This window comes from Myotis myotis, unplaced genomic scaffold, assembly GCF_014108235.1.
Source record: "Myotis myotis isolate mMyoMyo1 unplaced genomic scaffold, mMyoMyo1.p scaffold_m19_p_18, whole genome shotgun sequence".
In the NCBI taxonomy this organism is placed as follows: Eukaryota; Metazoa; Chordata; class Mammalia; order Chiroptera; family Vespertilionidae; genus Myotis; species Myotis myotis.
In genome coordinates this window covers 37,657,252-37,719,978 of record NW_023416322.1, presented here as the reverse complement: position 1 = coordinate 37,719,978, position 62,727 = coordinate 37,657,252, and the positions used below count along the sequence as shown (strand labels likewise).

The following is a 62,727-nucleotide window of genomic DNA, read 5'->3' as shown; positions in this document are numbered from 1 at the left end:
GGGATGGGGTCAGGTGCTGGGAGCCTTCAGCCCTCGCCCGGCTGCCCGGGCAGAAGCCCTATGCGTCCTGGAGCAGAAGGGCAGTTCCAGGGTTGGACAGACAGGCAGGGGGACAGCCTCGGGAACCCAGGGTGGCATGGGGAGGCCTGGGAGGGTGAAATGGTTAATGGCTTGTTGAAAAACAAGGAGAGTCCCTCCTCCAGGGGCCCAGCTGGCTGCAAAGTCAGGAACAGAGGCTCCAGGGGTGATGCAATGGGACCCGCCCTGCACACCAGAGAGGGTGAGGAGGCGGCTCCGCCCAGCAGCCGCTGCACAGCCAGTGGTGGACCACTCGCCTCCAGCCCCCAGGCCAGATGCAGAGCAGGGACTTGGGGGCAAAGTGGGCAAAACTGGCCACCCCAGACTCAGGAAGTTGCCGCTTCTGCCTGTCCCACTTCATGTGGCCCTGGTGGCTTTGCAGTCCACAGGGTGCCTCATCAGCGCAGCCAACCCCCACCTCTCCACTTCCAGGACCCGTTCCAGCCCCGGGCAGGTGGCAGGCAGGGGCGGAGAGGCCGGGCCTGTGAGAGGCAGACAGGTCTTGACGCACCTGATCCCGACACCTGGCACCTCCACTCTCCATTGTCTTGGCACAGGGTACCTGCCGGGATCACAGTGTCCCAGACACTTGCAAAGGACGAAGGGCCGTCCCAAGGGTGGGCAGGCTGATCCGAACTCGAGATGGGTGGTGTCCCCGCTTCAGGGTCTGGCACAGTCTCAGGGGCCGGGAGAGGGTGCCATGTATTCCTGAGCAAGACTTTGCAGGGTGGGGGCCCAGGAGGGAGGAGGGAGAGCCCCTCTCTGAGAAGGCGTGAGGGGGCCCAGATTTTGTGACAAAGTCCTGCCCCCGACTCGAAGCCGCACGAGGACAGGAGCGGTGTCTCTCTTGTTGACCGCAGGCTCCCTGGCGCCCAGCACAGCTCCTGGCAAGAAGCCTGCGCTGAATAAGTAACTGACCGCAGAGAGCGGGCGGGCTGAAGTCCAAGTCGGTTTTACAATTCCTGCAGTCCGCCGTTGGCCAGCCCCTCCACCCGCACACCCACACTCACTCACCCACACACTCACAGGCACAGGAAAACACGCAATGGAGCACAGAGTCATCAGAAGAAGAGTGCCTTGAATGGTTGTTTACAGTTACTGGATGCTTCTCAGCCTTCACTTGCTCGGGCTGCAGCGGGTACATCAGGATTTCTGGTGCAAACCAGCAAAAAGCATGCGGGATGCTCGAGGGGCTGCTGGACGCAAAGGGGCTGCTGGACACAAAGGGGCTGCTGGACGCGAAGGGGCTGCTGGACGTGAAGTCGCCAGACGGGGCTAGGCCGGGGCCAGCTCATGCGAGGTGGGCAATTGCAGCCTCCTTTCCAAGGCAGGACTATCCCAGGTGAGCAAACTCCACATCGGCACGGACAACCCCCTCCCTCCCTCCTGCCGCCAGCAGGGCTCAGCTTCCTGTCCAGGGAAGCAGGGCGCAGAGGGGACTCCAAATTCGCAACAGTCACCCACTCCCCTCCAGATTCTTTCACATCTTAGGAACCGACGTTCGCACAACACCTGCGACTGGTGCAAAGCTCCTTTCTGTTCATGATCGTGTTGGATGGATCATCACCAGCCCCAGAGGGAAAGCCGTCGCCCTGTTCTGCAGGGGGACGCACAGGCCCAGAGCGGTCCCGGCTTCCAGCAGCCAAGTTGGTAGCAGAGTCAGGACTCAGATGCCCGGCTTCCCGCGCAGCATGCAGCCTCCCCGGCCTCCCCGTGAGTGAGCTGTTCTGGGCCCTGCACCTCCGGTCCCCTCACAGCCACCAAGTGCCTTCTCCCGGGACCCCGAGTACAGCCAGGACGAGTGGCCCCCCGGTGCACATGTTGCTGCTTCTCTCTGCCAGGACCTGCGCTCTTTCCCTGAGAGCCATTCCCCTCTGACTCCCACCCCGACACACACTCTGTGCACATCGTACTAAGTTGGAAACAACCAAAGAAAACGGTTAAGCAAACTCGCAGGGCAACGCGAGCGAACACGCGGGACAAGCTGGCGGCTGGCAGGTAAGGGACCTCCCTCGGTGTGGGATGATGTGTTTTGAAATATTGTGATTTGATTAAAGCAGAACAGGAACCACATGCGCATCACAGGTGTGCCAAAGTGCGCGCCTGCAAGTCGGTAAGAGCCAGAAGTGCACTGAGAGACGTAAAGAGATTTTTATCTACGTGGGGCTTTCTTTTCCTATAAAGATTAAGCTCAAAACAATCAGAAGCTGCAAAATAAATAAATGTGATCATAATAAGCAGAGGAGGAGGCGTCTGTCTCGGTCCCCAGAGGACCACCCATCTTCTGGAAAGGGCTGGAGTTGCAGGGCGCAGACGGGAGGGCGGGAGCCTGGAAGTGGGGAGTCGGGGAGCTGTGGGAAGGAGGAGGCAGGCCCACCCAGGGGAGCAGCGCCCAGAGCCGCAGAGGTGCAGCTGGGAGCATCGCCCTGGGGAGTCCCAGGGGGCCTGGGGGCCAGACGAGCAATGTGGATGGTGCCTCCCGGAGCTGTGCATCCTGGTGGTTCTAGGACTCCTTGCATCTCAGAGGACCAACGCGGGACCTGCCTACAGGAGGGGGCGGCCTGCAGAGAGAGCACCACCTTGCTCTGGGGGATGCCAGCCTGCAGGGAGCAGGCGGGTGTGAAAGGCGCCAACCGAGGCTCCCCTGGGACCCGGGGACAGTGCACTTCACAGACAGACCACACTCAAGGCGTCTCCGCTGACTCCTTATCTCCGCGGGCCTCCACCCTGCCCTGCTCCCCTCCCGTGCTCCCCGTCCTGGTGGCTGGCACCACCACTCACCACGGCTTCCCAGGCTGCAGGCCCTGGCCCTGGCCCTGCCTCCGGCTCTCGCTCCGCCCTGCTTCGCACCCTGTGCCGCACCTGCACTGAGATATTCACAGTTCCCAGAAGATGCCAAGGTATGTTGCTGCCCTGCCTTTTCCCATGCTCTTCCTTCCGCCCAGAATCCGTCTCTATCTTGTCCGGCTGCTTATCTGTCAAAAGTCAGCTTAAGCAGCGTCACCCTCCATGAACCCTTTCTGCTCATCCCTTCCTCCCCGCCCCGCCCACCCCGCCTGCCCTCTGTGCCCAGGCAGACAGCCAGCACCACCTCACTGGTCCGCAGCCCCCTATCCAGCACTGCTCCTGCACAGCCTCAGCATCTGATACATATTTTATGAAGTAAATAAACAAACAAACAACAACAACAACAACAACAAAATGAATGTGGCCCAGCCGGCACGGCTCAGTGATTGAGCGTCGACCTATGAACCTGGAGGTCAAGGTCCGATTCCTGGTCAGGGCGCATGCCTGGGTTGCGGGTCCCATCCCCAGTGTGGGGCATGCAGCAGGCAGCAGATCAATGATTCTCATCATTGATGGTTCTCTCTCTCCCTCTCCCTTCCTCTCTGAATCAATAATCCTATATAATAAAAGCCTAATATGCTAAGTGTCTGTTGGCAGGTCAGCCATTCAACCAATCAAAGTATACTATGCTAATGATATGCTAAGGCCACTCAACTACTCACTATGACGTGCACTGACCACTAGGGGGCAGACAGTCAACCGGTAAGTTAGCTTGCTGCTGGGGTCTGGCCGATTGGGACTGAGTGAGATGGGCCGGACGCACCCTGGAGCCCTCCGTGGTCCCTCCCGCGGTCTCTCCCCAGCTGGCCAACCTCCTGTGTCCCTCCCCTGCCCCAATTGTGCACCGGCGGGGTCCCTTGGCCTGGCCTGTGCCCGCTCACAATCCGGGCTGAGGGACCCCCCCCACCCCCAGTGCACAAATTTTGTGCACTGGGCCTCTAGTAATAATAATAAAAAAAAATATTACAAAGGGCACTTTTGGGGGAGACAAAAGAGTGAATTTGATTAAGGAAACCAAACCCACGCGTGCTGCCACATTTCTGGTGACATTTCCCAAGTCACCTCTACCCTCAGGCTACTCCTTCCTAGAGGAGGGTCCCCTCTGGTCTCGAAGGCCTGCAGAGCACCCCCACCACACACACACACACACACACACTCCACAGGCCCACAGGCCCACCGACCCTCCCGGGCCCCTGGCCTCTGATCCGTGTGCAGCCCCTTCACGGGCTGCGCGGGGTCATCCAGGAGTCGTGGCGGTGGGATGAGAGGCTTCTCACGGGTGTTATGTCATCCCGCTCCCAGGCTGGGCGAGCCCTTTGATCCCCGGCCCCCACGTGGCAGCGGGTGGCAGCCACCCATGTCCTCTCAGCAGGCTGGTTTCCAGGAATGCCCTTGGCCCTGGCCTGTGCCCCTCCCGCCTTCCAGTGAGCGCACTCCCTGTGGACGTCAGCGCCCAGCCTCCCCTGGGCCCGGCGCTCCCGCTCCAGAAAGTGGAGTGGAACCTGCTGGCCACCTTCTTGGCTCAGACTGTGAAGGTGCTGCTTCCGCGAGGCTGGCCCGTCTCCCGTCCCCAGCGGCAGCCTCACTGTGGGCCTGGGGGTGGGGAAACCTGGCACTGGGTTCAGGGGTGAAAGAGAGGCTGGGTCTCGCTGTCTGAATGCTAACCTCTCTGACAATGGGAATTTAAAAAATATATATCTTTACTGATTTCAGAGAGGAAGGGAGAGGGAGAGAGAGAGAAAAAAAAACCATCAATGATGGAAGAGAATCATTTATTGATCGGCTGCCTCTTACAGGCCCCCACTGGGATTTGAGCCCGCAACCTGGGCATGTACCTTGACAGGGAATCGAACCCTGACCTCTTGGTTCATGGGTCGATGCTCAACCATTGGGCCACGCTGCCCGGGTGACAATGGGAATTTAAAAAATCAAATCCAAAGGGCAGGCTCAGGGACGCATTTATTTATTTTCTGAAATAAGCTAACTTAAGCCGCATGCTTTCCTCTTTAAAGGATGTGGAGTTTTGCCTCTATTCCAGCTGGCTCTGCCTCTGCTCTCTGGCCTCTGACAACAGTCCAGGCAAACGCACAGAAGGAAAGCTACTTCGGGCCGCACGCCAGTGTCCCGCGTGGGCAGGTGTGGCTCCTGGCCCCAGGCGGGAGGTGAGGGGAAAGGTGCACGGATCTGGAATGGTGGTCCGTCCCCCCCGCCCCCGTCCCTTCTGCTATGGAACAGCCCTGAGAAGGGAAGTCAAGGGGCTTGAAGGAGCGGGCAGAGGAGAGAATCTAGCAGTTCACGACCAGGATGCGCAGCAGTGTGCATCCTGCCAGGCACTTCCACGGGCCAGCCCGCTTCAAACAGAGGCCTCTTGGGGCTGGGTGGTGGGAACTCCGGCTTCTCTGACTAAGACTTTTGGGGCCCAGAGGCAAGTATTTCACACTCTTCCCAACCTTGAACATAAACCAGTGGGGAAAGGGTTGCTTCAAACCACAGCTTCTCTCTGGAAAGAGAGACCTAGTGAGATTCTGGATATAAAAAGGTGGACTTGGGGGGCAGAGTGTGTGTGTGTGTGTGTGTGTGTGTGTGTGTGTGTGTGTCTTGGGGGGGGGGCGGTGATTTAGGAAAAAACAATGGAAAGACTTGAACTCTCAGCACAGGAGAGAGGAAACTGGCTTCCCAGAGTTGATCAAGGAAGGGAGGTGGGGTGGAGGGTGGGAAGGGTGTACCAGGGATGAGTTAGGTGGGACGCAGCGGGCCAGGGAGCTTCGTGGCGTGGTGTGCCCAGTGAGAAATCCCAGGTGACTGGAGAGCCAAAATAACTTTTCAGAACATTTCAGAAATGTGACTTTAAATTGTTTGCTGTGTGATGTAATCCCTCCCCTGTGGCCAACAAATTTTCATTAAAAGTTCTGCTCCATGTTACAGCACTATTTTTGTAGTTGTTTTGGAATCGGGGTGGGGGCTGGAAGGAACAGGGGCTGTGTTCCCTATGCGAATGGATGGCAGGAACTAAAGAAACAGCCACAAGACCAGAATGCCGAACAAGGCTTCGACGAGGCAGAACACTAGAGCCGGAGGTAACCACGAACTCAAAGTCCCCCCCGGCCACTCACAGAAATCCTGGGAGGGCATTGGACTTCCCACAGGACAGGGGAGTTCGAGCCAATGTCATCTGAATCTCAAAGGACACGCTACCTCAGCTGACATTAGGTTGCAAATAGGCTTTGCCTTGCCAGCTGGACTCAGCCTTGCAAAACACAGACTGTATCACTAGGGCCTTTGCTATCCAGGGCGAGAGTGGGGACGGCACATAGTAGGGCCCAGTAAAAGCATGTGAATGGTCCATGGACGCCCTGGGTGCCTCACTGAGAACTGGCAGAGTTTAATATTTGGGGTGGGAGGGAGGCAGTGACACTGAAGCAGGAAAGCCATTCAGTCTGGAAACTTCTCCCGCTGCCTCCATCATCTGACCCGTTAGCCAGCCCTTCCCAATGGCTAGGTAACATCAGCTCTGTGGCCTGGGGGTCTGCAAAACAGGCAAGGCCCAGGGGAGACGGTGGTGGAGGAGGTCACAAAGGTTGTGCGGAAATCACAGTGCTCTGCGTCTGCCCCCCCTTATAGATCCAGGGGGGTAAACACTGCCCCTTGGTTCGGGGCTTCAGGTCCAAAGGTCCTGGCACGGGGGCACTGAATGAGTGAGTTGTCTTGGGCCGCAGATGTTTCCTAGGACCAGCTGCAGGATGTGTCGCGTGGGGCTCTGGTCTTTGCTCCCCAGCATCCCCCTTATGCTGTTCGGAGGCCTGGCCTGGAACCCCACATCCCAAAGACACCCCCCCCCCCCCCCCCCCCCAGTTCTGCGGCTTCCCTGCGGGAACCACGCGCGGCTCGCAGGGCTGATGGCGCCACCTGGCGGCGCAGAGGGTCCGATTCACCCTGCGAGCTGGGAAGCCGAGAGGGAGGCTGCGGCGGCCCGGCCCAGCGTGGTGACGTCACGACCGAGCGCCTTTTCGCCCCGCCCCTCGCCCCGCCCCGGAGCTGCCAGTACCCGACGTGGCGTCACCGCCCTCTACCCTTACTTTGCGTGCGTGTGTGCGTGCGGCGGAGGTGGCGGCGCGGGCCAGTCGGAGCTCCGCGCTGCTGCTCCTGGGGCTCCTGTCGCTGCCGTCGCGGTCCCGCTGCCTCGGACGGCCCAGCGGACCCGGCGCCCGCCCCAGCTCCTCGGCCCCGGACGCGGCTCTGCGCGGGCCCGGCGGGAGGGTGGGCGAGCGCGTGTCGGAGGGCGCCGCGCGGGCGGGCGGGCGAGCGCTCGGGAGCGGGCGAGGCGGGGGCGGCGGGGCAGCAGCGGGCCCGGCCGGCCGGGGAATGTCGATGCCTGACGCGATGCCGCTGCCCGGGGTCGGGGAGGAGCGGAAGCAAGCCAAGGAGATCGAGGACGCCGAGAAGTACTCCTTCATGGCCACCGTCACCAAGGCGCCCAAGAAGGTGCGGGGGCTCGGGTGGCGGCGGGGCCCGGGCCCGGGCCTCGCGGGAGGGGCGCGAGCGGGCCCCGCGCTCCAGCCGGTCCGCGACTCCGGGGCTGAGGTTGGAGGGGATCGCGACGGCCGAGAGGGTGGCGGGGTGGCGGGGGAGCCGCCCCAGGCCCGTCCCGGGCTGGCCAGGCCGCCCCTGACCTCCCTTTCCTTTGTCCCCGGGCCCTGGTCCTCCGGGATCTTTCTGAAACGCGCCCCCGGCCTTTCCCGGATGAAGGGCCTCGGAGACCGGAGTGCGAGGGAGGTGAAGCCACTGGCCGGCCCCGGTGGCCGGCCCCGGGGGTGGGATGCACGGGAAGCCTCCCCGCAGGTGAGTGGGTGAGCCAGGTGGCGCGCGCCGGGAGCACAGCTGCGTGCTCGCTGCGAGGCGAAGAGCCCCACGCGCGCGGGGCCAGCCAGCTCTTGTGCAGGTGGAAGCGATGCGGGAGGGCAGCGTGAGGTTGAAGAGCAAACGGTGCTTTTCACCCCCTTCGCTGGTCCAGCTCTTCCACGCACGTGAGAAACGAGCACGGGGAGGTGGGTGACAGCAGACACCGTCTCGGGCACACGCTGATCGCCGAGTCATGCGAACAGATGATCCCTTAGGCGTCCCTGGAGAAGGGAGCTGGGGCGGGTCGGCCGGGTGGGGGAGTGGGGGAGGCAGGATTGCTCCTGCTTGACAAGTTTCGTGTGTTGTGCTGCGGCTTGAGCCCAGAGGCTGTCCTGCTAACCCTCTTGCCCGGGAAGGTGAAACGGCAGCCTTTGCGGCTCTCGGTGTAACGAGCTCCAGGATCCCTCGAGCTTCCCAAGCACTTGCTGCCAACCACATCCTGACTTTCCACATACCCGGCGCCCGGCTAACAGGAGACTGCAGGCCTCGGGGGCAGCCGGGTAAACATTCCCCACCGGTGTCAACACGGCGTCCAGGCCGCCGGGGCCTGCAGGGTTCCAGGGGCGCAGCGCTTGTGTAAGCTGGCCGCCCGCACTGCAGGCTGGGCTCGCAGGGGTAGTTACAGGCTTGAGGCTCCTCCACCTGAACTGGTTACGCCGTCATTCCTTTTCTTTTTTCTTTTTGGTAAGGAATTAATCTAACACTCCAGAAATCAAACGCAAGGTTGAAAAGACAGCTCACTGTTGTGTGCTTTAGCTCCATTCCTCCCACGAACTGAAGATCTTACAGTAGAATGCCTCTTAGAAGGTTGGGGAAGATCCCTTGATTCTAAGGAGCCCGATGAGCCTTTTTTGTGCTCTGGGTTCAGCTGACTGCTTGGCTGGGGCAGTTTGAGGCAGTCACAGCCCTGCTGAGCAGGATGCTTAAGGATAGTACCTCTGACCAGTGACGGGAAAGCCCTGGTACCCTAACTCCCCCACAGACCGCTTCCTCTCCCGGCCAGCCTGTCTTTTGTCTCCACATTAGGTGCCTCTCTTCGTTCTTGCCCTTATTTTATCAAGCCTTTATTCCCGAAAGTACCACTAGTAATAAGACAAAGTTTATATCGTAGATTGTAGATCGTAAACTGCATAAAGGCAGGGGACTCTTGTGCACCATCGAACGCTCTGTGCGTGGCTCTGTCCCTAGCATATACCAGTCGTAGGTACTCAGTATTAATTGCCCACCTGGCTAATGGGTACTCCAGATGTCTGCATGGCTGCCTACCAGGAGTAAGTGCCCCTTCTCCCCTTTTCTTCCCTGGAGGAATATTGCTAATGTGTGTTATTGTCAGGCCAAGTGCTAATGACTTTAAAGACTCATTCCATTAGCGGACAGAAGCAGCCTGGGCCAGGAACGTGGGAAGACCCCGTGTGAATTTCCATTTGCTGGTAAATGTATCCCCCTGTTTCTTATTAATCTTGCTCTCTCTGAGTTTTATTGTGTAGCACTTACACAGCACGATATTAAAGTGCTTTATGATAACTAATTACCCTTCCGCTAGTGACTATAAAAGGCATTTATTTAGTTCATGAGTTGGTTGAGGACTAGTCAAGGTCACGTAGCAGCAAGTCCTAGGTGATCGTTTTTTCAGAACGGCAGCCGAAGTGGACAGTATGACGCAACGCGCTTTTGTGCCTCTGCCATGTGTGGATACTGTGAGAAAGTGTGAGAAAAGTAAGAGAGAAATGTAGAATGGTGTGAGAAAAAGGCCTCTTCAAAGGGTGCTGTCCTTCACCTGTGTGGATTCCGATGTGGCTCTAGACCAAGTATTTTGGATCATTCCAAGCCCCGAGGCCCCTTGGGAAATGAGGACATTTTTGGTGCCAGTCAGAGGCTGTAGGTTATTTCAGGGTGACCTTGCTGGTCCTCAGGTCAGATTCCAGTATAACTGGTGAAGTTTTATTAAACTGATAAGAACAGATACTACACTTGATCTTAGCCAAAAGGCCGAGAAGCGATCTGGTGAAGTTTTATTTACTTTATTTGAGGTAGGGTGGATGTCCATCAATTAAAAGCATAGGTATTGAGATTCTTCTACTATAATCATTCAGTTTTATATGCCTTGGGCCTCCCACAGTGCTGTGTAGATAATAGGATTGGTTTGATTCTTGACCGGGGTGTCAAGAAGCCAACTAAATGTCTACCACATTAAGCAAGTGAGCTCTGTGCCTCAGCTTCCTTATCGGCCAAGTAAGTGCTTTTTGTTTGCAGCAGGGGGAAATAGGTACAGGTTGGAACCAAGCAAAAGTGGGTTTTTGTTTGATTTTTTAAAGAAGTCTATTAGGGGGCAGGAGTGGGGTGGAGGGGGTCAGTGGGGAACAAAGGGGAACATTTGTAATACTTGCAGTAAAGATTTTTTAAAAGTTTTGCCCTGGTCGGTTTGGCTCACTGGATAGAGCATCAGCCTGCGGACTCAAGGGTCCCGGGTTCGATTCCAGCCAAGGGCATGTACCTTGGTTGCGGGCACACACCCAGTAGGGAGCATGCAGGAGGTGGCTGGTCGATGTTTCTCTCTCATTGATGTTTCTGACTCTCTCTCTTCCTCTCTGTGAAAAATCAATAATATATATATATAAAGTCTGTTAGTATGTTACACTCCCTCTTTTTAGTGAGCATTTGAGCTGCTTATACAGGACTCTTACAATATAGAAAGGAAGTCAAAATAGAAATTAGCAAAAATATTGTTTACCCTGAGGGCTAAGATGGCTAGGGAGGCTGAGTATCACATGTAACTCAGAGCTTCCTGGGAGCCCAGGGATAAAAGGAATCCCAGAGTTACAGTCTTCCTGGCAGACATAGGAAGTAATACATACCAATTCCTGAGGAAGACAACTTGTGCTGACACTTAGCTCCAAAGGAGATTTTTGTAGGACATTATTAATAGCTATAGTATGGTTCAGTAGTAAGGCTTGTTCATGATGTCACTGGTGATTTCAGATGGTATAACCAGGAAATTTTGGGTGAGAAAGGAGTCCTTTAGTTGTGCTGAATAGTGTGAGGAAACGGCCTCTTCAAAGGGTGCTGCCCTTAACCCGTGAGGATTCCGATGTGGCTCTAGACCAAGTGATTTTGGATCATTCCAAGCCCTGAGGCCCCTCAGGAAATGAGGACATTTCTGGTGCTAGTCAGAGGCTGTAGGTCACTTCAGGGTGACCTTGATGGTCCTCAGACCAGATTCTAGTGTAACCCGTGAAGTTTTAATCACTTTGGGAATGAGTGGATGTCCATCAAAAAGCATAGGTATTGAGATTCTTCAACAATAATCACAACTAAAGAGGATCCTTGTTTAATATTGGCAGTTATCAGTCACACCAAACAAGTCAGCTGGTGGCCCATAATCACTGGGTGTTTATCCTTCTGTTTCTGCTACTTTGTGTTGCAGAGGTAATAGCACTTCTTGGGCCTTTGGACATTGACATTGTATCAAGTCGATCCCCTCCTCAATAGGGGAAGCCCAGATCTCCAGCTTGTTGATGAAACTAAAATAGTCATGTTTCTCTGAAAGGCCTAGCAGGAGGCTTGCTCTTCTCTGCACTTCTGAACATTTGGAGGGACTCGGGGGTGACACGTCAGGCACTTGCCCTAGGAGTTTTGCAGTCAGACTTTACCAAACACTACAAGAGGGGCAAGAAGAGAAAGAACACAAAAGAGGTTACTTTTGCTGGTAGGATATTCTCTTTTTGAATAAAGCAGATATATCAAAGGAGTCAGCTGAACCTAGAAACATAGCAGGTAGAACCCCAGTGAGTACTGCTTAGATGTTAACCTATTTGGTGGAATCTTAGTACAGCTTTACAGCATTTGCAGCACTTCGAGTCACTGAGAAGAGGTTTAATAGGTGACGTCTATCTTCTCCAGACATTAGTACCTCTTGTTCTCTTTCATGGCAGGCTCTCAACAGGCATCAGATGTGTCCTAGTAAGAAGATCCGATCTTGTTTAGATTTCTCCACAGATACGGATCACCTCTTTTTCTTACTTGATTCTGTTTAGTTAGTTCAACACTAGTTTCCGTTATCACTTCGTTCTACGTTCATTAAACTTTTAGCTTGTGGCAAGTTTACAAATGTGGACCACTGGTTTTATCAGGAGGATATAGTTTGAGATCCAGTGTGTGTTAGCCAGTGTAATATTCTTCAACGTGTTTACGAAGTTTTTAATGTATTTTGATACATACAGTGTAATTCTTTAGTTGTCTGTGACACCGAATAAGTTTACTTTGTTACTTCATGTAGTTATGATCTGTAAACAAGTATTTTAGTGCTTTCTTGAACCTGTTATATAAAGGAACTGGCGAGTAAAGGAGAGTCATTTATACCAATCTTTCTCAAATTTGGGAATCTGAATATTAGAATTTTATTAAGAAGGGCCACCCTTATTTTTCTGGGTATAATATTCAGAACATGTCTTAGTTAGGTGGGTCAGAAGCATCCCCTCATGTATGAAGAATGATATATTTGCACTGACCAGAGTTTTTTCCCAACCTGAAATCTGAGAACCCAAATTTAAGGACAAATTCTTACCACAAGTCTTCCTTCCGACTGTTATCAACACTATCAGTGCCTTGCATATGGTAGCAGTTAAAGTTTCATATAGAATTGTGGTCACTTTTTCTCTTCTGATTCCATATTTCCCTTTGACTCATTCAGGAAGTTCTCTTGCTCTCCCACTGTCGCTTGCCTGTTACATGAAACGTGTTGAACTTTCCATTTTTTGTTCTAAAACTGAGGAGTAAGTCAAGCACTTGACTTTTGGAGTCAGGTTTACCTTCAGTCTCTACCATCTACTAGACTTGGAACTTTGGACCAGTGACTTAAGCTTCTGAGCCTCATTTTCTTTCTGTCATTTTTTTCTTTTCTTTTTTTCTTTATCTGTAAATGACTTTATTTCACTCTCATTCTTGAGAGATAGTTTTGTAAGGTACACAATTTTAGGTTGACATTTATTTTTCTCAACACTTTGAAGGTATGCTTCCATTATCTCCTGGCCTAAATGATCACTAAATAAAAGTCAGTTGTCTTTCTAATTATTTATCTGCAGGTGATCTGTCCCCTATTCCCCTTTTTTAAAGCTCCTTTTAAGGTTTTTTGGGTTTGTTTTTTTTTCACAACTGCATATGACTGTGGTCAAGGGCATGGACTTTGAGCCTCCATTTTTCTATCTGTAAAATGGGGAATAGTGATAGCACTACAGGATTGTCAAGGGGAATAGCATTTAGTAAATCTCAGTGTATTTACTCTTTTATAACTAGGGTGACCATATATCCTGGTTGCCTGGTACAGTTCTGGTTTATGCCTCTTATCCCAGCATGGTCTTCAATGAGTACCTTCTTCCACTAGTTTATTTGAAATATTCTTAAAGAGCTAAAACAAAGCTGTTTCCATTGGGACATCTATTGGGAAAATTTTCCCTGACAAAAATGTTATTTTATGTGGAGCTGCCACCTACTGAGCACTAGAGTAGTTGTTGATTTCCAGGAGGCGGATAGACAATGGGAGAACTTAGAGCTTGTGATGGAAATGGGATCCGCGCTACCCAACCACCGCGTAGAACGTGGGTGTCTGTCAGGCGTTGGGCTAGCTGAGTCCCGGAATCTGTTTCTTCAGTCTGCAGTAGTGTGGGAATCTTCCCACACTAGGATCCCAGAATTACTGAAACCATTGCGAAGACTCCTCTGAGCTATGACTATATCTTCTTATGTAATCACCTCAGATTTCATCTCTGCCTGCACGGTCCCCCTCCAGGCGCCGTTTCTCTGCTCCAGACAGCCTGCTCTCATTGTGCGTAACCGAGTTTCTCCTGCAGAAATGCGTGGCCTTTGCTCCGCAGCAGTTACAGAGCCAGGGTGGAGGACATCAGACAGGTTTCATTTTTGTTCTTAATCTCTGTTCATTTTTTCTAGAGGATTCAGCCCAGTGTCTAAAGTTCAGAATGTATATAATGATTGGCACTGTTTAACAGTATACAATGGGACTTAATCATTTACTGCTCGAACAGGGCACAAAGTCAAAAAGCTTAATGAACTGGTAAAAGGTAGTATTTGGTGTCCTGGGGTAGAATGGAAAGAACGTTGACAGAACCACACATCTAGGACTGTCCAAGCATGTTCCTGCTTTCTTTTTAAATTAAAGTATAGGTGACATACAATGTTATATTTGTTTCAGGTGTACAACATAGATCTGACATTAATATACCTTACAAAGTGATCACAAGTCTAGTAACCATCTGTCACTGTACAAAGTTATATTATTGACTGTTTTCTCTGTGCTGTACATGACATCTTTGTGACTTATTTATTTCATAACTGTACCTCTCAATCCCCTTCACCTTTCTTGTCCATCCCACCCCCCACTCCCACCTCACCCCCGCAACCATCAGTTCTGTTCTCTGTATCTATGAATGTTTCTGTGTTTGATTCCATACACATGCTATTTGTCTTTCTTAGTAATGTGCCTTAGTAATGTGTCCCATATTCAACCTGTAGGACTGAATGGCCTTAACACGTTCTCATTGACCAGTTCACTTCTTTTAAGATGGACACCTGTGTCAGCTGTGTGCTAGACAGAGGCTTACACAGGAGGGGCTGGGACTGCTCCCCTCCATGCTGCTCATCCTGGACCTGTCGCAGTTTAGTTCTTGACAATCTGAAGAAGTGCCCAGCCAGAGCCAGCCCTGTGGATACATTCTCTTCTCCTGAACCTGCGTGTGTGCAGTGACGTCAGTGGGATCCCACGGAGCTGTGTGCTCGGGGCCAAGGGAAAGGCTCCCGTGCTGCTCCGCGTGGTGCGCAGCGCTGAGCTGGACGTGATTTGGTGAGCGGCAGGATGCAGGGGTTGCGGCCTGGAGGGGATGAGTGGAACCATGTTTCATATCACTGTGCTCTGAGTAACGTCAGGGTTTGGAGAATGTTTAATAAATGTCTCCCACTCTCCTAGTCTTTGATTGATTGTATTAAGGTGAACGTTGGGACACACGTTTCCATGGACTTAATGGGAAGTACTTGATCCTTTACCCACAGGACTGGTCTGAGCTCAAGTCAAAGTAGTTGGGCTGTGACCTGTTCCCATGAATGATCTTAGGATCCTGAACTCAAAAAGGGACCCTTCAAGGAAGCTGTAGGACAGATTCTGCTCTGCCCTCTTTGACCATACCTCGCACATACGTGTGGTGTGCAGTGCCCGCACACATACTGATGGTGCTTGTTTATTGAGTAGAATACTGTGACATGATTATCCCCAGGAGAAAGTGAGTTGGGCTTCCTTGGTGGCTTTGGCTTACTTTCCCCTTCAGTTGGCTGGGTGGTTTTTCTTATTTAGACCTCCCAAATGGACAATAATGGAGAGCCAGGAGCTGCCGATGAGAAATGGATGGGAATTTTCAACATCTGAGTGGATCCCTATATCCCGCCAGAACTACCTTAACATGTGAGGTGGGAAGGAAGCTTGAGAATACGTGGCCCCAGCTTCTTAGCTCAGTAGCATGAGGACCACAGGGCAGGAGGCCAGAAGCTTAGGGGGATCCTTAGACATAATGGAAAAGGTAACTTGAAATTTCCATCAAGTTTTAAATCCTTAGCATTAGGGACTATGCCCAAAGTTGAAACTGGAAGTCTGATTTTCAGATGCTCTTGATTAAAAAATAGAGGCTTGCCCTTAGGGTGCTTGGGATTTGGGACCAGTGGTGCGTTGAACAGTTCCATTTTGGAATGCATGCTGAGTCCTGTAAGTAATAAACAACAGCTCTGCCCGGCCGTGTTGAGCAAACTTCTGATCCTTCTCATTCTGCAGCCCCGGCTGCCCTTCTGAACCAAAGGCTGAGCTGAGTGTTCAAAAGCTGTATATGCCCTTGTCTTTGAAATACACCTTCTTCAGACCTGCAGTCTTCTGGGAACTGGGCCAGTGCTCATCCTAACCAGGAACTCAGACTCTAGTTGGCACCGAGGATTTTGTGTGTGACTTTTCCCCAGAGTATGTGACCTCGGCAGGATTCAGGGGAAAGGGAGACCTTCGGAATTTTGCAGCTTTGGAAATAGAAACAGGTGCTTCATAGAGAGGGCAGGCGTGTTCATTTGTTCTGGTAACTAATTCAGTTTCCTGTGGGTGGCCAGGTGGTCTCCACCTTCCAGTTCAGTGCTTGAGTTTTTCGTGCCCAGACTTCTTAGGAAGCAAGACACGAAGGTTCCCAATGTTCCGTTCTTGTGGCGAGCAGCCCAGCTGGCTTGTCGTGCTGGATTAGATGAATTGTGAATGTCAATTACACTGATCAATACAGTGGCCTTGGTAACAGACTTGTAGCTGCTCTAGAATCTGTTTACTTCACATTTGTAACAGAAAAGAGACCAAGCTGGTTGGGAACATGATGTTCTGAGTGTAATAAGCTGTATTGTGAACCCAAGGAAAACGCGTGCTGGGGCCACTGACCCTGTTGCTCCCCTTCCCCGGGATTTGCCAGGGGGACGCCTTACTCCGGGTGCTTCCGTTCTTATGTGCCAGTTGAGGATGAATTGAGATTGGCAAAGGCTTGGCTTTTAGTGAGATGGGCTTCCGAACCATGAAGGTTAGAAGGGAAGCCTCCATGATGGGAGGCACCTCAGTTCTCTGCCTAGTTTGTAATTGGGAGTGGAGAGTTGATGAAATTCGTTTCAGCCGTTGCATTCAGGGGAAGGAACCCCTCCGGTCTGGGGAGTAGAGGGTTCAGAATTCTGCACATTCCTTTCCTACTCCACAGGGGGGAGGGGGGGGTTAGCTAAGTGCTGGGCATGTGTGGAATGAGAGCACCTCGCCAGTTTTTACTGAGTTGGACTAGGCCATTGTGAAAAGAGTCCCTTCCTCACACAAGCTCCGTCCTGCTCTCCTGAACCTGCAGATCCCTCTGAGAGACTGTCCGTACCTGGCAGGCGGAGGTGTTGCTAAAGGCAGATTCTCTCCTTCCTTTGCCTTATTTTATCTCTGAACGAGATGTAGTTACCCCTTTGTTCCCTGCACCCCTTGAGTCTCTTTCTCGAGAGCCTGGTAAACTGGGGTGCCGGAGTTTGCTTTTCCAGATCCTGCTGAGATTGTCCCAGATCAGTACTTCTTGTGGAGTGGGCAGGAATGGACGCTATCAGTCATCTAGGGAACTTTTTCAGAATATGTGTGACCAGGGCGCTGACCCAGACCTACTTCTCAGGATGGGGAGGGGTTGAGGGTAAGGGGCAGGTAGAGGATGGCACATGCATTTTAGAACAGCTCAAATCTGGCGAGCCCCGGTGTAGAACCACTCTTCTAGATCGGGTAGCAAGGCTGGCCAGAATAGTTATGAAATCTGACATCGGCAAGGCAATGCACCTGCCACCTATCTTGGATGACTTTGGCCTTGAGGAAAAATCTTGTCCCGTGCGAGAGGTCCTGAAAATAACCTAGACTTAGTCTTTCTTCTTTTCCAAGGTGTTCAGAGTGAGCTGTGACAGAAGTCACGCTGCCGTGTCCCAGCCTGTGATGGGCACTGAGAGCACATTAGTGAGCAGGACAGTGATTCATATCCTGTGCGGCTCACATTCCTCTGAGGTTACTATTTGGCTCCCGTAAGTCAGGGTAGCAGTTGTTAATCATTTGGGGTTTGGAGCTCTATCAGAGCTGTTTGCCTTCCAGAAATATGTGCATATATATAACAGTCTGCGTATAAAGGGGAGTTGGCAGCCTGAAGCCCATCCAGGGACCCCAGCTGAAACCTAGAATGCTTGCCTGGGAGTGAGAATGCGGTGATTGGCTTAAAGCCAGGCCAGGGCTTGGGTGCTCAGGACTGTAAGCTCCTAGCCAGACCACTTGTAGTTTCTTCCCCTTACAGCCCAGGAATTTGCAGAGATCCTGATGTGTCTCTAGAAAAAGTAAGTAGAAGAATGGCTAGGCCTCCACTAAACCAATGGCATTTCTTAAGTCTGTGTTCTCTTTGAAATGCTAAGAATGATTTTGACTCCCTGTCCCCATTCCCTACTTCCAGTTTCTGGTTGGCTGAGCGTTTTGGACTCAGTGGATTAAAAATCAGGTCAGAATATGAGGATCTCCTTAACATGATCATTTATATTATGAATTCCTGGACTAATAGGAATAGTGAAATTATACAGATCAGCAGAGGGCATTTTAATGAAATTCTGGCTTCAAAATAGAAGGTCACAGACGGAGTTGATTGAGGTGCTGAGGAAAAGTCAAAGAGTAAAGACTAGAGAAGGATGATTGGGAAAAAAGGAGGGCAGGCCTCAGAAAACAGTTGACTGAGCAGGTGAGACAGGTAGCCAGGAGGCAGGTTCCTTAAGCCAAAGTGAGTGGATTTGACACCCAGACCAAACATATATATATTTCTTTTTAGTCCTGTCACTGTTGCTTTATTATCAAATAGAAAGGATAAATAGGGGAGGGCTTTCTAGATACCAATTTTAATGTCTCTCTTCCGGGAAAGGTTGGTGTTTGACCTGAATGAATGACCAAACCCTGCCTCCGGGTTAGGACCGTGTGTGACATGTACACAGAAGCATGAATGAAATGCGGTTTGGGGCACTGTGAGAAAGAATTCTGTGGAACAGACCCGGCCAGGTGTAGCGGTTGGAGCACAGCAGGCATGCCGGGTCCTGTGGCAGTCCTTCCTTTGCCTCCCAGGAATCGGACCTTTCGTGTAAGGAGTGGTCTTTACAGGGCTATTCCTGTTCCTCTGCCTCAGGCCTAAGGCGAGCTTTCCAACCCCACGGAGGGATTGCTAAGTAAGTGCAGTATTCAGGGTCTTTCTCAGAGGCCCCAGGGGCACCAGAAACTGCTCGCCAGCATCAGCCTATGGAAAATTGTTCTGCTGTGAACCTCCCAAGCTGCTGTTCTATAAGGGCACCTCATTCTTTGCTCAGTGGTGCATTAAAGCCAAGGCCACCTAATCTACGGGAAATAATCACACCCCGTTATCTTTATTTTTTGTTTTTGTTTTTAAAGAAGCCCTTTAACCTGATCAAACTTCTGATCAGCTTTAAGTAAAAGTCCTAATTTACTGGTGGTTTTACTTGTTTATTTTATATCAAGATTTAAGCAAAAATGGTTTGAAGATACATAGATCAGTGATGTTCCAGCAGTGTTCTTTATGGATAAAAATTTGCTGAATAACTTCCTGTACAAATTTTGATTTTGACTTTTGGTTTGCCATACAGCCTGAAGCAAGAGATTTTTGTCCTTGGGTGTCTGCCCACTTTACTCATTAGAAAAATGGCTATTCAGAAAGCCCTAAATGAAGAAAACGCAGACTTACGTGTTCTGGTCTGGGGGGTGGGGGGTACTTACTCATTCTGGAGCAAAAGGTAGCTCTTCTTTTTAAGTAGCCCCAAAGAAGTTGCAGGCGGCAGTTCCTTCCAGCCAGCTTGCTTCTGATAGGCTATCTAAGATCGTGATTTTCTACTGAGACTTTCCCCTAAAATTGAACATGTACATCTCAGTTTAGGAAGTCAAGAAGGATGGCAAAGATTCCTCTCTAGAGTGAAAACCACAGTTATGTGTTTAGCGTGACTAGTTCTCTTTGACAGGTTCCTGTCCATGTATGGTGTCTGTGGTCTCCTTCTGGAGGCTTTTTGTGTCTCGTTTCTGAGAGCTGTGGAAGCTAAAGCCAGCTGCAGCCAGCTGATCCGCAGAGCAGTTTCACCTTGCTCCTTGGACTTGAAATATCCGGTGTCGCTGCAGAATGGACTCTGAAAGGTCCATTCCACTCTCAGGGCCTGTTACTACAGAGTTACTATTTCACATTAAGTCTTTAAAGTCCGATTATTTTATTTCGTGTTGAGTTTTGATGGCTTTTTCCTCCCTGGAGCCTCCACTTTATGGGACTCGGTGGATGCTGACTGAACAACCGATATGCTTTCCATCTCATTAACTTTATTGGGTGTTAGTCTAGGGCTCAGAAAGCTGACCTGCATGGACTCGGCCAGGCACTGGGAGCGGCTGTAGTTCCGCCGCAGGCTGTTTGGCAGGGACTTGCATGTTCGCCTCTAGTTAGGTCCGGCCTTCCCAGATGTGCGCAGACTTACAGGGGGGATGCACTCGCTCAGGCAAACGTGAGGAGGGTTTGAATCTGTAAGATTAACCAGCTTTCAGTTTCAGGTGAGGTAGACCTCCAGGTCCAGGAAAAAAGAATTACTCCTGTGCGTCTCTGCTTGTTTCTCCCAGGTGGGCTAAGGCATGACGCATATGGCATGTACTCAGTCTGTGGCCACCTTCCCAAATGCCAGGGAGACGCCCCCCCCCCCTTCTGGAGCTGTCCGCTACCGCTTGCTTTCGGAATTAACTTCTTTCCTCATAACAATGTATTTGAAGAGTACAGATTGACCTGTTTGTAAGCAGTTGACAAGTTTTCATCTTAAAGAATATACCAGCGTATCTGGCCAGTTTAACTTCTCTGTGAGAGACCAAGATTGTCAACATGAGAAAAGAGATACAAAGAGGAAACGTTCAAGTTTAAAAAAAAAATGGTCATGTGAAATTGGAAATGGAACTATCCATACGAACTCATGAGTAAAACAAGCTTTCTCTCCGCTGAAAGAACTGGAAGCACCGACACTTCTGACAGCAGTGAGCAACCTCCTGCCCAGGCGTCAGCTTCAAAATACCACGCCCACTGGAGGAGGTCAGGGCTCCTTGAGAAATGGCCGGTGCCAGGTCTGAAGCAGAGAAAAAACAAGGTGAGCCTGGTGGGTCTTACGTCCAAAAGGAAGTGCTCAAATGGGGGCATGTCAAAAGGTCAGAAGGATCAGCTTGAAGGAGCCCTCCACTGACCCAATTGAGGACAATTACACTCCTTATGTAATTGAGTGTAACCTTGAATAAATAAAAATATGAATGACGAGTAAAAAAGAAAACATGAGGGAGAAGAGAAGCTTTTCTTCACCAAAGAATGCCAGTAATATTTAGAAGGAATAATCGGAAAAAAAAGATTCTATAAACCACCCGCCTCCCCCAATATAACCCGTTCAGGCAAGGATGATGAACAGATGGCAAAGTCACGAGGGAGCGGGATATTCACAGGCTGACAAGTGTCACTCCACAGATTAACCTTCACTTGCAAAGGAGAAGATGCATCTTTCAAACCCTGACGGCCTCCCTGTCACACGGCTTCAGCTGAGTATCACATTGTTCAGTGAACAGCCCGATGCTGTGTGTCCTGACACGACGCAAAGTTCACTGTACAACATCATCTGTGAGATATTCCTGCCGAAATGTTAACCTCTTTCTAATCAAAGCTCAAAACTGAACTTCCAGATTACAGGAAGGAAACAATTCAGAGAAAGAAACCTAATGTGGAAAATGGAAAGATTCAATCGAGGTGGAAGGCGTATATGTTTCATTACATTATTTTTCAAAAAAATCTGTATATTGAAAAGTATAATAAATGTGGAGAAATAAATAGAGCAGCAGTGGCGGTGGCGGTGGCCTGGGGGGGGGGGGGGGGCGTTAGTGTGTCGCTACAGCCGTGGGTATGTTCCAGGAACCTAGGTTTCTTCAGCCACCTCTGCAGAAAAATTATTTTACTGTAGAGTAATGACCATTCAGTGTCAGGCACAGGGAAGAATGGCTAACCTGTTTGCATAATAGTGGTGGTGGTTTGAGGATGAGAACAATATGGATCGCTAAATTGACATTGAAACCTAGTCCGGATGTGTGTGATGCTGTGTTGTACGTTGTGGTTTTCAAAAGATTAGGAAGCCCTTCCCTGCCCCACTTGTAGCCAGGAACCTCCTTATCTCACTCTGTTGGCAGTTGGCAGCGCAGATCATGCGTTTTCATAGGTCACGTCAGGAGATAACAGAAGCCGTGAAGTGTGTTGTCTCGTGTGAAGAGAATGGAGTGGCTGTCAGGGTAAAACTGCTCTTTGGCACAAATTTTCAGGCTTTATGTTCTTTCCTCACCATGAAGTGACTCAGCGGTGTGGGCCCTGGTGTGGCCTCTCCCTTTCCTCCCCCTGACGCCGATGAAGCATCGAGTCGAATCCCATTTGAAGGGAGTGTTCTGACTGGAACTGATTCTAGCCGTGTGTGTTAGGTCCCGTTCCTGCTGAGACATGGAGACGGGTGGAGTGGGGGAGAAACGTGTGCTGTGACTGACTAGCTTGCCCATTCCCTGCTCCCCAGAAACTCAGGCCCCATCTGGGGTGACTGGGAACTTAAGAAACTTGAGACGGGACGGGAGGACCCCCGAGTTTCTGCTCTGGGAATAGAAGTGACTGACATGGGCTGTAAATCGCTCCACGGCCCGAGCGTGATTCCCTTGAGAAGAAGTGTTTTCTGGGGGTGTACCTGAAACTTGTTGGGAAGGGGGTGCCCTTCTTTTGAGGGACATTTGTTTTATCCAATTGGAAATCTGAAAGATGTTTAGACTTATAGTACCCAGAGTTGGTGTTTGTTGATTGCTGTTTCTTTGAATCCACTTGAAACGGGAATCAGACCGATCACTGTAAGTTCTTCCACCTGTTTAGGCTGACAGCCATACGCGCTTCCTTCCCTCTGAGGAAAGAGCCAGTGAGGAAAGAACCTATAGACTCTAGAGCAGCGGTTCTCAACCTGTGGGTCGCGACCCCTTTGGCGGTCGAAGACCCTTTCACAGGGGTCACCTAAGACCATCCTGCATATCAGATATTTATATTACGATTCATAACAGTAGCAACATGACAGTTATGAAGTAGCAATGAAAATAATTTTATGGTTGGGTCACAACATGAGGAACTGCATTTAAAGGGCCAGAAGGTTGAGAACCGCTGCTCTAGAGAAAGGGTAAGTTGGCCAGAAGATGTGTGAGGGCTTACAGAGGATGTGCTGGGACTCTTGGGAGGTGCTATAGCACACTGCTTAGTAATTGACCTTGTCCAGCTTTCTAGCTTCTGATCGTCACCTTTTTGCTCAGTTGTTAAGTGTTAGCTAAGCAATAAGCTGACTATAATTTTTAAATATAAAAATTTGCTTGTTCCTAAAGAAGCAGTAAAATTCTGTGGCAGAACCATTTGTGTTATCATTAATTTCACTGTGGGTCAGGGCACATCTACAGATTGGAAGGGACCATCTTTCCTTCCATCAGCCTTCCTGGAACGGCACTGGGCACTCAGTTGGTGCCTACCAAACGTGCAGACTAAAAGAATATACTCCATGAGTATCACCCTGATCACCGTCCCTTGGTCAATGAGTCATGGTGGAATTTTGGTAGCTCTTCATTCTCTCTCATTCGAGGGCTAGAAGGCAACATTGGGTGGGGCCTGGGAAGTTAGTATAACTAAGCGAGTGAGCATCTGAGTAGCTAGATCCTGTGTTTGTGGAAGTAAACTTCTCAGTTTCTAATTAGCATCAACTGCATGAGTGGTACACAACCATTTGTCTTCTCTGGAGGCTTACAGCTCTGGGGGTGCCTGCGATCCCTTTATCTTGGTGAGGTCTGTCCAGCAAGTCTTTCTGCTCACTGTATATAGCACATTAAATTGGCCTGAATTTAATGAGTTCTGAAGGCACAGCCAGTGGACGCCTGTATTTGGAGAATGGGTCAATCTGACCTTCTAGCCTGTCTCAGATGTGGAAGTAGTTCAGGAATGGATGCTGGTGTGTGTGGGGTGGTGGGTAAGGCTGTTTTATGGGGTGGTGAGTATCCAAACACAAAATAGTTCTGTAGCTGGACTTTTTCATTTTCAACTATCTAGCTCCCCCCCCCCCCCACTTCCCCACCCTACATCACCTTCAGTCCTAGCATTTCCCTGCACATCTGGATTTGAAGAAACACTGAAGGACACCAATGAAGACTTCATGATTGGAAGAAATCGTGATAGTGGGAAGTAATGTAAACAGAACAACTTTGCAATCATCATTGGCTTCGATGCAATGAGGCCAACCCAGTTAGAAGCTGTTAGAGATCTGGTTTCACTAGCGAGAGAACCTGTGACGTCCCAAAATTGTTTTTGACAACAGTGTTTTATTTACACTGTGAAGGTGAACCACACTCCAGGAGGGATACGCCAAGGGAAAGAGAGCTCCTGGCTGTGCAGCCACGGTGGGGATACAGGTTCTCTGCAGCCTGGAGGTCTGGGGTGGGAGAGGAGCCGATGTTGTCACCCCTCTTTAGAAGCAGTGAAAATACCAAAAAGCTACAAGACTAGACAGCTATCCATCCATGTCGTGACTTGAGTTGACATTCCGCACACTTCAAGGATGGACCGCATTTATCATTTAGGGGGTGGGGTTTGCACTGCTTTGTAAGCCGCTTGCCGCACAGTCTGATATTTTTAGGTGGGAAAGATTCGCTAAGCTTTAGGCGACTGGTGAACTCTATTAATACAAGGTGGATTATGACTGTTCAGGTCTTAGGGTGCTGAAGAAACACACTTCTATCTTGCCGTAGCTGCCCCTCTTTTTTATTAAAAAAAAACAACAACAAAAAAAACCCCTGCTAATGTCACTGCAGTTCCCTCCCTCACCCCTGGTAGGTGGTGTCTGGGAACATACCGGAACCATTTGGAAAAAGATGCACAGGGCGGAAGCCTTACGTAACAGCCTGGCCGAGAGCAGCTTCCCAATAGGCTGCTGCAGGAGGAGCAACGGGAGGAGCACAGAGGCCGAGGGAGGACGGGCTGCCCCCGGGGAGTGTTCTGTGTTTTCTCCCTGCCACCAGAATAAGGGGTAAAAGTCATTACCTTGGTCCTGGATTAGTCTCTTCAGTAAAACTAGCCTTGCTGACTGCAGTCACGTGAACATGCAATGGGAAATCCTGCCCAGAAGGCACATGCTGAGCTGTGGCCACTTCAGTGAGGGGAGGTTTTGTATGTGTTTTTGTTTTAAGAAAGGCAGCTGTGCCCTAGCCGGTGTTGCTCAGTGGGTAGAGCGCCGGCCTGCGGACTGAAGGGTCCTGGGTTTGATTCTGGTCAAGGGCACATGTCCGGGTTGCAGGCTCAATCCCCAGTAGGGGGCGTGCAGGAGGCAGCTGATTGATGATTCTCATCATTGATGTTTCTATCTCTCTCCTCCCTTCCTCTCTGAAATCAATAAAAATATTTTTTTAAAAGGCAGTTGTGCTTTTGACATTTAAGCTATTTAAAGTCCATTTAAATTTAACCATGGAGAGGAGAGCTTACCCTGGGAGAGCTTACATTTCCAGACATGTTTGCTGAAGACTTCGCTTAATGGATTCTCCATGGGAACCTTTTCAGGTTTAGTCAGACTGGGAGGGGAATCCAACCCATTCTGCTTTCCAGGAGCTGAAGTTTAAAGAAAGGGTTTATCAGGGGTGAATGGGAATTCGGGAGGAAGGTGTAAACCACTTACAGAATAAAGTGTTTCATGCACTTGAGAAACAGCCATTAATTTGCCTATAAATGATGTTAATTATAAGCTATTTGCTGTTTATTAAAGCCCGTTTTCCAAGTATCTTTAAACAATGACCAAGTTCTGGTTTATTTCATTTAAGGGAGTTTTTAATGCAGCGTTTACCAAGTCATTATTTTCTCCTACCTTCAAATTAGTCCTAATTAGCTGGACTTGACTATGGTGTGTATGAGTGTTTTAATTTCTCTTTCATTAGAATAGTCTGGTATTTTACTCGATCTGGGAGGTCTGGGATACCTTGGCTTTGTGGAGGTTAGGTGTGTGGTTGGCCTCTGACCCCAGTGCTCATCACCATCAAGCATCTCTTCATGATTCTCTCCAAAGAGAAGACCATTGCTAACTTCAGGATAAGAATGTGTTAGTAGAGAATATTCTGAAAACAAGCAGAAGCAATATGAGATTATGCCTGTTTTTGTTTTTGTTTTTATTGAGTTGGGAGGGCAGGATAAAGGGTTTAATATGTCAAGATTATAAGAGGAAAGAAAATTTCATGGAATATGGGTAGGAAAATTTGTGAAATTGGACAGAAACCAAAAGAAGTTGGGTCTTTAGCCACCCCTCCCCCAAAAAACAATTTCTGCTGAAACAATTGGGCAGAGACAGTAATTAGCATTTGGGGAAGCGTCAGAAGGTGGGGTGTCCTCCTGTCTGGCGGGGATGAGGGGGGAGCTGCTGGCTTAGTAGTGGGAGCTACATGGTAACAGCTTTCAGGGAGGACAGTGTATGGCCTTAAAAATGGAACCTTTCATAGAATCCTTGTAAGCTTGCAACCCTTTTGTCTTCCTCTTACAGCAAATCCAGTTTGCTGATGACATGCAGGAGTTCACCAAATTCCCCACCAAGACAGGCCGCCGCTCTCTGTCGAGGTCCATCTCTCAGTCCTCCACCGACAGCTACAGCTCAGGTAGGTGAGGACCTCAGGTGCTGCTCTCTCCTGTTCTGGAGCCGGAAGCAAGTTCTCTCCCGGGTGCTTATCTAGAATCTGCAAACACCTCCTGTCAGGGCTGCCCATCTGTGTGCTGAAAGCTGATCATTAGCGGTTGGGCAATGGGACTGTTCCCAGCCAGCCTTGTCGCTGGGGACGCTTTTGTCACCCTGAGGCTCTCTGCCCCCGCCTGTCTCCGTGTGTGGTCTGTGGCTGTGCCTGGCTGGTAGTTCTGGGCGGGTTCCCACTCCCACGATCGTCTATTCATCCGCCCACATTACCAAAGGAGAAAATCAATGGCATTTTGGCTGACAAAACTGGCCTTGAAAAGAGGTGTACTTGGGAAGCATAATTTCTGATCTTTATATAAGATGTACCCTGCCTCCTGTCTTTCTCGTTCTTGTCTCCAAGACCGCTTGAATTGTACCAGTGAAGATGAGTATTCCCTCTCCTTTCATTGACTGCATTATCCTCTCTGCTGAAGTGTCCTCCCCGTTAACCTCTCGAGTGGGAAAGACTATGCGACTGTGGCTCCAGCTCTGTTTCTTCTTAGTTCTTCTCTCCTGACTTAGCCCCATGGAGGTGGTCCTTTTTTTAAATATATATATGTTTTTATTGATTTTAGAGAGAGGAAGGGAGAGAGATAAATAGAAACAAACATTGATGAGTGAGTAACATCTGTTGGCTGCCTCCTGCATGCCCCCTACTGGAGATTGAGCCTGAAACCCTGGCATGTTTCCTGACCAGGAATCGAACCAGTGACTTCTTTGTTCATGGCTCAGTGCTCAACCACTGAGCCACACCAGCCAGGCTGTGGTCTTTTGTGCCTGTCTCACCTTTAGAGTGGATACTAGAAGGTTAACTTAGAAAGGATGTAGAAGCTGAGGGTCTGTGTGCTGGAGGTACACAGCACTGGACGGTGCAAGGGGCCCCTCATTCAGGCCTCCTTCCCCACCCCCCCCCCGCCCTTGTGCACAACTTAGTATTAAAGCCCTTGTAAGATTGTCTTATCACTTTCGTCCATATTTGTGATTCTCAAAGTGTGGCCCTCTGAACAGCAGCAGCAGCACCTGGGAACTTGTTAGAAATGTCAGTTTTGGGTTCCACCTGAGACCTTCTGAAGGGGTTTCTGGTAGGGGGGCCTCGCCAACTGTGATTTAACAAACCTTCCACAAGATTCTGATAAATGCTTTAGTTGCTTAAGTTTGAGATGGTAATCTATGGAAATAGCATTCCTTATGTGCCCTAAATTATTCTTCCATTTTGCCATGTCCAGTTCCCACTCAGGTGGGGACCAAGTAGCCGATGCTCTGGGATGCACTAGGCCTGTGCCAGATTGGGGTCCGTGGCTCCTCATCTCAGGCGCTCACCGCCCAGTATCATTGCGGTGGTGACAGGGCCTCGGCCCTGAAAGGTCACAGCAGTTTCATTCCCCCATTTATCAGGCCCAGGGAGCAGATCTGGGAGCGAGGAACAGTGGCTGCAATGAAGAGTCTTGGCCTAACTGAAGTGGGAGTCCTTGGGGGCCGCACTCTGTGGAGTTGGGGCCATTGGGGTTTCTCTGTCCTTCTTGTTTCTCTCTTTCCTGGCTCTAGCTGCGTCCTACACAGACAGCTCTGATGATGAGGTCTCCCCCCGGGATAAGCAGCAAACCAACTCCAAGGGCAGCAGCAATTTCTGCGTGAAGAACATCAAGCAGGCAGAATTTGGACGCCGGGAGATTGAGATCGCAGAGCAAGGTAAGGGAAGGGAGTAGGCAGGGACCAGAAGCAGCCACTTGCTGGTCATCGGACCCACACAACTTGAGGCTTGAAAGCTAACCTGAAAGTCTCAGGGAAAACCCAGTATCCTGGACCTCTGTACAGTCGCATCTCTGTACGGAGCTTGAGCCTCAGGACTCTTGTCCTGGTCCTCCTGCTTCCTGTTCTCAGCATGTGGTCATCGACAGTAGTTTCTGTTCCCCCACCTCCCCTGTCTCCATGGCACCAAGTCCAGAGATCTGGTTGCAGCGTCAGCAAGTCTGGGCTCACTGCTGCAAGGTGGTTGGTTCTGCGGGATCTGCCCCAGCCGAGCTCTGAGCTCGGGGGCCCAGATTTCCCAGAAGCAGCAGCGTGGGAGGGTTTTCAGCAGGATGTGGGAACCTAGGGCCACGGTTGGTCTTCGGTCCTGAGCACCCTCTGCTGGAGCAAGAGTGAAAGTGACTGTCAGATCTTGGTTGCTGCACCCACACCCAGTAAGGCCTCCTCACTCTGGTGTTGCTTTCCCACTGGAAGCCTGTGCTGTACTGGGAGGGAGACTGGGATGGGGTTAGACAGCATGGCCAGACAGAAGCCTGGGGCTCTGCGGGGGCAGGCTTCTTCCTGGTGCGATGGGCATATGCAGGAGCCCAGGGCCACTCCCAAGTGCATGATAACACTCACCCTCCGTTTGGTCAGTTTTGAGAATTTACTTCATTCTCTGCTCAGTCCTCTGCGTAGAAGGCAGAAATCCCAAGTGATTGGATGACAACCCCCCACTGATGTGTTGAAGCTGCCAGTTATCAGATCAGAACTCTGCTGGGTTTCTCTACCGTGTCTCGCCGTATCTCAGCAGATCCAGACCCGCCCCCGCTGTCGCTGGGCAGGAGTTGTGAGCCTGCCAGTGCAGACCTAGCTCAAATCCTCTGTTCTTTCACAGACATGTCTGCTCTGATTTCACTCAGGAAACGCGCTCAGGGGGAGAAGCCCTTGGCTGGTGCTAAAATAGTGGGCTGTACACACATCACAGCCCAGACTGCGGTGAGTTTGTTGGGAGAAAACAGAGGGACTTCTGATGAGGGGGGGAATAACAGCTTTTTATAAACTTCCTTTTCCTCCCAATCTATCCGGCCTCCAAATGCTATCCTAGTAGGCGGTTACTCCGTAATGGGGCTTTCTACTCTGTACGGGCGCAGCCGACTGTCAGCAACCCTGACTTAGGGAGATCGAGCTTTGCGAAAACAGGATTGATATAAAAGTGTTATTAAGACTTTTAGGAACATAGCTTTTGGGTAACGTTAGACACCAGTGTGCTGCCTCGCTGGATGACACTCTGGTGGCACTGTCGCTGCAGCGTTGCTGGGTAGGTTCTCTTCCATGCCCCGCCCCCCCCTCGTCCTCATCCCGGCTCCTGTGCGTCTCCGCAGGTGTTGATTGAGACGCTCTGTGCGCTGGGGGCCCAGTGCCGCTGGTCTGCCTGCAACATCTACTCCACGCAGAACGAAGTGGCTGCAGCACTGGCTGAGGCTGGTAAGTTTCAGCTTTTGTTGTTACTGTTATTACCAACTTTGCCTCCAAATAATTATTCAAACATAACTTTTATGTATCACAATCGTCTCTACAGTGCCATGTCTGTCTAGGGGCTGTAAAATTTGGAGGACAATAAAAATATCAACAGGAAGAAAATGGATAATAAACTTAAGGTTCATGTCCATGATAGAATATTATATAGTCATTAACAGTGATTTTTGAAAAGACTAATTACACGGGGACGTGCCCAACTCTAATGTTAAATGAACGAGGAAGAATGTTAAAATGTACGAGCTCAGCAGGTCTCCTTTCACCCAGGGTCTCATCCCTTTAGGAGAACACGGGCAGTGCCTTCTGCACTGATAGCGCGTTAGATAAGGTGGTGTTCACTGTCACTGTGGAAATATATGGCCACTCATGAGTTCAGTTAAATATCAAATGGTTGTTATTGTCAAAATGTTCAAAAGAAAATCACTGTGAAGTTTCTTTAAGGATCTCGCATCTCCCTAGGATGCTCAGAAAGCAACTTTATAACACTGTTGTTTGTCTTATTTACTCTTTTCTGGTGTTTATTGCAAAAAATTTAGGAGGTTCCAAAACAAAATAAAACACCATAATCCTGCTACGCAGACACAATTTGACCATTTAAAAAATTTTTCTATTCACTTTTCCAGAGATGAACTACATCTCAGTATGCACGCAGTTTTATAACCCAACTGTAGCATTGTCAGAAGTGGTTTCCCACGTCCCTGACACCTGGGGCAGCGCCGTTTGTCGTGCTCAGCCACGTGGACGAGGGGTTCTACTTCAGAGGCGCTGTTTTGACTTCGGCCCTTCCTAAGTTGTTTCCCTTCTAGCATGGTTTCTGTAGCCCTTCCAGAGAGTGCTGTTGGTCTAGGACCGGGGTGGGCAAACTTTTTGACTCGAGGGCCACAATGGGTTCTTAAACTGGACCGGAGGGCCGGAACAAAAGCATGGATGGAGTGTTTGTGTGAACTAATATAAATTCAAAGTAAACATCATTACATAAAAGGGTCCGGTCTTTTTTTTCAATAGTTTTATTCATTTCAAACGGGCCGGATCCGGCCCGCGGGCCATAGTTTGCCCACGGCTGGTCTAGGACATGCCCCGAAGGAGCAGCAGCTGACCTGTGTCCTCCTTACAGGCGTTGCAGTGTTCGCGTGGAAGGGCGAGTCGGAAGATGACTTCTGGTGGTGCATTGACCGCTGTGTGAACATGGATGGGTGGCAAGCCAACATGGTAATCATGCATGTTCATCCTACACTTGGACAAGACAGTTGTTGCCTTTTTTCCCTCAAAGCATGGATCCCTGAGTATGTTTTGGAAATTTGGTCTGACACACTTACTTTGATGCCAAAGTGTTTAGCCTGCTGCCTGTTCAGAATGGGTCTGAGAACTGGTCTGAGTACTGACGGCACCGGTGGGGGCAGGGGAAGACTCAGCACGGCAGAATGAGACAGCAGGAAATGATGTGGTACCTCTGCGGAGTAGGAGTCTCGTTTCTTCCTTCCTGCCCTGACTCCTTTTGCATTGAAAGGGGCTATATATTTCAAGACTCAGCTAAAAATGAGTGTGTGAATAGCCTAATACTCTTCACTAGAGTCCAGAACAAACTTAGGAACCCTTTTAACCATTTTACACCAACAAATTGTACTGCTTACTGTCCCAGCCTGCTCCCAGAGCTCGGAGCAGCGCCTCCCAGCACGTGCAGGGCTCGCTCACTAGCGCAGAAAGTGGTTCGCAGGTCCCCCCAGCTCTAGCAGCCTGAATGCCCATAGAAGTCTTCTGGCTGTTCTGTAGATCCTGGATGATGGGGGAGACTTAACCCACTGGGTTTATAAGAAGTATCCAAACGTGTTTAAGAAGATCCGAGGCATTGTGGAAGAGAGCGTGACTGGTGTGCACAGGTAACAGACTCTGGAGTAGCCGCCCCGTGTCCTTGCTCAGCGAGTTCTTCTGGGCTCTCAGGCTGCAGGGCGTGTTTCAGACCTGTAGGTGTTGAGTTCTTTGAAAAATCCAAGAGACCCTAAAAGGAAGTTATTCCAGGTTCTAGTTCACATTTTTCTCTCCCACTTACTCCACTGTGATTCTCAACCAGTGTTGGGAGGTAGGGAGTGAGTATGTCTTGAAAAACTGTATTCAATATTGTATTACAATTTCATATTTGAAATAGGAAAAAATTCTATTGTGAAACGATGTCAGATACGCTACAAAAAATAAAACTGGGCAAAATATTCTCGGCTTGTCAGAGGACCTAAAGATGCTCGCAAAAGCGTTCTCAGTTGGGGGCACGTGGCACGTTGCTCTCACGCACAAGGGAACCGAATCAGAATCTTGGATCATCTTTGTTTATGAGCAGTAGGCATGGTAAAGATTGAGAGGTTGCTGCCTAAGGAAATATATCCCCTTTTATGGAAGGGAAGTCCATTTCTTCAGTTGAAAGGATTTTTTTTTTCCTTCCAAATAAAGGGGATGGGGGGGGGTGCGGGGGGGATGACAAGGAAAGTGAGGAGGGATGACAAGGAAATCATTTGTTTACTAATATCCGTGGGCATGTCAGGCTGGGGAGGCAGCATGGAGCTTGGAGAGGATTAGGCAGATTTGCCACGCGTCCTGTTTACCAGCTAACTGGTCTTGTTTTTTGTGGCTTCTTCCTTTAGGCTGTATCAGCTCTCCAAAGCGGGGAAGCTCTGTGTTCCAGCCATGAACGTCAATGATTCTGTTACCAAACAGAAGTTTGATAACTTGTACTGCTGCCGAGAGTCCATTCTGGATGGGTAGGTTGAAGAGCACGGATATCAGGCTACGGGCGTGCACATGGGCGGGCCGCAGTGCTCCCTGTCAGTCCTCCAGTCGTCGCCCCTGCTCTTCCTCTGGGTCCATTCCTTACGGAGCCCCGCCTCTCCGCCTCCAGTTCTTGTGGGCTTGCCCCCCACTTTGAATTCTGTGCGAGGGACTGTGTTTGAGCTAATGGTGTTCGAGTTGAGCCCTGTCTGTCTCCACAGCCTGAAGAGGACCACAGACGTGATGTTTGGTGGGAAGCAGGTGGTGGTGTGTGGCTACGGTGAGGTAACTAGCAGGGCCGCAGTGCCTGTCTTTTCATGGACTTGCCAGAAATGCCACGTGAAGGCTGTGTGCTCCGGGTGGCGTCACTGGCACAGGTTTAAAATACTCTTAGATAATGTATCTCAAAACAATAGCAGAAGTCCTTTATTCAGATTTATGAATGAAGACATATGAAATGAATCAAGTTCAGATGTTACCACTTTGTCTTATGGGATGGAATGTTGGTATCATTTCCCCCATTCTTTTTTTTTTTTAATGTTCTTTATTGATTTCAGAGAGAAAGGGAGAGAGACAGAAACATCAATGATGAGAGAGGACCATTGATTGGCTGCCTCCTGCACACCCCCTGCTGGGGATTGAGCCCACAACCCGGGCATGTGCCCTTGACCAGAATCGAACTCATGACCCTTCAGCCTGCAGGCCGATGTTCTATCCACTGAGACAAACCAGCTAGGGCCATTTCCCCCATTTATAACAACAGCCTGTTTTGAGACTTAATTCAAGGGACTGTGTCGCATTTTAGCCCCGCAAGCACCTGGCAGTGGAGTGAGGGGTGGAATCCAACTGGCACAGAGTTGCCTGTCTCTAAGCTAGGGTGGGTGAAGGGGATTGCGTTGTCATCAGCGACAGCCCGCAGAAGTTCCTGTGCTGCTTGGCTGTCCTTGAGTTTAATGCATCTCAAATGAGAGTGACCAGATCTTTCTGGACTAAGAAACTAGAGTTACAGTTGCTCTTCTTGGCCTTGTTTCCCTACTGGTAACACTTTTGTTCCCTTGATCCCATTTCCTGTCCCAAGCCCCGCCCTTGTATGCAGTAGGGAATGTCTGGCTAAGGTCGCAGCATCCATAGTCTGGACCTGTCTCCACTCTGCCTGGGTGGGAGCCTTCGTGCCAGGGCTCTCGAGATGATGGGTGACTTCAGGGCGTTAGTTCCCGCCTCCCACAGACCTGCTGCCTGGTGCCCAGGCCCTGGTGGACCTGAGGCCTGACGCTCTCTCATGTTCTCTAGGTGGGGAAGGGCTGCTGTGCTGCTCTCAAGGCCCTCGGAGCCATCGTCTACATCACAGAGATCGACCCCATCTGTGCTCTGCAGGCCTGGTAAGCACGGTGCTCCGTTCACCCCGCGTGCTTTGTTTCTGAGAGTCCGTGAGTGATCGCATGAACCATTCCCTGCAGAGTCCTCAGAGGAGGAGGCTGGGGTCGCCCTGTCTCTCCCGTGCAATCCCAGGGCCTCTTCGCTTCCTGGGTGGAATCTTGGGGAGCCTGAGGAGGCCAGTGGGTGTCGTTGAGCATAGTTGTCACTCACCGTCCCTGTGGGGTGGCACTGGATCTGACTTCAGAAAGGAACTTCTAGTCTCGGTTAGTGGCAGCTTCCGGCCCCTGCCCCCTGGCTTTGCTCAGTGTCCTTCCTGTTCTTCCAGCATGGATGGGTTCCGGGTGGTAAAGCTCAGTGAAGTCATCCGGCAAGTGGACGTGGTGATCACCTGCACAGGTGAGTGTCGTGCTGTCCTGCGGGAGTGCTCACTCGGGCTGTCCCCACGGTGGTCAGACTGACTTCACTTACCGAGGCCGCGCTCGGGGTCAGGGCTCTGAACTGGAGGAGCTCTCAGAGCCTTGGCACGTCCTCAGAACAAAGAGCTCTCCCCGTGCCCTAACCGGTTTGGCTCGGTGGATAGAGCGTCGGCCTGCGGACTGAAGGGTCCCGGGTTCGATTCCGGCCAAGGGCATGTACCTTGGTTGCGGGCACATCCCCAGTGGGAGGTGTGCAAGAGGCAGCTGATCGGTGGTTCGTGCACTGCGCGGTCTTACCACCAATAACGTCGCCCGAAGAGCTGTTCGTTATGCAACGTACATGTCTTTTCTCATGTACGTGCCCTTTAATGCCAGTGAGCCTCCTCTCCACGTTCTCACTGACAGCTCCCAGCGCCTTGTTCTGCATCTCTTCAGCCGCCTGCCTTTACTTTCAGGAAACAAGAACGTAGTGACGCGGGAGCATCTGGACCGCATGAAAAACAGTTGTATCGTGTGCAACATGGGCCACTCCAACACGGAAATTGACGTGGTGAGGCTTCTCACGCATGTCCCACTGGGCCTTTGCCCTCTTCCTTCCCACGAGCCATTCAGCCACCTGTGCTGTCTGCCTTTCAGACCAGCCTGCGCACCCCGGAGCTGACATGGGAGCGGGTCCGTTCTCAGGTGGACCATGTCATCTGGCCCGACGGCAAGCGCGTCGTCCTGCTGGCAGAGGTATGCCTGGCGGGGCTGCGCCAGAGCCGTGCTCGCCTGGAGCTAGATCCTGGGGGAGTCGGGGAGGGCGTAAACAGTGGGCCTGTTTCCCGAGCCTCTGTCTTTGCATAGCGATGTGTTTCTCAAATGGTCTGGTCCCCAAAGTAGAATCACTCACAGAACTATCTACTTTTGACTAAGTAACACACTGCTTCCTGGCCGCAACTGAGTCTTCGGCTTGTCAGACTCAGGACTTGCAGAAAGCAAGACACACCTGGCCTGGAAGGGGAACTCTTCCTCCACCAGCTGAGTCCAGGGCGGAAAGGGCCCTCCTGCATTTGCATGACTGGCTGATTTTGGCACTTGCGATGGGACAGCACCCTCACCCAGGGCTCCCTTTTCCCTCCCCAGGGCCGCCTGCTCAACCTGAGCTGCTCCACAGTCCCCACCTTTGTGCTGTCCATCACGGCTACCACACAGGTACGTGACATCATGCCTCTTGTCCTGCACTGCGACGAGTGGACGGGCCCAGAGCAGTGGTCCCGGGAGAGGGCCCTGCTGTGTCGCCGTCTGCGCAGGGTTTGTGTTTTTGACCCTCTCCTCCCACTTAGGCTTTGGCACTGATAGAGCTCTATAATGCACCCGAGGGACGCTACAAGCAAGACGTGTACTTGCTGCCCAAGAAAATGGGTGAGTGAAACCCATAGAAACCCCTGTTGGTCCCGGCCTGTGACGTGGTTTGGTCAAATGAGCACCGTGGAAGGCATGGGAGCCAGAGCAGGTTCTAGTCCCTGTTCTCACACTGAGGCTTTGGGCCTCAGGACAAGTTCTAATCTCCATGAGCCTCGGTTTGTTTGTTTTTCGATCAGTAAAGTGAGAATAATACTGCATACATTGCAGAATGTAGTGAGAATTCTAGCGACTGAGTAGAAGTGCTCAGCACACAGGGTGTGGGCAGGTGCTCTTCCTCTGCGCAGCCTAGGAAGTCCAGTAAACTTCCCGGTCTGCCGCTGAGTGCAGGTTGGACCACAGTGAGAAGCAGCGAACAAAGGTGGGCTTTACTGTCCTGCTCTGTGTAGCTCTGCAAACAGCCTCTTGTCATCCAGGGGACAGCTGTGCTGTGTTCGTGTGACATTGTACATCTCTCCAGTTCTTTACCTTCCTGAATTGTGGTGCCCATCCCCCCAACTATAACTGATCAGCCCAGTTGGTCAGTCCTCTTAAAGCTAAAAAACTTCTGGTTCTCATCACCTCCAATAGCTTACCTGAGATTGTTGTTGTTTTTTTAAATCATATTCATATATGGTATAGCCCAGGAAGTTTATCATGGAAAACTAATGTTTGTGCCAGCGGCCTTAGAAACGCCAGGTCCTAAGATTAGAGGCCTTGGTGGATCTGACCCTAAGTAAATGTTGGTGACACAAGGCCCTTTTGAGTGTCCCGGTGCCCACTGTGATTCATTGAGTGACTTTAGTCCGGTTAGGGAAGTTGCTACAGTGGTCCATGCCACTGAGGTGAGGCCAAAGCTTTGCCAGAGAAGGACGGGGAGGTCCAGGTCTTCCCGTGTTGCCATCCCGGAGGTGGCTTTCCAGACGCACTCTGGCTAGACTGGGAGACGTTCCCTGCCTAGAAAGGCAGCCGAGGGTTGTAAGCACATTTTCAAGTTGTAGAGTCTCCCGAAGGTATTCTGTCCCTTGTCCGTTATCATGAAGCTTCAGATGGAAGTCGGGAGGGCATACCCCAAGAGGCATGTCTGAAACGGAGTCTGCTCCCGCCCCTTGTTCTTCCTAGATGAGTACGTTGCCAGCTTGCACCTGCCATCATTTGATGCCCACCTGACAGAGCTGACAGATGACCAAGCAAAATATCTGGGACTCAACAAAAATGGGCCATTCAAACCCAATTATTACAGGTAACTTGGGGGAAAGCAAGTGAAAAAGCTCTTTTCCCCGATATTAAACCAAGACGACTGCCAGCTTCCTTAACTAAACCTAACGTCCTACCTGATTTGGACAAGTTCAGGAACTCTGCCCGCACTAACGGGGTAGGCAGAGAAATGCTATCTCTCTCAGCAAATGTAAAGAGTAAAGGTTTCCTAAAATTTTGGAGCTTGGGCCTCACCCCTAGGGATTCTGATACAGTTGGTCTGGGATGGGGCCAGGCTTGTTTTGTAAAAGCTCCCAGATTGTTCTAATGTGCAGTCAGTGTTGAAAACCACTGACTCCTGTTATCATGGAGCAGGAGATGAGACCAGAGATGGCATTGTCAGCAACGGGGGGAAGCACAGGGAAGCGTGATTCTTGGGGAGCGACTGCAGGGACCCAGCCTGGCCGGGAGGGACCCAGGCAGTGTGTCTGGTCCTGATTCTCCGGGACTCCCACGAGGAAGACACAGTGCTAAGTCATCCATCTCTCTTTACAGATACTAATGGACCATGTTGCCAAGGACCAGTCCACGTGAACCATACAACTCGACAAGAAATTTTTTAAAATAACTTTTATTTTCTTTTTATTCCTTTCCTCTTGGTGTTTTTTTTCTTTCTTTCTTTCTATAATTTCATTCTTGTTTTTTCATCTCATCATCCAAGTTCTGCAGACGACACAGGAACTTGCTTCATGGCTCTTTAGGTGAAACTGAGGTTCAGGGGTCCTCACCCTAGTCAGAAAAGGAGGATTTTATTCTCCCAGCCCAGAAAGGGGGTCTTTCTTTACCATTTCTGGGGACTTTAGTCTTAACTGGGTACCTTACTCACAGGAAATGTAAGGTGCCTTCTAGGTGGAACAATCTGCAATGTCTAAATTGCCTTAAGAGCCCACTTCTTAGCTGCTGAATCAGTGCTCTTTGACTTCTTCAGAGGAGCAGGGATGGGACCTACCAGCCAGGTAGGCCAGTCGTAGGTGGTGCATGTCAGTTCCCCCCTAGATGTCCCAGCCCTGTCTCCTGTGTGAAGGTGGTGTGTCTGGTTCAGATACGTGCACAGTGAGTGTTGCTTGTTGAGATCCAATAGGCCCACGTGGATTAGTACAGCCCTTCCTCCACGCCCACCAGACTTTCTCATTTTTCACATTTTTAACCAGACTGCACTCTATTAAGTTGAATTCTGTACCCCAGCATTTATTTCTGTTGTACCAAAAAAGTAAGACACATGTTTAGTGTTAACGCTGAGAAACTGCTTGGGTGGCTAGTTGGTATCAGTGTTTCTTTTAAAGCTTTGGCGTTAAGAGGGCAGAGTTGAGTCAAGAGCAATGTGGGTCTCAAACTCTGTTAAATCCCTGTTTCTAGCCCACAGTTATAGCTTCGGCAGTCTGGGCCCATAACAGCCAATTCTTGCAGCTCTGCCCTATACAGCTTGTGCTGAAGGCGAATTTCTTGAACCGTTACTCAGTATAAAGCACTGAGCTCTATCTTTAGGATTTATCCCTCAAGAGCACATTTCTGGTCAGCTATGCTTCTGCAACCTAACATATTTAAAGGGAGGTAGAGTGGGGGGATATATCCACATTGGGCCACGGTGAGGGAAGGCCAGCCCCGGATAACTTTCTGGGACTTCAAGCCCCATATAACATTAGTTTTGCAGAAGTGGTACCACTTTTGATTGACAAGTGTCACAAAAACTTTCTGAACTAAGATCTTAAATGGGCAGCTTGTGCGGAGAGAAAGTGATCAGCCGCGCCGGCTCGCGCTCTGAACTCCTCAACGAGGCTCTTGCAGCCACAGAGCTGCATCCCTGTGCCGTGCACCTGCTCCAGCGTCTCTGCATGGTCATGTGAGCTTTAGGTCGCGCGCTTTAAGTATATACGCCCCAGGACCCTGAATCCTCAACTCGCTCTGGCCTGTGACCCTTCAAAACTGGGCCAGGATTAGTGCGAGGTGCTAGGAATTGCCGTCTCTCGCGCCATTGATCAGAGAGACAGACATTAAAACAGGAATATCATACCAGGGGACAATGGTCTTGCCAAACTTTTTTCCTTTTCCTCTCCTGTTTCTTCCCATTCCTTGCCAGTGTGACCATGCTTGCTTCTCTGTAGATGTTAACGGTTCCAGCCCTTTCCCAGGGCATGTAACCAGCCAATCAGAACACCACATCCTTTAGGGGAAGTAACCTGGCCAACAGGGGTGTCCAGCTCTGCTGGAGGGAAGGGGCCCAGGTCCTACTGCCCTCTGGGCCGCCCCTGCTCCCAGATCTATTACTGTGTCCATAGGAATAATAGGTAAGGGCTCCGTCTTTGTCAAGCCATGTAACAAGGACACTGTGGGGAAATGTCCGGCCCAGAGGGAGCATGTGGAGAGCAACTTGGGAGGAACAAGTTTATTTTGTACTGAGTGATTTTTAATGAATGCAATATTAATCCTTGCAGATGAGCAATAATCATTAAAGTCAATTAAAATGATAAGACCATCTTGGAAGTCTGTGTCATTCTTGGTCGAACAGCAAAGCTTCATTAGAACCTGTTTTCTAGGCTGGGACCAGTCCTCTGATTGTTCTGGATGGTGATCCTCTGACCTTGCTTACCTCTCACCCCGCTGAGCTTTAACCATGGCTCTCCACTTCAACCACCAGGTGGCACATTTTCTCACGTCTGGTGTGTCACACACGATCTCTGGCCAATGATAATGAAATATAAGTCCACAACCCCTTTCTGAACCCCTGTGTTTTGAAATTGAGAGTATTTCTGACTTTTAGGAAATATACAATATATTAGATAATACCTACTAAGGGAATGTGGAGGACCATTCCATATCAAGTGTGTGAATATTTATTCAGTTAAGTGTATTAAGTGTACAGAATAAGGGATAAATAACTAATAGCCACCCATCAGTTCAGATGAGGTTTTGCTGCCAAATTAATTTTTGCCAAACAGTAGGAAAAGTTTTTTGATTTTTAGAATTTTTTTTAATTTTGGAGTTGTGGATAAAGGCTTGTAGCTCTCAAATAATTAGAGTTACATTCATGTGTGGTGTGTGGCTCCATCCTATATGTCTTACACAATTAGCATGCTTGATCCTCACAATCCCATGAGGTAGGTACTACTGTTATCCCCATTTTATAGATGGGAAAATTGAGACAGTACGGTGAAGTAATTTGCTCAAAGGTACGCAACTCTTCACTTGGTAGAGCTGGAATTAACCCAGATAGTCAGACTCCAAGATCCATGCTTCACACTGGCCTATATCGATTCTAGGAAACAGCCCCAAACCAGGTGCTAGTATTGAAGTTACATATGAAGTTGGTTTAAAATATATTCCCGGATCCTGTCTCTGCAGAGTAACCGTGCAGTTGATAGAGCTAGGATTTGACCCCAACGTCTTTCTGGCTCTCGGGGCCCTTCTCCTGTGACCTTAAGGCTCCCCAAGGGTACTTTCAGGATGTCATTTCTCAGCAAAATTCTTTTAGCAGAAGAAATGGTGTGGACAGGAAGACCCAAACTGCCAATGCCATGACTTTCTTCATGCTTCCTGCGTAGTCCTGACAACCCAGAGAGCCTGCTATCTCCTAGTGCACCACGCTCTGCTTCCCAACGCCAGAGCCCACTTACACTTCACCCACTCGTGGGCCCTAAGATTCACTGATGCGCAGTTGGGCCTTTGTGCTCTGGATTTGGCTGGCATTTTTAAGGATACAGTTCAGGATCTATTACTAGAAGTGAAATTACTGAACCAAAATCTTCTCTGTTCTAAATATAGCCAAAACAGCATAGGGTCTTTAAGGTCTGAACTCCCTGCCAGGTAACAGGCTGTGGTAGGTCAGTCTTAGAACTTGACTAAACTACAGTTATTATAACTAGATGTCAGTTGTGTGGGATTTGCTGACTTTATCTGCGAAGCCTCAGCATTGGTCCTTTCCCTGAAAATTCCTTAGTTTTTCCAATGAACTTGGTCCAGCCCAGCTGGGATGAAATGCGTATTTACATGAAAGAACCTACTGGGAGGGACCCAGACAGAAATCATACAAAAGTTGCATCACAGAGACTCCAGGAATTGAGCTGGGGGTGTGGAGAGCCAAGCAAGATGAGGTTCTGGAGAGACAGATGGACAGCGTGCCTTGAAGGACTTCACAGCACAGTAACGCAGCTGCTACACGTCACCGCCAAGAGGTCCAGTGAGCATCTCAAACTGGACATGTCCGAAACAAATTTTGATGTTCCCCATAAGCCAGTTTTTCTTTCTCCCAGATTTCCCTATTTTTATAAGCAATACAACCACACACCCAGTTTCTCAAGCCAAAAATCTAGGACTCGTTCTTTCTTCCTCTCCAGCCTCTGAGCGTCCTGTCGCATCTACGTACACAATATAGAAATATGGCAACCCAGTGCTCCACCCCATGCAAACCACCACCATTTCCATCTGTAACCGCCTCACCTGTCCTCAACCTCATCCGCTCTTGCAGCTCTTCGGTCTCTTCTCCTAAAGACATCAGACCACAACACCTCCCCGGTAACACCTCCACCGGCTTCCCATCTCACTCAGAATGAATTTCAAACGCCTTTCCATGCCCTGCAAGACCCTGCCATCCCCTGGCCTTCCCTCCTGCAAGACTTCCCGGCTCATTCGTTCCTGTCCCTAACCTCAGGCCTCTCTCTCTCTCTCTCTCTCTCTCTCTCTCTCTCTCTCTCTCTCTCTCTCTCTCTCTCTCTCTCTCTCTCTCTCTCATTCAAGATCACACCCTGGGCTTCCCCTCCCTGGGCGGACGACCTAACAGAGCCAGGCCCCCTCCCTCCTCTCGGCTGCTTTTGTTTCTTCCCTGCACCCATTTCTCTCACATCTATCTGTGCTCCTTGTCTCCCACAGGGACTATGTGGTGCAATTAACCAAATATAGAGGAGACATTAAAGGAGACATTTATTGTCAAATAGATGATGAATGAGTGCTTGTCAGAGCTCTGTTTTATTGATTCATTTAACATATCGACCCCTTGTGAAGTAAATTCCCTGGAGGCTGGGACCGTGTTCCTTTTGTTCACTATGTCCCCCTAAGCGCTGAACAGGACTGTAAAAGTGACAAATGCAACGAAAGCCATGTTAAAGGAAGTTGGGGGACAACTGAAATGACTGAAGGAACTGAGGGATAAAGGACACCGAAGCTGGGACTGAAATAAGTGGAAACCAGAAGGACCGAAAAAGGTGAGGCGTCAGGCAGAGGAAATCTCGCGAGGTGTTGGGCAGCCAAGATGGCGGCGGCCCTTGGCGCCACACCTAATATGGCGGCCGGGGAGCGTTCCTGGGAGAAATCTCGCGAGAGTGGCACCGCGGCTCCTGTGCGGGAATTGAGCTGGGGGTGTGGAACAGCCAAGATGGAGCCCGCAGCCGGCAGCCCCGGCCCGCTGATCATGAACAACAAGCAGCCTCAGCCGCCGCCGCCGCCGCCGCCCGCCACGGCGCAGCCGCCGCCCGGGGCCCCGCGGGCCGGCGCGGGCCTCCTGCCGGGGGGCAAAGCCCGAGAGTTCAACCGCAACCAGCGCAAAGACTCGGAGGTCAGGAGCTCGGGGGGCGAGGCTAGCCGGCGGCGGGGGGCGCGGGCCCGCGCCGCTCTCGGGTCCACGCTGGGTTCGCGGAGGGCCGGGCGGGACCTGGCAGCGGAGTTGTCATTTCACAGCGACGGGGGCAGCACGGGAGGCGGCGCCCCGGGTCGGAGGCGTGAAGCCGGGTCCGCGCCCCGAGCTCCCCGCCCGGGAGAGCCGCCGGGAGCCTGTGGCTGCTCGTTCGCTCCTCCCGCGCCGGAGCTGTGACCGCGCCCTCGGAGCCCCAGCCTCTGGGGGGCCGCCCCCCGCCCCGGCTCGGGGGCCAGAGTCGGGGGCCCGCGTGCGCCCCGGGGGGCCGGGCGGCTGACCCCGACCCCGGCCCTCTCTGCGCTGTTCCCGCGGGCGCGCGGCGCTGTGGCCGGCGAGTGCGGCGGGGACGGGGCCGCGGAGCCGGACGGGGCCCGTGACCACCGATAGCACCACGGCGCCCGGAGGTAGCGAGAGCGGGAGGGGGACCTTCCATCCGAGCCGAGCCGGGCAGGGGCAGGGTCGGCCCCGCTGCGACGGCACCTGGAGGTCGGGGGGCCCCGGTGCGCCCCGAGCTGAACGGTCCAAGATGAGAAATGCCCATTAGTAAACCGGGGTGAGGGCTCGGCGTTCCCTGCTCTCCGGCCGGGGGGCCGCGCCTCCCCTGCCGCAGGCACCGTAGCCTGGAGCCGCCTCGTCGCCTCGCCCGAGTGGAGTTCCTCCCACCGCCGCCCCGGAGGATTCATGAATGAGGCGCTCCCGTCGCCGCGCGCGGGGCTCCTTCCCGGCGCGTTCCCAGAGCCCTTCTGCGCGGGCGCCCCGCGGGCGCGGAGGGACGGGAGGGCGCCTCGCTGTCCGGCGTGGGCACCGGCCTGTGGGGACCGAGGGCACCACCCGAGACCTGCGAAGGCCGGCCCTGGTTCTGCTGGCTCGTGCAGCCTCCGGTGCTAGTAAAGCATGTCCTAGCCTGGCAGGTCCAAGCGGACACTCCCCTGCGCTCAGGGCGTTACTGGAAAAGCACGGAAACCACCTCTGAGGAGCCCTTGCAGAGGCTGGCGGGGGGCGTGGGAGCGGCGGGGTGGCCCGCCGTCATCCTGAGAGGACTCGCAGTTTGCAGAGAGCTTTGCGTTTTCCTTCAGCAGCCGAATGCTCAAATCAGTGCCCTCCGACGCATTTACATTTTCCTTCCTCCCCTTTCATTTCCATTTGGGCGCAACTCAAGGCAGGGCAGTCCGTGAGCACATCTGAGCCGAGAGACCTGTGTTCCTAGAGATGCGCACGCTGTCTCGGCTGGTGCTGTCTCGGCTGGTGCTGTCTCGGCTGGTTCGGCTGGTGCTGTCTCGGCTGGTGCTGTCTCGGCTGGTGCTGTCTCGGCTGGTGCTGTCTCGGCTGGTGCTGTCTCGGCTGGCGCTGTCTCGGCTGGTGCTGTCTCGGCTGGTTCGGCTGGTGCTGTCTCGGCTGGTGCTGTCTCGGCTGGTGCTGTCTCGGCTGGTGCTGTCTCGGCTGGTGCTGTCTCGGCTGGTGCTGTCTCGGCTGGTTCGGCTGGTGCTGTCTCGGCTGGTGCTGTCTCGGCTGGTGCTGTCTCGGCTGGTTCGGCTGGTGCTGTCTCGGCTGGTTCGGCTGGTGCTGTCTCGGCTGGTGCTGTCTCGGCTGGTTCTCGGCTGGTTCTCGGCTGGTTCTCTGGTTCTCGGGGCTGGGAGCCGGGGCAGGGCCTGGCGGACCCGGCGGCACTGCTGGGAGCCCGCCCTGTGCTGCCCAACTTTCATTAGTGCCCGAAAGCCTCCGGGCAGCCCTGGCCGGTTCGGCTCAGCGGATAGAGCGTCGGCCTGTGGACTGAGGGGTCAAGTTTGATTCCCAGTCAGGGCACATGTCCTGGTTGCGGGCTCAATGATTCTCTCTCATCATTGATGTTACCATCTCTCCCTCTCCTTTCCTCTCTGAAATAAATTTTAAAAATATATATTTTTTTAAATGAAAAGAAGGGTCCCAGGTTTGATTCTGGCAACCAATTAATGTCTCTCAAATCAGTATTTCTCTCTCTGCGTCTCTCCCCCTCCCTTCTACTCTCTCTAAAAATGACTGGAAAAGTCTCCTCGAGTGAGGATTAACAACAAAAACCTTCCAGGTAGATTAGGGTCACCTCCCATTGGATAAATGAAGAGCTGAAGTTCAGAACCTTGTGAACGTGTGCCCTGTTGCCTCTGACTAGGAAGGGGAGTTCATGTCACCCAGTGTTTGTGGGCACGTTACCGCGTTTCGTGGGCGGGCGGCCCTTGTCTTCCCACGGAGCTTGTAGCTAGGCCTGAGGACGTCACCTGTGTCTCCACGGCCTCTTCCCAGACGGCTGTTCTCAGCGGTCACCTGTCCCCAGGAGTGAAATGACTCTTTGTCACACTCTCTCCGGTGGGGGGGGGGGAGCCATTCTGTCCAGCTGCTGCCTTCCTGTTGGTTCTCACTGAAATTTGAGAGAAGGGCAGGGAGGCTGAGGGGGTCGATATCCGTGCTGCCCTGGCTGGTGATAGCCCACTAGCCAGAGAGAAGTGAGGCTGCCGGAATCGGCACCAGATGGAGTGAATGGTCATTCCCTGCATGGAGTGCATAGAAGCTTGTGTTCATTCATCCAGCAAGCAGTTATCTGAGTAGACTATTCACTCACTCACTCATTCATGGCAAGTAGTGCTGGGCACTGTGGAATCCATGGTGAGCAAAATGGACAATGTTCCGCCTCTCAGGGAACTTGCAGTCCCCAGCAGGCAGCATTCGCCCCTGCCCCTGTAGCACTGTGAGGTACAGGTGCTCCGAAGGAGACGTGCAAGTGCCGGAGCCCGGGAGACGAATGCGGTAAAACATCGGGAGAGTGGCGGCCGTGGTGTCCTTAGCACAGCAGTGTCTCTGGAAGCACGCGTGTTTCTTCCTTTGGGAAGCAGCGACCTTGGGTATCATCTCTCCTGTTATCAACAGGGCTATTCCGAGTCTCCGGACCTGGAGTTTGAGTATGCTGACACGGACAAGTGGGCGGCCGAGCTCTCAGGTAAAGATAGACCTCTGTGTTCTTTGGGGTGTTTCTGCCTTATTGGTCTTTAATAAAATTAAGAGTGAATGCCATTTTGGAGTCCACTTCCCCCCCTAGTTAGTCTCAGTTAGTAATGATGTCTATAAAACAGGTTAACTACCGGGTCCAGCCTGTGTGTCTCATAGCTTTGGCCTGTCCTTTACTTTAATGAAGCATCTCTGGGTGGTCGGCTCAGCTGGCTGTGGCCCAGTCCCAGTGTGGACAGAGGTGCTCCTGGGCCGTACGCGGTCCCTGACGGGTCTCTCCGAGGGCAGTGAGTGGTGAGGAATGCAAGCAGTGGGTGCTTGCGGCTGCGCACATCTGTCGCTGCCCCCGCTGCTCCTGTGTAACGTGAGGTTGCCCTGAGCTGCTCCACAGGCTTTGGGGCACAGTACTCTTCAAAAGGTAACAGCCACTGAGAGACACGTTTGTGATGGCAGTTGGCCACTGGCATGGCCCGCTGGGGTCCATGTGCACCAGGTGGGGCCACCCTGCATCTAGGCTGCGCTGGCATTCTGGGTCGGCTGCAGGGACAGTCAGCTTTCTCTCCGTCCTGTTCACCAGAACACTAAGACCCTAGTCGTTACAGAACATAGTCCAGGAGTGACAGCAACTCGGGACGGAGTTGGGCCGGGAAGCAGACGCTTTGCCTTCTCTGCGGCGTGTGAGCCCCGGTGTGGGATGTGGACACAGAGCTGATGAGACTTTGTTCTTGCCAGAGCTTTACAGCTACACGGAGGGGCCAGAATTCCTGATGAACCGAAAATGCTTCGAGGAGGACTTCCGCCTCCATGGTGAGATGGTTCCCTCCACATCGGGGTTCCTTTCACCCGTGTCATGAGAGCTGCAGGGTTCCTCCTAGTCATCTCCATGACCTCAGTCATCCCGGACGGCCTGCAAAGTCGGCTGAGGCCTGACTGTGCCAGGCCAGATGTGCCATTCAGGGTGGGCTTGCAAGTCCTCTGATGGTGGCTTTTCAGATTGTGAGTCTCAGGAAAAAACGAAACTTGATGTGATTAAAATTGCAGCAAAAATAGCATCGTTTCAGTCTGGAAAGTCAGGTTCCTAGGGCAGTGGGGGGACCTTAGCCCTATGGGGAGAGTGACTGGCTCTCTGAGCTCTGTCCCGAGGCAGGCCTGCATTTGGTGGCTTAGCTGGTGCCGGGCCGTGGTGAGGCTGTCTGGCCTCAGGTGGAACTGGCCTCTTGCCCTGCAGTGACCGATAAGAAGTGGACCGAGCTGGACACCAACCAGCACCGGACCCACGCCATGAGGCTCCTGGACGGCCTGGAAGTCACTGCCAGGGAGAAGAGACTCAGGGTGGCCCGGGCCATTCTCTACGTTGCCCAAGGTACCCAGTGGACCCCCGGGCGCCGGCCCCTTCAGTGACCTGGCCGGTCGGATGCGGGCGGGGCTCTGAGCTGTGCCCTGTCTGCAGGCACCTTTGGGGAGTGCAGCTCAGAGGCGGAGGTGCAGGCCTGGATGCGCTACAACGTCTTCCTGCTCCTGGAGGTGGGCACGTTCCATGCGCTGGTGGAGCTGCTGAACATGGAAATAGAGTGAGTCCCAAGGGGCCCGAGCAGGAGTGGACGGGGGACAGGGGAGCTTATGGAACTAGTCTTGAGGGTCTGGTCCAGGGCCTGAGTCTAAGCACATGTCACAGTGTTTTATCCCCGGTGGGGCAGCCCTTGTCAAGGGGACCCTCTCTTCCCTCTGGGGCAGCACTGACTCCGTCTCTCCTGCAGCAACAGCGCCGCCTGCAGCAGCGCAGTGAGGAAGCCAGCCATCTCCCTGGCTGACAGCACAGACCTCAGGTGAGGCCGGTAGCCTGAGCAGTGCCAGAGCAGGGCTTGGGGCGTCCTTGGGTTTTCTCGGTGTGGGCCCTGTACGCGTCCTTCTCACACACTCACCTGGGGTGTGATGGGCCTTGTACGCATCCTTCTCACACACTCACCTGGGGTGTGATGGGCTTGGGGTGGGATCAGTCAGCCCTGCTGGGGGCTCTCTCTGGCGGGGCTCTGGGTTGAGTCTCCTAGTGGAAATCATGTGATAGAACCACAGTTCTGAGAACGCCATGGGCCTTTCTATTGGATGGAATGCTGGATGCCACTCCTCACGTTCCCACCTTCTCGCACCCAGCTGCCCCACCTGCGTAGGGTTAGTCCTGACAGTTCAAGACGCTCATGGCTGCACAAGAAGTAATCGCAGCTGCTCAAGAGCAAGAGCACCTCCCCATCTGTGAGGAGGAGAACCTGTCTCTGTGCCTTTGGAAGTTTCCAGACTGGGGGTTGGTGGTGTCCTCGCTGTAGTTAGGGTCCCGGGCATCACGCTGCGCGCTCCTGATTCGCACCCTCCGCGGTAAACACATCCTGTTCTCACCTCCACCCTGTTCTCTCCCACCGTTGGGTCTTTTTCATTCCAGGAAGCTCAAGGCAGTAAATTTTGTGGCCATTGTTCACATTAACCCATTCAGCAGCCATTTGCCAAGCACCTGCTTTGAGCGAGCACTTTGCTAGACATCGAAATACAGAACAGATCGGGTCCCCCTTAGCAACATGAGACGGAAAGAAGCCCGCATGCTCTGTGGGACGCTCAGTTTCCTGGCGGTTACAGCCCTCCCATCTGCCAGCCTTGGTGCCCAGGCTTTTCTCGTGTCAGTGGGCGTGAGGAAGCCAGGGCGCTCCCTTGACCCTCCCCCCATTCCGCCCTGTTATCGGCCCCCCGCCCCCAGGGTCCTGCTCAACATCATGTACCTGATTGTGGAGACCGTCCACCAGGAGTGTGAGGGCGATAAGGCCGAGTGGAGGACCATGCGCCAGACCTTCAGGGCCGAGCTGGGTAGGACCCCGGGGTCCTGTCCCGAGGCCCCTCCTGGCGCTGAGGCTGGGGGGCTTGGGGGGGGCCTGTCCCTGCGTGTGCTCCTGACGCCGTGGCCGCCTCCAGGTTCCCCGCTTTACAACAACGAGCCGTTCGCCATCATGCTGTTTGGGATGGTGACCAAATTTTGCAGTGGCCACGCCCCTCACTTCCCCATGAAGAAGGTTCTCTTGCTGCTTTGGAAGACAGTACTGGTGAGCGCCTCCTGGAAGGGGAAGCCAGGGGACAGGGCCGGAGAGGGGCTTGGACCACTACTCTCCTTGGGGTCACCCTCCCTTTCAGAATGGGCCAGCCCTGTGGAGCTTGCAGGTGAGGCTCTCCAGTCTGCCTTTTTACATGAAGAGCATGGCAGACAGAGAGCTGAGCGTGTGTGCACTAGGCTCGGTCAGCCCGTTTCTCCTCTCCCTTCCCAGCCTCACTGAACTCTCCTGGGGTGGATATAGTCCCTTGTTCAGAGGTCGAAAGGGTCTCTGTAAAGATGTCATGGGTGCTCTCGCGCCTGGCACAGCCTGTGGGTGTGTTGACCCCGGCCTGCTCCCATCTGATGCAGTGCACGCTGGGCGGCTTTGAGGAGCTGCAGAGCATGAAGGCCGAGAAGCGCACCATGCTGGGCCTGCCCCCGCTGCCTGAGGACAGCATCAAAGTGATCCGCAACATGAGGGCCGCCTCGCCGCCCGCGTCTGCCTCCGACCTGATCGAGCAGCAGCAGAAACGGGGCCGGCGGGAGCACAAGGTGAGGGCGACAGGTCCCTGCAGCTCCCAAGGTTCTCCGCACACAGTGGCCTGGTCCCTGGACAAGCTCGGCTGGGAATGGCCTCTGAACGGCTGGTCAGGTGAAGGCCTCCAGGCAGGGACACTGTCCCCAGTGCAGAGTCCCAGCTTACCGTGGGTCTCAGGAAGGACTGGGGCAAGGAATGATTTGTCATCTGGTCCCAACCTTGACTTCCTGTCTGGTTTCTCAGTGCCCTTTCTGTGTCGCAGCCTCTGTGGCTTCCTCGGCCTTTTCTGGTTCCTCAGTTGGCTCTCCTCTGCTCTCCCCCGACTCCAGGCGCTGATAAAGCAGGACAACCTGGACGCCTTCAACGAGCGGGACCCCTACAAGGCCGACGACTCTCGAGAAGAGGAAGAAGAGAACGATGACGACAACAGCCTGGAGGGGGAGACGTTCCCCCTCGAGCGGGACGAAGTGATGCCTCCCCCACTACAGCACCCCCAGACTGACAGGATTACCTGCCCAAAGGGGCTCCCATGGGCGCCCAAGGTCAGGTGAGTCTCAGACCTTCGGAAAGCTCTTGGCCTGAAACCAGGGCCCTCACACCCACAGGCGTGGCACCTGGCCTGGGTCATGTGAGGTCCTCTGCTGGGACAGGCTGGGCTGAGGCTCTTAAAGTCCCCTGTGCTGACCCGGGTCTCGGGGGCTGGCCGGGCTGGCCTTGCACAAAGAGGCCCTTGTGTGCTCTGGAGTGGTAATCGGAGCTCGCTCTTGGGTAGACATGGTAACTAGTGAAGGGCGTGGGAAAATGAGAACAAGGACATTTAAGTGACCCATCACCACCACCCTGGGGTTGTACATGGTTAACAGAAGAGTTACAGGTTAAGGAAGAGCTCCTTTAGAGCCGGAATTCAGATATTGAGATGTATGTGCATGAAGCAGCGGGCGGGAGGCACCTTGATGTATAGAAATGGTGTCTGTTTGAAATGGCTCCAGCTTAAGAAGTAGGTGGACATGTGAGAGGACATAGAAGTCATTTTCTCCAGGTACAGCCCCAGTTTTCCGTGATCCGTGTTGGGAAAACACACACGTCTTCAGAAAATGCAGGATACTCTGATGGTTTGACAGGAAAATATGACTCATGAAAAAAATCAGTAGCTTATAGCTCTCGTTGTAAAAATTTTAAGTGTATGAGGAGTTCTGTTGACAAAGGTCTTAATATCTGAATAAAATATGCTTTTAATTCAATGTATCACTTTAATTTTACAAGTACCGTAAACAAGTTACACATAATGTAATTGCAGGTCATTGATTCAACATTATGAAGGACATTAAAATAGTCTTGAAGGTTTCAGGGGGTTTTTCCATAAAGAAAAACAGTTGAGGGAGACCTTTTCTTCTGTCTCCACAATTTCTGGATGTTCTGTATCTTATTAACCATGACACCTTGAAATAACATTTAGTAAAAGCCTTGCTCTCTCTCGGGCAGAGAGAAAGACATTGAGATGTTCCTCGAGTCCAGCCGCAGCAAATTCATAGGTTACACTCTGGGCAGGTGAGTGTGATCTGAGCTCCTTTTGAAGAAAAGTAACGAGAAATCCACCCCCTTGGCCTTTGGTGTTTGGGGACCCAGGCGGATTGATGTCTGCGCTTAACACAGGGCCTTCTTATCCTCCAGCGACACGAACACAGTGGTGGGGCTGCCCAGGCCAATCCACGAAAGCATCAAGACTCTGAAACAGGTCGGTGGTGTGGGTGAGCTTCTGGCCTAGTTTGGTCCCAAGTGAGTGAAGTGAGATCGGCCCCTTGGGAGAAGCCATTTAGACTGTTGTCGGCCTGAAGGAGCCTGGGCTGGAGGCATGAGTGGACAGTGGCAGTTCCTCTCAGCAGTTCTTCGTAAATTCTGATTCTAGCTGAGCTTTGGTTGGGGACTTAACTGGTGGCTCATTCAAGATCATATTACCTGACAGTTGTTGGAGTTTTAGGGGCCCACTAAATAGCCCCATTTCCTTACTCAAGTTCTAAGGCGATTGAGATAGAGGAGTAGGCAGGTGGAGATAGAAACGCCAGCTTTGAGGCTGGCAGAGACGTTAGAGACTGAGGCGAAGGGCACAGCAGCCATAGGTGTCCCAGCCCTGCCTTCCCGAATGAGGCAGACTCCCCCACCCAGAGCCAGGCCGTGCTGGAGCCCACCAGGCCTGCTCGAGGAGCAGAGGCGCGCACAGGCTTTTGTTCAAGAGAAAAGCAAAAGGGGTGGGCTTAGCATGTCCTGTTCCTCTGCCCAGTCGGCCAGGCCGGGTGTGTGGGAAGGGCAGGGGTGTATTGCACATCCACGTCCTCCACGGGGAAGGAACACCAAGAGTCGGAAAGAGGTGTCTCCCTAACAACCCATCTGGAGTGTAAATGTCTATGTTTTTGGAACATATTTCTGAAATGTTTAGTACTGAGTGGGCCCCATGCTTTTTGAGTACTTGATTCTGAATACTTGAGTACTTGATTCTGCTTGGACTAATTTTTCTATAGCTGTCTGAAAGCCCCCTTCTCTCCCTTAATTTGCTTTTTTCTAATCTCTTGTGTGCTTTTTACACTGGTTTTAAGAGGCAAGTGCTGTCTGGCTGATGTGGCTCAGTGGTTGAGCATCGACCTATGAATAAGGAGGTCATGGTTCAATTCCCAATCAGGGCACATGCCCAAGTTGCAGGCTCAGTCCTAGTAGAGGGTGCTGAGAAGGCAACTGATCACATCATTGGTGTTTCTATTTCTCTGTCACATCATTGGTGTTTCTATTTCTCTCCCCCTCTCTCTTTCCTTCTGAAATCAATAAAAATATTTTTAAAAGCAATTGCTCACTTAGGAAAGTATTTTGGGTTCAGGAGGTTAGTTAGGGATCTTTGTGGAGTTCCCTCTTGGAGAAGATTGTTTGAAGAAGTTGCCCGGGTCTTTGCCAGGGTGTGGGGCGTGCAGCCAGAGAGTGGGAGCTGTTCCCAGCGCCTCTTCCCTTCTCCCCAGCACAAGTACACGTCGATCGCGGAGGTCCAGGCGCAGATGGAGGAGGAGTTCCTTCGCTCTCCTCTTTCAGGGGTGAGTTGGGACCTTTCTCAGCAAACAGGATCCCTCCGCTCTTTCCAGGCGCAGTGCTGGGCCTAGACCACGAAGCTGCCTGGTCCTACCCTCGTGCTCCCCCTGCAGGGGTGGCTTACGGGTGCCGGGGTGGCTTACGGGTGCCGGGGCGAAGAGCACAGGCTCTGAGCCAGTCACCACCTCTGAATCCAGCGCCACCACTCTGGGTGGCAACTTCGCAGGAGACTGGATCTGTTTGTGCTTCAGTTTCCTCACCTGTGAGATGGGATAATAATCACACCCTCTTCAGAGTGTAGTGAGGACTGATGGGCTCACTACAAGGAAAGTGCCTGCACGTTGTCAGTCAGGTGTGCTGTCACTATCTGCATGGTTGTTTACATCAGTGCTTACAGCTCCTCCTCCAGCCAACGAGTCAGTTGGCTCAGGAGACTGTCAGGACTGGGCTTGTATCTCTACCCTTGTGGTCAAAGGGAGAAGAGGAAGTGGAGCAAGTCCCTGCAGAAACCCTCTACCAAGGCCTGCTCCCCAGCCTGCCCCAGTACATGGTGAGTCCCTCCTCAGGCTCCAGCCTGCCTGCCAGTGCCCCCAGTCCCTCCTGAGTGCCCTGCCCCCGGGCCCCTGCGGAGGGACCACCTCTCCGGGCTGAGGCCTGCACCTGGGCGCTCCTGTCCTCCCAGATCGCGCTGCTGAAGATCCTGCTGGCTGCAGCCCCCACCTCCAAAGCCAAAACCGACTCGATCAACATCCTGGCCGACGTCCTGCCTGAGGAGATGCCGTGAGTACCGTCGCCCCTGTGCGTGGAGCAGGTGGGGCAACAGAACGGGGCCGTGTCTCCCTTTCAGTCCCCAGGTTTGGGAGGTTGCTTCCTTTTTTGATTCAACTTCTCTGCAGGTTAAGTTGAGGGTATTCCTAGCTCAGAAGAAAAGTAAGTACTGGGTTAAATATCTCGATTTGCTGCTTGGGGAGAAGGTCAGCCCAGCCGGCCTGGACTCCAGTGTAGGCTCTGCCCTGAGTGGATGCCTGAGTGACCGGGAGAGTCCTCATCCCTCTGCAGAGTGAGCTGGGCTGGGGCAGCCTTTCCCCACCCCCCAGCTGTGCGGCTGGGACATCAGGACGGGGAGACGCAGCTTCTGGACACCGTGCCAGCCAGCAGCACAGCACCCGGCCTGCGGGCCTTTGTGAGCGCCTCAGGTGACAGTGAAGTCCTCAGGGCGCTTCCTCCCTGGGGCACTGACCGCCTCTGTTGGATGTGAGGACAAACCGAGATTGTGTTCTACTTTGAGAGGGACGTGGCCTTGACCTGGCCTCCTGCCTGCCCGCTCCTCCCGCCCAGCTCCCTGGTGGCAGGGCTCCTTGAGTCTGGGGTGAAAGGCAGGTGAGGCTGGAGGCAGGGCTTGGCTAATACCAAAGGGGGTGTCAGAACACTGGGCCATTGTAATGGTCCTTGGAAAGGGGGTTCCTGAGTCAAATACGGTGCCTCCTCTTAAAAGACTGACAGTGAGAAGTCTGGAGTCAAGAAACTGATTTAAGTGTCTGATCACTATGTTATACACCTGGAATGAGTATAATATTGTATCGAGTGTAACTGAAAAATAAATTCAAAGAAAAGAGAAACTGATTTAACTCAATGCTTCCTAAGTTTTCCCCATGACATGGAGTGTGCCATGTGGTGGTATTCTATAGAGCATGCGCGAGAACACAGTCCCTGTAGTGGCAGAAGCTTAGGGGGATCTTGAGAAGTTCAGTGGAGGAAAGGCAGGGAAATAGGCTAAGGATGTGTTTAGAATCACAGGAAAAGAATTATGCTGAGCTTGGGAGCTGAGAGGGAGGAGCCCTGGGCCCGACCTGAGATGTCCACGGCTCGGGGGTGGAGTGGGAGCCTTTGCCCAGAGAAGGCTCAGGACTCCCGTCTCCTGTGAGCACCTTGGAGGGCGCTGAACAAGCTGCGGGCTCACCCGGCCGTTGTGTTTCAGCACCACAGTGTTGCAGAGCATGAAGCTGGGCGTGGATGTGAACCGCCACAAAGAGGTCATTGTCAAGGCCATTTCCGCTGTCCTGCTGCTGCTGCTCAAGCACTTCAAGTTGAACCACATCTACCAGGTACCTGCCAGGCCTCCTTCCTGTCCACTGGCCACGGCCTGGCAGTGCTGTCCTCCAGCCCTGAAGACGGAGGCCTTGGCCTTCAAACGTTCTGACTCAGTCTTCCAGCCGAGGCCTTCTCTCCCGGGAGGAAAGACAGGAGAGGCGGGCGGCCCCGCAGGCGTGCTCATTGTCTTCTGTTGGTTTCAGTTTGAATACATGGCCCAGCACCTGGTGTTTGCCAACTGCATCCCTTTGATTCTAAAGTTCTTCAATCAAAACATCATGTCCTACATCACTGCCAAGAACAGGTGACAGGGACCCGGGCTCAGGAGGGGGGCACGGGGCCAGATGGCAGGCCTCCCAGGTAGCCGCTCCCCCTGAACCCACTCAGCACCTCTCGGCCAGCACTCTGCCAGGCTTCTCAGAGGTGACTGAAGCAGGTCCCTGCCTGTGGAAAACACCGGTATGTCAAATCTGAGTCTAGCCATCTAGTGACCCGTGACTCGGCCTGTGCCTGGGTGGGAGGGGTCTCATCCTGGGCTCCAGTACAGCCCTCACTGTCCCGTGCCTTTTAAATTTAATTAATTAATTAATTTTGAGGAGGCCAGCCAGGCTGCCTGCTCTCCCTAGGGAGCTCAGCCATATGCGCTGTCATGCCCTGTCTGCTGACTCCTAGCCCCCATCCCTCTTACCTGGTGCCACCTGTACTTGGCAGTGCCTGCTCATCAGTGTGGTACATCACAGGACAAGTTATCAGCCGACACTGTCTCCCGATGGGCTTGGCATACACTCATTGACTTAAGAAGTCTCCCCCAGCCCAGGTGCATGGCTGCGGGGAAAGCAGGGTCTCCACCCCTTACAGTGTCAGGCTGGTCTCTGGCCAGGGGGACCCTACAGTTTCTCTGGGAGCAGGTGCTTCCTCATCTTAGAGCTGGAAACCAGGGTGGTGCAGGCAAGGTAGATCCCACTTGCATCCCAACAAGGGAGGGAGGAGAGCAGAGCCAGACCCAGCCTTGCTCATGGTGGGCGCCGGCCTGCCCTTGCCCTCACAGCATTTCCGTCCTGGATTACCCTCACTGCGTGGTGCACGAGCTGCCAGAGCTGACTGCCGAGAGTCTGGTGAGTGGCCAGGCTCTACTGGCTGTCCCTTTGGTGTGAGGGTGGGTGGTGCAGAGCCTGGCTCCCCCACCTGGGATGGAGGTGTCTTCACAGATGAGGTCCTGTCAAGTGCCTGGCTTTTAAAGCACTAATTGCATACAAGGGCGGGGAGGGACCTTGTCGGGCAGAAAGATTGGGGGTTAGGGATTCCTTTGTTGGGAGCATGGTTTTCAGGGGCTGATGACCCAGCGCTCACCAGGCCGAGTTGCTTCTCCCCCCCTCGCTGGGACTCTGTGGGCACAGCTCTGAGGGATGGAGTTTCCCGGGGGCTGAGGAGAGGAGTGGGTGCCGGCACAGGCAGGGAGACCTGCAGGTCCGAGGTCATGCATGTGCCACCCTGGAAGCTGCTGAGCCCCTGCCCTGAGGGTCATGGTTCCTGGGCTTTCCCTGCAGGAAGCAGGCGACAATAACCAGTTTTGCTGGAGGAACCTCTTTTCTTGTATCAATCTCCTCCGGATCTTGAACAAGCTGACCAAGTGGAAGCACTCAAGAACGATGGTGAGTCAGCGCGGTCAGCGTGGGCCCTGTGACAGTGCCACGGCCGTCCTCCCCTGAGCAGGAGCCGGGGCCCGGGGTGGGCTCGCTGCTGCGGCTGTGTCCTTCCTCCTCACTTTGCTGCAGCCGCACCCATGTATTTTAAGGACTGATTCCTGGTTCCTTGACAAGTTGAACTGGGGGCTGGAACCACTCCACTCACAGGAGGGCCTCCTCTCAATCCAGGGTCTGGGAGTCCACCTTACCCCGCACCTGTGGATGCCTGTGGGTGGGGAGGGCCGGGAATCCTCGGAAACTGTAGGGACATGCACATAGCTGTATTTCCGAAGGAATTCATAGCTTTCTTCAGATTCCAAAACGACTCACAATTAGGGTGGTCAGCGGTTCTGGTTTGCCTGGGACTTGGTGATTTTAGCAGTGAAGTTCCGCGTCCCAGCAAACCCCTCAGTCTGGAGAAAGCTGGGACAGTTGGTTACCCTGCCCATGACCGCAAACGGGGTGAGCAGCGGCTGGTGATGCAGGCATTATTTGTGCCCGCCTGTGCCCTTCCAGATGCTGGTGGTGTTCAAGTCCGCCCCCATCCTGAAGCGGGCCCTGAAGGTGAAGCAGGCCATGATGCAGCTGTACGTGCTGAAGCTGCTCAAGGTGCAGACCAAGTACCTGGGGCGGCAGTGGCGCAAGAGCAACATGAAGACCATGTCTGCCATCTACCAGAAGGTGCGGCACCGGCTCAACGACGACTGGGCCTATGGCAACGGTGAGGCCCGCAAGCGGGTGGGTGCAGTGGGGGTCGGGCCCTGAGGAGCGTGAGGAAGGACCTTGAGAAGCTGCCCTTGAGACTCGGTGTCTGATCATCCCCATTCCTCTGTCTCCCCCTCGAAGTTCTGCCTTTTCCAGAAATTGTCATAAGTCTCTCTTCCGTATTTTCTCTCCCCCCTGCCCACAAGTTCTCTCAGCTTGAGTGCGGGCACCTCCGAGGAAGGGCCTTCACTGGCCTCCGATTGCCCTTGGAATTAGAGCCAAGCTCTCACACGTGGCATATGAGGCCCACACTCTTCCCTCCTCCTTCCCTCCTTCCCTTCCTCCCCTTCTCTAACCGGACCCAGCTTCTCTGCAGCCCAGCCTGGCACTCCGGGTCTCTGGGCACACGGGGCACTCAATCTGTGCACATAGCCTGTGCGCCCCTTCTGTGCCTTCTGGCAGGGTGCCTCCCTCGCAAACACCCCCAACTCTTCCGTGTCCACGTGTTTCTTTTCCTCTGGGCAGCCGCCTCGGCCTCCTGGGCAGAGTGGGTTCTTCTAGGTGTCCGTGGCCACGCTGCCGCATCATTTCAGTTCCTGGCCCAGCGCCCCGTGACTTCATGCCTGGGCAGGGAATCGAGAGAATGAGCTAATGAGGGACCTGCACGCTCCTCTGATCCAGAGAGCCAGGGACAAGGTGGCTTTCAGAGCAGTGGGTCATACCTGTGCCTCCTGTCTAGATCCACTCGGCCACAGTGCGGCCTCCTCTGTAGATCTGGCTTTTTCCTGTCACCTGACTTTCCCTTGTATCCAGGAAAGAAGTCCTGTCAGTGTTGCTGAGGATGGGGCTTGGAAGTTGGCATCGAGTCAAGTGGGGGAGAGGCCTGGCCCTTAACTTGTGAGTGCCAGGGGAGCTGCCGGGACGGCCTCGCTCCTGACCATGTCTTCCTGCTTTGTCCCAGACCTGGATGCCCGGCCTTGGGACTTCCAAGCGGAGGAGTGTGCCCTCCGTGCCAACATTGAACGCTTCAACGCCCGGCGCTATGACCGGGCCCACAGCAACCCCGACTTCCTGCCTGTGGACAACTGCCTGCAGAGCGTCCTGGGCCAGCGGGTGGACCTCCCTGAGGACTTCCAGATGAACTACGACCTCTGGTTAGAAAGGGAGGTTTTCTCCAAGCCCATTTCCTGGGAAGAGCTGCTGCAGTGAGGCTCCTGGAGGGGACCCAACAGGAAAGGTGATGTGTCGAGGTGCCCAGGGCCTGTCCTGGTTCATTGCAGTGCGCCCAGCCCCCTCCAGGTGGCAGCACCACCTCACTGTGCCCTCCCCAGACAGCTCTGGGCTTGGCCTCTGGTTGGTCCCAGCATCTTGCCTGGGAGCGTCATCTCTGCTTGCCACCCTCTCTCCATTTCTCCTCCTTCCTCTCGGACATGGTTGGTTGCAGCTCATTTCTCATTCAGCCCAAGGCTGGGGAAAGCTTGGATAGGCTGGGAACCCATCGCGTCTGAATGTCGGGGCTCACGCTGACTCTTCTGGAGACAGGCAGATCCTTGGCAGCCAGCTTGCCACGGAGGACGCTTAGCATTGGGGCCGGGGCCAAACAGTCAGAGTCCTGGTTTTGCTTTGGGGGTGTCTGGTGTCACCCCAGCCTCCCGCTGAGTTTCCTCCAGAAGCAGTTGCAGAGGCTCCTGCGGCTCCCTCAGCACGGGGTTGGGACAGGGTGGGGTGGGAAGAGAAGCTTCCCTTAGCCGGAGGTGCCCTCTCCCTCTGGATCTTCGAGGGTCTGTAAATATCTATATATAAACCTGTGTGTGTTCTCTTGTGTCACGGGGTTTTTAATGTGTTTGTGTATTCTGTTTACATTAAAAGGAAGTAAAAGTAATCCCAATGGCCTCGTCTGCAGAAAGTGTGGTCCCTGAATATGTCCTCCAGGTCTAGAAATGGGATTCTTGCCAGGCTGCCTGCCCTCCCCTCTGTGGGGCACTCCTCCAGAGTGTTCTCCCGCCCCCATCTGGAGTTGCCCACTCCAGGTCTCTGGGTTGCGGGGTGACACATCCTGCGCCCCTGGGTTTGATGGCATGCGGTAGGAGCTCCAGGCTTCTCAGGATCACAGTCCTGAGCTGGCCTCAGAGCCTGGGCGTGTCTGCCTCCTCCTCACTCTGTCTGCGGCTCTGCTTCTGGGATCTCCCCCTCCTGTTGCTGATAAAGGAGCACCCTCTCCAGAACTGCTGGAAGCTCGCCTGGCTCACCCGCAGACCGGGTGTGGGAGGTTCCGTCTCGGGCTCTTGACTTACAAAGGAAACGTGTTCTGGGGAACCTCCAGGACCTAGAGGAAGTATGTGCTGAGAGGTTACAGTCTCGGTAAGGTGGATTTGCCCTTTCTTACTCCCCAGCCATCCCGGTCACAGCCTGCCTGCCTGTGGCTTTGTTCTCCCTCGTTGGTTTTCCCAATCCCTCCTCTGAAGTTTCCTTAACCAGCGGCGCCGTTTTCCTTTTTGGTTTGCTAAGGCCTGTAAATACCTGTATGTATCTGTGCAAGCAAGCACACAGACTCTCAGATCTGCGACGGCCGCAGAGCCTGGGTAAGGAGGCCAGGGCCAGGGGCCTCCTGGGAGAGGAGCCTTGTCATAGCCGGAGTGTGCTCGTGGCAGGGTGGCCATTTGGATCCAAGTCTTGGTACAGAAATATCTTTTGGAGCCAGTGACCACCCGATCTCTGTGGTGTTGTTTGTACCTCATCTGGGCCATGAGATGGACAGGGTCTGTGAAGGCCCCTTTGTAAATGGCTGAGATACATAAAAGGTTAATTATTGCTAACCAGGCTCAGGGCCCAGTGCTCCTTCAATCCACTCAGGGACTGATAACCCCGTGGCCATGTCACTTTGAGGATGGGAACTTGTCAATCAAGAGTTACCACTTAGCCCGGCCGGTGTGGCTCAGTGTTTGAGCGTAGACCAGGAAGTCCTGTTCGATTCCCAGCCAGGGCACATGCCTGGGTTGCAGGCTCGATCCCCTGTGGGGAGCGTGCAGGAGGCAGCTGATCAATGATTCTCTGTCATCATTCGTGTTTTTATCTCTCCCTCCCTCTCCCTTCCTCTCTGAAATCAATAAAAATATACATATATTTTAAAAAGTTAACCACTTAGGGGCGCCAGAGAGGCAGGCAGGGCCGATATTGACGCTTCCCCAAAGCCCGGTTTCCACACAGCAGCCAGCGATGGGCACTGGAGCTTCCGATGCTCCAGCCACTGCTCTTAGAGTGTCTGTCTGTGGTTGCTTGTTTGTAGTACCTCTGAGAGGCAGCATTATTGCAGCGTCAAACCCGGGACCCTTTGGTTCGCAGGCCGATGCTCTATCCACTGAGCCAAACCGTCCAGGGCTGGCAGCTATTCTTAATATTGCTAATGGCCCTCCCAACTCTAACCTTCTGTGAATTTGCATTCACTTCCTGTGTCCCCTGGAAAACAGAAACCCCCTCCAAGGACCGTGTCTTAGGCCTTCTTATATCCCTGACCCTTCGCTCGCTGCTCTGAATACAGACTCTCAAGAGTGAGCCGCTGGTCCAGCAACCCTGCCAGCATGCCCTGAGGGCCTGTTCTAGGCTAGCCCGGTCCAGGTGCCCTGGGGTCCAGGGGACAGAACACCGCTTGCTTTCCTTGTCCAGCTCACAGTTGATAGACAGCCATGAAAGCAAGTCAGAGCCATAATGTGGAGACAGATCTGCAGGGCCACGCAGTCCCCACTGGCCCCAGCCCATGCCTCCTCCTGGAGAAGAGACTGGGCAGGAGCCTGCAGTTGGTAAGTGGGAAGGGTGGGCCCTAAAGCAAACCTCCCCCCCATCCCCTCCCCCCTCCCCGGTACAAATGGCCAGGATGAGCCTGTGGCAGAGGCTGGGGCGGTGGTGAGGTGTGTACTCCCTCTGCCCAATCCAGGAAATGCCCAGTTCCTGGTGGTGCCATCCTCGGTTCCTGTCAGGCTGCAGAGGGTCTGTGCTTCAGGTTGTAATTCAGGTTGATGTGGGAAGGATGATGGAGTGCCTCTCAGGACCGTTTCTGATGCTGATGCCAGACTGAGACTAGAAGCCTGACCCAGGCCTGCTGGCTGGGGCCCCACCCCCCACCCCCGCCTCAGCCGGGTTCCCGTGCCCTGCCAGCACCAAGACTTAGGGCTTCTCTGGGGGCATCACTAGGCAGAGAGGAGCTTAGCAAAGGCTAGCAGTTCTCTCAAAGCTGGGATTCCAGGAGGGGCCACTTCCCTTTTTTTTTACCAAGAGGGTGACTAGCTGCTCAGCCCGGCCTTGGGGAGGATGGGGTCTGGGCTGAGGGCGACCGTTCACCTTGTTAGTAAGGCTGGGCCCTGGGCATCTGGAGCCCTGGGGGTTGCGCCTTAGTGGTGAGACGCAGAGTGTGGAGGAGGGGACAGGAGGATGCTAATGGGAAGCAGGTGGAAGGGGTGCCTGTGTCCCAGCCCGGGGACAGGCCTCTGGGATGGCCCAGTCAGTGGGAGAACCCGTCAGCGCACAGATAATCCCAGGGAACAGGCTCCAAGATGCCCATTCATATTCATTATGTGTGAAGCGGGCGGTTGTAAAGCTCGCTTTCCCTTCATTTGGCTGTCACTGGACAGAAAAATATGAGCTGTGGGCAGATGCCCCTGGCTGGGAGCCAGGAGCTGGTCCCGGCCTCCCTGTGCCCTCCCCCGCCGGCCCCTCCTGGCCTCTGCCCGCCTCCCGCTCCCACTGCGATCCGGGCTCAGCTGTACTTTCTTCTCTCCTCTGTCTCCTTCCCACTCCTGCTTCCTCGGCTTCCCCAGGTCTCTTCCCTCTCTCCATCTTTTTCTAAGCTGTGCATGACCACTGCTCTCTCGCACCCAGCACAATGCCCAGCACAGAGTGGTTTGTAAAACAGACGACACTCTCCGACTTGGTGGGACGGAAAGTCCACAATTGTGCTGGCCTCTCCTCGTGGGAAGAAACTTCTGGTCTTGGCCCTGGACTGAGGAACGTGGGTCTGTGCCCGGCCGGCACCCAGCGGGTGGAGGCAGCTGGGCGCCTCCCCCTTCCACTCGGACTCTTCCCTTCCTCAGGGACCAGGACTCACCGAGGAGAGAAGCCGCTGGAAGCCAGGCCCTGAGCGAAGGGAAGGGAAGGGAGGAGAAGGACACGGGTTTCCTTGGGGACACGCGTCTAGTCCCAGGGACTCGCTCCCCTTTGGGAATAAGCCCAGCGCGGAGTCTGTGCTTGGCTCTCTGCGCCTGGATGGGAGAGGAGGCACCGGGGTGGGGGGCTGCTGGCTGAGCTGAGCTCGGAGCAGTGGTGGGATTTACCGGGAGTGGGAGGGCCCGCCCTGCTTTTTCCTGCCTTCCGGGCTGTGGAGATAAGGCAGAGTGGGGATGAAGGATAGAATGGGTAATACTCTGAAACCACAAGAAAGGGTCCTGGCTTTCGTCTCTGCCCACAGCCCAGACACGCTCCCGGGGCGTCTGGGGGAAGGAGCCGCCCCACCCCCACGGCTCTGGGGTCCGCCCAGGGGAGCTCACAGCCTTCGGTGGGCTTGCTGGTCTTCCATTCACCCTTCCCACCACCAATGTGCCCTCTTAATGAGACCTGGCACCTTGTACACACAGCCTGGGCAGGCGACAGGGCCGGCATGGCAGGCACCAGCCTAGAGGGCCTGGCCCAGCCGGGGCCCTGAGCAGACCAGTCCTAGGGCTACCCGGTGCCCACCCCTGAAATACGCAATCACCGGGTCCAAAACACTGCCCCTTTATTATTATGCCGGCAGCACTTGTTTTTACAAACGCATCTTTATAAAAGTGGGGGCATCTTTCTTACCAACGCCCAACGAGTAAACCAAGGGAGCTAGGTAGGGTCTCCATGGCATAGCTCTGGCCTGACCCCATGGAGGAGAATCCAAGCATTTGGTGGTTTCTGGTAGGACGTCTGCCCCTTGGAGGGGAGGACTCCACCGCATGTTGGGGAGGGGCGCAGGGGAGGAGGAAGGGGCTGCTGGAGCAGGGGAGACCTGAGCACCAGCTCCATTCGGCTTCCAGGCCCTCGTCAATGCCAGATGCTGGGTGCACGCCCCCTGGTGGTGGGAGGGGGAGTGAGGCCCCAGGTGGTCTTAGGAGATGCGAGCCACATGTGGCTCTTTGGCCCCTTGTGTGTGGCTCTTCCTAAGCCTTAGGCATACCCTAATTAAGTTAATAACAATGTACCTGCCTCTATAGTTTAAGTTTAAAAAATTTGGCTCTCAAAAGAAATTTCAAACGTTGTACTGTTGATATTTGGCTCTGTTGATTAATGAGTTTGCCGACCACTGCCCT

At 52.9% G+C, this 62,727-nt stretch overlaps 2 protein-coding genes and 1 pseudogene across 5 annotated transcripts; 2 read left to right on the top strand and 1 right to left on the bottom strand.

The window, feature by feature from the left end:
- The first annotated feature begins 7,014 nt into the window (after positions 1–7,014).
- Positions 7,015–39,122, top strand: AHCYL1 (adenosylhomocysteinase like 1). Of its 3 annotated transcripts, none has more exons than XM_036344105.1 (17): positions 7,015–7,407; positions 26,011–26,122; positions 27,739–27,882; positions 28,820–28,920; positions 29,307–29,409; positions 30,575–30,669; positions 31,231–31,337; positions 32,091–32,207; positions 32,436–32,499; positions 33,505–33,593; positions 33,917–33,987; positions 34,463–34,557; positions 34,644–34,742; positions 35,133–35,201; positions 35,333–35,411; positions 36,513–36,633; positions 37,143–39,122. In XM_036344105.1, the coding sequence occupies exons 1-17, from the start codon at positions 7,288–7,290 to the stop codon at positions 37,147–37,149; spliced, it is 1,593 nt and encodes a 530-aa protein (XP_036199998.1). In that variant the 5' UTR covers positions 7,015–7,287; the 3' UTR covers positions 37,150–39,122. The 3 variants fall into 3 exon arrangements, with proteins under 3 accessions (XP_036199998.1, XP_036199999.1, XP_036200000.1); XM_036344107.1 differs by lacking the exon at positions 7,015–7,407 and adding an exon at positions 17,541–17,730; XM_036344106.1 differs by lacking the exon at positions 37,143–39,122 and having other exon boundaries at positions 36,513–36,637.
- On the bottom strand, positions 9,703–9,825 carry LOC118673854 (annotated as a pseudogene).
- Positions 39,123–41,980: 2,858 nt separating the features above from the next.
- On the top strand, positions 41,981–58,292 carry STRIP1 (striatin interacting protein 1). 2 transcript variants are annotated; one of them, XM_036344103.1, is made up of 21 exons: positions 41,981–42,192; positions 45,169–45,238; positions 45,979–46,053; positions 46,475–46,609; positions 46,697–46,817; positions 47,004–47,072; positions 47,990–48,096; positions 48,202–48,329; positions 48,686–48,868; positions 49,184–49,401; positions 50,337–50,402; positions 50,526–50,589; positions 51,857–51,928; positions 52,399–52,473; positions 52,606–52,703; positions 53,902–54,028; positions 54,218–54,318; positions 55,063–55,129; positions 55,562–55,666; positions 56,216–56,420; positions 57,366–58,292. In XM_036344103.1, the coding sequence occupies exons 1-21, from the start codon at positions 42,013–42,015 to the stop codon at positions 57,611–57,613; spliced, it is 2,514 nt and encodes an 837-aa protein (XP_036199996.1). In that variant the 5' UTR covers positions 41,981–42,012; the 3' UTR covers positions 57,614–58,292. The 2 variants fall into 2 exon arrangements, with proteins under 2 accessions (XP_036199996.1, XP_036199997.1); XM_036344104.1 differs by lacking the exon at positions 41,981–42,192 and adding an exon at positions 44,225–45,048.
- The last annotated feature ends 4,435 nt before the right edge of the window (positions 58,293–62,727 follow it).

Bases quoted from the DNA above. Each gene is read 5' to 3' on its own strand.
- AHCYL1 (XM_036344105.1), top strand. From the start codon at position 7,288: ATGTCGATGCCTGACGCGATGCCGCTGCCCGGGGTCGGGGAGGAGCGG. The intron at 26,123-27,738 runs GTAGGTGAGGAC...TCCTGGCTCTAG, and splicing joins CACCGACAGCTACAGCTCAG to CTGCGTCCTACACAGACAGC. The intron at 32,208-32,435 runs GTAGGTTGAAGA...CTGTCTCCACAG, and splicing joins CGAGAGTCCATTCTGGATGG to CCTGAAGAGGACCACAGACG.
- STRIP1 (XM_036344103.1), top strand. From the start codon at position 42,013: ATGGAGCCCGCAGCCGGCAGCCCCGGCCCGCTGATCATGAACAACAAG. The intron at 48,330-48,685 runs GTGAGCGCCTCC...CATCTGATGCAG, and splicing joins TGCTTTGGAAGACAGTACTG to TGCACGCTGGGCGGCTTTGA. The intron at 48,869-49,183 runs GTGAGGGCGACA...CCCCGACTCCAG, and splicing joins GGGGCCGGCGGGAGCACAAG to GCGCTGATAAAGCAGGACAA.